Genomic DNA, 71,249 nt, shown 5'->3' with positions numbered 1-71,249 from the left:
TGTATTAAGTATTTATTTATTTTTCTTTTGAAACGGAGTTTCGCTCTTGTTACCCAGGCTGGAGTGCAATGGCGCGATCTCGGCTCACCGCAACCTCCGCCTCCTGGGTTCAAGCAATTCTCCTGCCTCAGCCTCCCGAGTAGCTGGGATTACAGGCACGCGCCACCATGCCCAGCTAATTTTTGTATTTTTAGTAGAAATGAGGTTTCACCTTGTTGACCAGGATGGTCTCGATCTCTTGACCTCGTGATCCACCCGCCTCGGCCTCCCAAAGTGCTGGGATTATAGGCGTGAGCCACTGCGCCCAGCCTGTATTAAGTATTTAAAAACTATTGCCTGTATTACTCTTGGCTCCTGATTCAGGTTCCCTTCACCTTTAGTGTGAGGTTTAGTCTTGTTTTTCTCTTTTTTTTTCTGAGACAAAGTCTGCTCTGTTGCTCAGGTTGGAGTGCAGTGGCGCAATCTCGGCTCTCTGCAACCTCTGCCTTGGCAGTTCAAGCGATTCTCCTGCCTCAGTCTCCTGAGTAGCTGGGATTACAGGCGCCTGCCACCATGCCTGTATTTTTGGTAGAGACAGGGTTTCACCATGTTGGCCAGGCTGGTGTCGAACCCCTGACCTCAAGTGATCTGCCTGTGTTAGCCTCCCAAAGTGCTGGGATTATAGGCCTCAGCCATCGAGCCTGGCCTAGTCTTTAACAATAGCATAATTTGTTATGCAGCAATAGGAAATTATAAATAGATTGGTGTGGTGATATTAAAGTTGTGACCAGATGAGACCCTGTCAACAAAAAATAAGTAAAAATTACCTGAGTGTGGTGGCATACACCTGTAGTCCTAGCTATGCAGGAGGCTGAAGCAGGAGGATCACTTACTTGAACCCAAGAGTTCCAGGTTGCAGTGAGTTATGATCACGCTATTTCACTCCAGCCTGGGCAACAGCTAACCCCACTTAAAACACACACATAATAGCGGATGGGTAGAAATGTGTGTTTGACTTAAGTTTTCCTCGTCTGATGTGTTTGACAAAGGGCTAATATTGGGAGTAAGTGAAATGTTAGCTCTGCCATTTTCTTACTGCTTATTCTTGGATAATTAGTATTTTTAGTCCATGGTTTCTTTGCAGGCATCTGTTTAATAGGCCCCTTGTCCATTTTGTGTGAGTTTAGTTTAAACTGGATGGCAAGATCCATGAATCCACTTTGTATGTGTGGCCTGAATACATCCTGATATTTTGAAAGCACACTGGAGTGCCATTGTCAATTCATATATTAAGTATTGGTAAATGTTGGTTTCTTGTTTCTTTATAAATATCCACAGTTATAATACTCCCTCCCTGGGGGTCATCATGCTCGCTGCCACAGTACATCCACCCTTTGGACTCTGGCCCACATGCACCCTCCAGGTTGCTGGAGGGTGTAGACCATAATACCCTCACTTCGCATTGGGTTCTGGTATGTGTCTACCATTAAGCTAAGACTAGGTCCAGCCTCCATGAAGAGGAAGGAAGAATGTCTTGGTTCTCTGGGGCTGATTTTCTGAGGTTCCCCTTTTCTCTAATCCCTCCCATCCCCCCACACAACATACACACACTACCAACATCTTGGAGCCTGAGGGTTGCATGCTTCATCCTTTCCAGTAAAGCTGACACTGGGATAATTACAAGTTGCTGCAAACTATTAACGAAATCAGGCAAGACCCCACGCTTCTCTTTCTCGAAGTGAGTTTCTGACAGTTTCCCCATCTAACGAGACTCCTGGGGGGAATGGAAGCAAGTATCTCTGAATAAAGACAGATTGTGCTCCTATTGGGTGCAAGATATTAAGAGTTTTAGAGGAGGATGAAAAGTCATATTTAGTCTCTTCTAAGGGGCAGTTTGACATCAAGTGTGGAAAGGGAACCAGATAACTAGTAAGTCTGTGGGGGATTAATGTCACAGCCAGAGGAACATAGAGAGCAATGGTTAAGACTTGGGAATCTGTCTTGAGCTTAGATTCTACCACTATTACTTATCTAGATGGCTTGGGCAAGTTATTACACTCTCTCTCTTTTTTTTTTTAAAGAGACGGTGTCTCCCTATGTTGCCCAGGCTGGAGTGCAGTGGCTATTCACAGGCGCGATCCCACTACTGATCAGCAGGGGAGTTTTGACCTGCTCCGTTTCCGACCTGGGCCGGGTCACCCCTCCTTAGGTAACCTGGTGGTCCCCCACTCCCAGGAGGTCACCATATTGATGCCGAACTTAGTGAGGACACCCGATAGGCATAGCGCACTACAGCCCAGAACTCCTGGGCTCAAGCGATCCTCCCACCTCAGCCTCCCGAGTAGCTGGGATTACAGGCACATGCTACCTCGCCCGGCAGGTTGTTACACTCTCTAAAACTAATCTCTAAACAGAGATACTCCTGGATTAGATTATTAGGAGACTGGATTAAATAATGGATATACTTACATATGGGAACAAATACTATCTCCTGCTTCTGGATCCATACATATGTAGTAAAAGTACAAAGAAGTACAGGGTGGGGCAGGGTGTGTTGGTTCACACCCATAATCCCAGCACTTTGGGAAGCCAAGGAGACACCACCAGGAGTTTGAGACTAACCTGGCCAACGTGACAAAACTCCATCTCTACAAAAAAAAAACAAGCTAGCTGGGCGTGGTGGCACACGCCTGTAATCCCAGCTACTTGGGAGGCTGGGGTGGGAGGATAGATTGAGTCCGGGAGATGGAGGCTGCAGTGAGCCAAGATGGCACCACAGCATTCTAACTTGGAGAAAGAACGAGACCCTATCTAAAAAGAAAAAAAAAGTACAGGGCGATAATAAACTCCCAGAGTTAGGGAAGTGGTTATTACCTTTGGGTAGAAGTAAGGGAGGTGTGATTTGGGGAAAGAGACCTTCAACTGTTTTGGCAATGCTTTATTTCATAAGCTAGATGGTAAGGAGTAAGGTGTTTGTATTATTCTTTTTAACTTTTGGGTTGTCTTAAAAAAATTATGATAAACTTTATTTTTAAAATTTTTTCTTTGACCTTTCTTTTTAAAAATTTATTTATTTTGAGACAGGGTCTTACTCTGTCACCCAGCCTAATGTGCAGTGGTGTAATCTCAGCTCACTGCAACCTCTACTTCCTTGGTTCAAGCTATTCTCCTGCCTCAGCCTCCCAAGTAACTGGGATTAAAGGCACATGCCACCACGCCCAGCTAATTTTTGTATTTTTAGTAGAGACAGGGTTTCACCATGTTTGCCGGGCTGTTCTTGAACTCCTAACCTCAAGTGATCCACCCGCCTCAGCCTCCTAAAGTGCTGGGATTACAGGCATGAGTCACCACACCTGGCCCATTTTTCTTTCTTTTCTTTTCTTTTCTTTTTTTTTTTTTTTTTGAGAGACAGATTCTTGCGCTGTATCCTGGAGTGCAAAGGCGTGAATTTGGCTTACGGCAACCTCTGCCTCCCAGGTTCAAGCGATTCCCCTGCCCAGCCTTCCAAGTAGCTGGGATTACAGGGACGCACCACCACGTCTGCCTGATTTTTTTTTATTTTTAGAAGAGACGGGTTTCATCTTGTTGGCTGGGCTGGCCTCAAACTCCTGACCTCAGGTGATCTGTCTACCTTGGCCTCCCAAAGTGCTGGGATTACAGGCGTGAACCACTGTGCTCAACCTTTAACTTTTTCTTTAAATTGAGAGAGGGTCTCACTATGTTGCTCAGGCTAATCATGAATTCCTGGCCTCAAGTGATCCTCCCTCTTTGGCCTCCCAAAGTGCTGGGATTACAGGCATGGAATATCAGCCTATGATAAGCTTTTAAAAGTGAATATATTTGTGCTTATGTATCAGGTAGGAGGCAGCAGATAGAGTTACTACTGCCCTTGGTTGAGGTGATCTGGGAAGACTTCAAAGAGGAGGTGGCATTTCACCTGGATTTTGAAGGATGGAGCCTCAGCCTATTTACCTGTAAAGTGAGGCACCAAATATGAAGATAGAGAAGAGAAATCTGGGGGTGCTAAATGTTTTTCCCCCACTAAACCAGGAATCAGCAAACTATGGCCTGCTGTCTGAACTGGTCCCTGTATTGTTTCTGTACAGCTTGCAAGCTAAGGCTAGATTTTACATTTTTAAATAGTTGAAAATCAATCAAATGAAGAACAATACATTGTGATATGTAAAAATTATATAATACTTGGCTGATCAAAATAGCTCATGCCTATAATCCCAGCACTTTGGGAGGCTGAGGTGGTAGGATTGCCTGAGGCTAGGAATTCCAGACCAGCTTGGGCAACCTAGCAAGACTCCCATCTCTATAAAAAATAAATAAATAGCTGGGTGTGGTGGCACGTGTCTGTAATCCCAGCTACTCAGTAGGCTGAGGCAGGAGAATTGCTTGAACCTGGGAGGCGGAGGTTGCGGTGAGCCAAGATCACACCATCGCACTCCAGCCTGGGCAACAAGAGTGAAACTCTGACTCAAAATAAATAAATAAATTAATTAATTAAAAATTAGTCAGGCATGGTGGGCTAGCTACTTGGGAGGCAGGAGGATCATGTCAGCCCAGGAATTTGAGGTTACAGTGAGTTATGATCATACTACTGCACTCCAGCACTCCAGCCTAGGTGACAGAATAAGACCCTATCTCTAGAAAAAAAAAAGTCTGGGTGCTGTGGCTCACGCCTGTAATCACAGCACTTTGGGAGGCTGAGGCCAGCAGATCACCTGAGGTCAGGAGTTCGAGACCAGCCTGGCCAGCATGGTGAAACACCGCCTCTACTAAAAATACAAAAAAATTAGCCAGGCGTGGTGATGGGCACCTGTAATTCCAGCTACTCAGAAGGCTGAGGCAGGAGAATTGCTTGAACCCAGGAGATGGAGGTTGCAGTGAGCCGAAATTATGCCACCGTACTCCAGCCTGGGCGACAGAGTGAGATTCTGGCTAAAAAAAAAAAAAAAAAAAAGACAAGTCTTGGTGGCTCACGTCTGTAATCCCGGCACTTTGGGAGGCTGAGGTAGGCAGATCACCTGAGGTCAGGAGTTCGAGAACAGCCTGGCCAACATGGTGAGACCCTGTCTCTACTAAAAATACAAATATTAGCCAGGTGTGGTGGTGCAAGCCTGTAGTCCCAGCTACTGGGGAGGCTGAGGCAGGAAAATTGCTTGAACCTGGGAGATGGAGCTGAGATTGCTCCATTGCACCCCAGCCTGGCCAACAGAGCGAGACTGCATCTCAAAAAAAAAGAAAGAAAAAGAAAAAAAAATATGCACACACACACATACAAGTATACAACTCAATTGTCTGTGTTCATAAATAAATCTAGTCCATTTACACATTGTCTATGGCAGCTTTTGTGATATGATGGCAGAGTTGAGTAGTTAAGACATTCAGTATGGCTGGCAAAGCTAAAAACATTTACTATCTTGTCCTTTACAAAGAAAATTTGCTAATCTCTACATTAGATTATGGTCCCATTGACTCGTGTTTTTTTGTTTGTTTGTTTTTTGGGATTTTTTTTGAGACAGGGTCTTGCTCTGTTGCCAAGGCTGGAGCGCAGTGGCTCAATCAGGGCTCACTGCAGCCTTGGCTTTCCAGGCTCAAGCAATCCTCCCATCTCAGCCTCCTGAGTAGCTGGGACTACAGGTGGGCACCACTGTGCCCAGATAATTTGTTTTTTGTTTGTTTGTTTTGAGACAGGGTCTTGCAATGTTGCCCAGGCTGGAGTGCAGTGATGAGATCATGACCCACTGCAACCTCAACCTCCTGGGCTCAAGTGATCCTCCTGCCACTGCCTTCCAAAGTGCTGGGATTACAGGCATGAGCCATTGTGCCTGGTCTCAATTCCATCTTTGATAACTCTTAACCTAGTGCCAGGCTTGTAGTAGTTCCTTAGTGATACTAGCTAATATTCAGTACCTACTACGTGCCCAGCACTATTCTGCATGCTTTGCATGCATTAACTTATTTATCCTTACAACAATTCTCTATGACACTATTGGAGAGTAGAGGGGGAAACTCTGTCATTTGTTTTATTTTACTTTTTAATTTTATTTACTTATTTTTTTGAGACAGAGTCTCACTGTGTCACCCAGGATGGAGTGCAGTGGCATGATCTCGGCTCACTGCAATCTCTGCCTCCTGGGTTCAAGTGATTCTCCTGCTTCAGAATTCTGAGTGGCTGGAATTGCAGGTATGTGCCATCACGCTTGGCTAATTTTTTTTTTTTTTTTTTTTTTTAGTAGAGATAGGGTTTTGCCTTGTTGGCCAGACTGGTCTCAAACTTCTGACCTCAGGTGATCCGCCGGCCTTGGCCTCCCAAAGTGCTAGGATTACAGGCATGAGCCACCGCATGCATGTGGCCTATTTTATTTTTTTAAAGAAGAGGGTCTTGCTATGTTGCCCAGGCTGGCCTTAAATACTTGGGCTCAAGCAATACGCCTGCCTCAGCCTCCTGGGAGTAGCTGGGCATATAGGTACATGCCACCCAACCTGGCTTCGTGCAGTTATGTATCCCCATTTCACAGATGGGGAAAACAGACATGCAGAGCAGTAAAGTATCATGTCAAAGGCCACCTATTAGGTAGTGGTCAGGTCAGAATTTGGACCCAGGCAGACTGTGGTTTCATGGTCATCAGGACTCTGCCATCTGGGCTCACTGCTAACATTTGTATGGATCAGCCATCTCAAGGTCCCTTCAAAGCCCTGGATCTGGAGGTGAGGGCAGTGCTTCCCCAGACTCCAGAGCTGGGTAAGCCGTTGTGTTCTGTGGAAATAGTCATTATGAACTCCTGTAAACTATCTTTCACTGGGGCCTGACTGGGGAGGAAGAGTTGGAGGCTGAAAAGGGAGAAGAAAGGAGACCCAAGGGGCACTGGGGTGGGGCAGGGGCACATTTCTTGTAAATGTTGTTCAGCTCCTTCAACTGCTGTGCTGGTTCTTGGAAACCTTCACCACAAAGGCCTAACAGAACAGTGTTAAAAAAGATATGGCCTCAGCCCCCAGTTCATTTCCTGCCCAGCCTTGCGCTACTAACCCCGATTGCCAACAGCAATGTTGCAGTGTCGCCTCAGCAGTGCTGTGGGAGGAAGTGCAAAAATAAGCAGAACTAGGGGCAAGCCCAGGGGCTGTCTTTATTTTTATTTATTGTAACGACATCGGATGTACAGAATTGGATTCATCATAATCCTTGGCTCATCATATATTCTCAACCTTGGTCCAAGAATGGTCTTCTGTTAATACACACACACACACACACACATACACGTGTGTGTGTATATATATATACACATATATATATGTATATTTTGAGACAGAGTCTTGCTCTTGTGGCCCAGGCTGGAATGTAATGGCATGATCTTGGCTGACTGCAACCTCCGCCTCCCAGGTTCAAGTAATTCTCCTGCCTCATCCTCCCAAGTAGCTGGGATTACCGGCATGCACCACCACGCCCGGCTAATTGTTTTGTATTTTTAATAGAGATGGGGTTTCCCCATGTTGGCCAGGCTGATCTCAAACTCCTGACCTCAGGTGATTCACCCGCCTTGACCTCCCAAACTGCTGGGACTACAGGTGTGACCCACCGTGTCTGGCCCATTATTATTAAATTTAATCATATTGGGTAGTGAACCCACCACCCAGCTCAAGAAACAGAATATTAACAATTACATCATCTGTCTATATGATCCTCTCTTAGTCCATTCTTTTTTTAATTTATTTATTTTTATTTTTTTGAAGACGGGGTTTCACCATGTTAGTCAGGCTGGTCTTGAACTCCCGACCTCAAGTGATCCGCCCGCCTTGGCCTCCAAAGTGCTTGGATTACAGGCGTGAGCCACCACGATTGGCCTTCTTAGTCCATTCTTATCTCCCCCAGATGCAACCCACTGTATAAATTTTGTATTTGGCATTCTCTTACTTTATATTTTGTTTATTTATTTATTTATTTACAGCGGTGTGATCTCAGCTCGCTGCACCCTCTGCCTCCTGGGTTCAAGTGATTCTCCTGCCTCAGTCTCCCAAGTAGCTGGGATTACAGGCATGTGCCACCATGCCTGGCTAAGTTTTGTATTTTTAGTAGAGACGGGGTTTCACCATGTTGGCCAGACTGGTTTCGAACTCCTGACCTCAGATGATCTGCTCGTCTCGGCCTCCCAAGGTCCTAGGATTACAGACATGAGCCACTGCTCCCGGCCTATTCATTTGTTTGTTTGTTTGTTTGTTTTGAGCTTGTCACCCAGGCTGGGGTACAGTGGTACAATCATAGTTCACTGCAGCCTCAAACTTCTGAGCTCAAGTGACCCTCCTGCTTCAGCCTCCCAAGAAGCTGAGACATAGATGTGTTGCCATCACACTGATAATTTTTAAATTTTTTGTAGAGATGGGTGTCTCATTACGTTGACCAAGTTGATCTTGAATTCCTGGCCGCAAGCAATCCTCCAACCTCAGCCTCCTAAAGTGCTAGGATTACAGGCATGACCACTGTACCCAGCTAACTTTTAAAATTTTTTAAAGAAACAGGGTTTTGCCATGTTGCCCAGGCTGGTCTCAAACTTTTGGACTCAAGCAATTGACCCACCTCAGCCTCCCAAAGTGCTGGGATTATGACTGTGAGCCACCTCATCCAGCTAGCAGCATAGCAGCATTCTCTTACTTGAAAATGAAGTTTTATTTTACAGGTGTATATTCCTAAATTATGTAGTATTCAGTATTTTTATTTTGTTTTATTTCATTTTGTTTCATTTCATTTCATTTCATTTTTAGTTGGAGTCTCATTCTGTCAGCCAGGCAGGAGTGCAGTGGTGTGATCTCAGTTCACTGCAACCTTTGCCTCCTGGGTTCAAGTGATTCTCCTGCCTCAGCCTCCTGAGTAGCTGCGATTACAAGCATGCACCACCACACCTGGCTAATTTTTGTATTTTTAAGAGAGACAGGGTTTCTCCATGTTGGCCAGGCTGGTCTCAAACTCCTGACCTCAAGTGATCCACCAGCCTTGGCCTCCCAAAGTGCTGGGATTACAGGCGTGAGCCACTGCATCCTGCAAATTGTTTTTTAATTTTTAATTTTTGGGGTACATAGTAGGTGTATATATTTATGGGGTTCATGAGACGTTTTGACACAGGCATGTAATGTGTAATAATCACCATCATGAAGAATGAGGTATACATCTCCTCAAGCATTTATCCTTTGTGTTACAAACAATCCTATTATGCTCTTGTAGTTATTTTAAAATGTACGCTTAAATTATTATTGATTAGCGTCACATTCATTGTTTCTATTTTTTTCTTTTTGTACCCATCAACCGTCCCCTCTTCCCCACCGGGCTCCCACTACGTTTCCCAGCCTCTGGTTACCATCCTTCTACTCTCTGTCCAAGAGGTCAATTATTCTGATTTTTAGATTTCCCAAATAAATGAGAACATTCGATGTTTGTCTTTCTGTGCCTGCCTTATTTCACTTAACATAATGACGTCCGCTCCCATCTGTGTTGTTGCAAATGACTGGATCTCACTCTTTTTAAGACTGAATAGTGCTCCACTGTGTATACGCACCACACTTTCTTTATCCATTCATCTGCTGATGGACACTTAGGTTGCTTCCAAATCTTGGCTACTGTCAACAGGGCTGCAACAAAAATAGTAGTGCAGATATTTCTTCCATACACTGATTTCCTTTCTGTGGGGTATATACCCAGCAGTGGGATGGCTGGATCATATGACAGCTCTATTTTTAGTTTTTTGAGGAACCTCCAAACTGTTCTCCATAGTGGTTGTACTAATTTACAGTTCTACCAACGGCGTAAGAGGGTTCCTTCCCTTTTCTCCACATCCTCATCAGCATTCATTATTGCCTGTCTTTTGGATAAAAGCCATTTTAACTGGGGTGAGATGATATCTCATTGTAGTAGTTTTAATTTGCATTTCTCTGATGATGTGTGATATTGAGCACCTTTTCATATGCCATTTGTATGTCTTCTCTGGAGAAATGTCTATTCAAATCTTTTGCCCATTTTTAATCAGATTTATTGGATTTTTTTTCCCTATAGCATTGTTTAAACTTTTTATATATTCTGGTTTAATTGTCAGGTGGGTAGTTTGCAAATATTTTCTCCCATTCTCTGGGATGTCCCTTCACTTTATTGATTGTTTCCTTTGCTGTACAGAAGCTTTTTTTTTTTTTTTTTTTAAGACGGGGTTTCACCATGTTGGTCAGGCTGGTTTTGAACTCCCGACTTCAGGTGATCCGCCCACCTTGGCCTCCAAAGTGCTTGGATTACAGGCGTGAGCCACTACGCCTGGCCTTTTTTTTCATTCTTGAGACAGAGTCTTGCTCTGTTGCCCAGGCTGGAGTGTAGTGGCTCGATCTAGGCTCACTCACTGCAACCTCCACCTCCCAGGTTCAAACGATTCTCCTGCCTCAGCCTTCCTAGTAGCTGCAACTACAGGTGTGCACCACCATGCCTGGCTAATTTTTGTATCTTTAGTAGAGGTGGTGTTTCACCATGTTGGCCAGGCAGGTCTCGAACTCCTGACCTCAAATGATCCGCTTGCCTTGGCTTCCCAAAGTGCTGGGATTACAAGTGTGAGCCACCAAGCCCGGGTGCTGAAGCTTTTTAACTTGATGTCATCCCATTTGTTAATTTTTTTTATGGTTGCCTGTGTCTTTGGGGTATTACTCAAGGACTCTTTGCCCAGAGCAATGTCCTGGAGAGTTTCCCAAAGTTTTCTTGTAGTAGTTTCATAGTTTGAAGTCTTAGATTTAAGTCTTTAATCCATTTTGATTTGATTTTTTTTTTTTTTTTTTTTGGAGACGGAGTCTAGCTCTGTCACTCAGGCTGGAGTGCAGTGGCGTGATCTTGGCTCACTGCAACCTCCGCTTCCTAGGTTCAAGCAATTCTCCTGCCTCAGCCTCCTGAGTAGCTGGGACTGACTACAAGCATATGTCACCACGCCCAGCCAATTTTTGTATTTTTAGGTTTTTTTCTTTCTTTCTTTCTTTCTTTTTTTTTGATAGCCAACCTTGCTGACCAACTATTTTTAGTTTCTCCATGTCAGTCAGGTTGGTCTTGAACTCTTGACCTCAGGTGATCTGCCTGCCTCAGCCTCCCAAAGTGCTGGGATTACAGGCGTGAGTCACTGTACCCGGCTGTGTCTAGTTTTTTAAAATATTGTTTGTTGTTGTTGTTTTTGAGACAGATTCTTACTCTCTCACCCAGGCTGAAGTGCAGTGGCCCGATCTCAGCTCACTACAACCTCCGTCTCCTGGGTTCAAGCGATTCTCCTGCCTCAGCCTCCCGAGTAGCTGGGACTACAAGCGCGTTACCACACCTAATTTTTGTACTTTTAGTAGAGAAGAGGTTTTGTCATGTTGGCCAGGCTGATAAACTCCTGACCTCAGGTGATCGCCTGCCTCGGCCTCCCAAAAGTGCTGGGATTACAGGTGTGAGCCACTGCGCCCAGCTGGCACTACTGATTTTCATATGTTGATTTTGTATCCTGCAAGTTTACTGATTTTTATCAGTTCTGATAGTTTTGTGTGTGTGTGTGGAGTCTTTAGGTTTTTCCAAATGTAAGATCGTATTGTCTGCAAACAAGGATAATTTGGCTTCTTCCCTTCCAATTTGGATGCCCTGTTTTTCTCTTGTCTGATTGCTCTAGGTGTATTTAGTTATTGTCGTTGATGGTTTTTGACAGAGGGTGTCACACTGATGCCCAGGCTGGAGTTCTGTGGCACAATCTCAGCTCACTTCAACCTCCCCTCCTGAGCTCAACTGATCCTCCTACCTCAGCCTCCTGAGTAGCTGGGACTGCAGGTCTGTACCACCACACCCAGCTAATTTTTCTATTTTTTGTAGAGACAGGGTTTCATCATCTTGTCCAGGCTCTCTCAAACTCATAGGTTTAAATAATCCACCTACCTTGGCCTCCCAAACTGCTGGACTTACAGGCGAGCTATAGCACCTGATCCTTCTGGGGCTTTTTTGAGAAAGTCTCACTATCACCCAGATGGAGTGAAATGGCATAATCAAGGCTCACTGCAGCCTCGACCTCTCCGGCCTCAAGCGATCCTTCCACCTCAGCATCCCAAGTAGCTGAGCCCCACAGGTGTGCACCACCATGCTCAACTAATTTTATTTTTAATTTTTTGTAGAGATGGGGGTCTCACTACATTGCCCAGGCTGGTCTCAAACTCCTCAGCTCAAGTGATCCTCCTGCCTTGGCCTCCCAAATTGTTGAGATTACAGGTGTGAGCCACCACACTCAGCCTATTTCGTTTCAATTATTCTTGAATATTATAAAAATAGTATCATGCATGTATGTAGTGATCTGGAACTTGTTCTTTCTACTCTTCATCATGTTATAAGGACTCACGCACGTTGTAGTGTGTAGCTATATTTTATTTTCACTCTAGAATATTCCACTGTATGGAACAGGTATTCGGGTTGTGGCCAGCAGAAGCCAGTCTTTAGATGTCCTCTGGGTTAAATCGCTTAGATCAATATACACAGCAAGGTTTTGCCCTTGTAAAATAACCAGGAGCCAGGAGCAGTGACCATGTAGCCCTTCCATTCACAGAGCACCCACACTGAACCAGGCACCCTGCTGTAAACACCTGTGAACTCCTTTTCCTGTGTGAGGAGACAGAATCAGGGTCTTCCCATTGTCTCTTCAGGGTTCACAATGATGCCAGCAAGTAGACCAGCACTGCAGCAAAGATCTGGTGTCAGTGGCCTCCCGGTGAGATTGATAGATCCGGCCATGGATGTCGTGTATGTGGTGCAGAATGTGTCTGGTGTGGTATAGGCGTGATGGTGTATATAAGTGTGCAAATGTGTCTCTTTGGCGTGTGTGATGTGAGAGGTGAAAGAAGGTGGTGTCGGCCGGGTGCTGTGGCTCACACTTGTAATCCTAGCACTTTGGGAGGCCAACGTGGGTGGATCACCTGAGGTCAGGAGTTCATGACCAGCCTGGCCATCATGGTGAAACCCCATCTTTAAAAAAAAAAATTAAAAAAAAAAAAGAAGGTGGTGTCTAGGTGTGTGTGGTGGGGGGGCTGTGTGTGTGCATATAGTGGGTGTGGGTGTTGTGTACGTGTGTGCCCTGTACATACAAGCTCAGTCCTGGAGTTACCACCTGCCTTGCCTCAGCTAGCTAATGCCCCATGCTTCCCTCTGGGGCCTGGGTACCTCCTTGTCTGCCTCTGCACCAATCCTCTCCGCTCCCCTACTCCCTTCTTTCAACTCTTTTTATCTCTCCTCTTCCTCCCAACCTTCCATAACCAGCCACCCAAATCAGACCCCTCCTTCCATAACCAGTCACCCAATTCTCTCCATTCTTCTTCCCCACCCCTCCTCCTGATGGCACATCCCAATGCACTTTGAGATCCCATCCTTATTTGACCTCCCCACAATTTCCACAAAACTTTTGACCTCTGCCTCCTTCTTGAAACTTCTTCCCGATTTCATAACCCCTGGTTTGCCTTCAACTTCTCTGTCACTTAGGCCCAGTTTCCCCTCCTTCTCCCTTCTTTTTTTTCTTTTGAAACGAAGTTTTGCTCTTGTGGCCCAGGCTGGAGTGCAATGGCGCCATCTCGATTCACTGTAACGTCTGCCTCCCGGGTTCAAGCAATTCTCCTGCCTCAGCCTCCCGAGTAGCTGGGATTACAGGCATGTGCCACCATGCCTGGCTAATTTTGTATTTTCAGTTGGAGGTGGCATTTCTCCATGTTGGTCAGGTTGGTCTCAAACTCCCGACTTCAGGTGATCCGCCCACCTCCACCTCCCAAAATGCCACCAAACCCAGCTCCTCTCCTTCTCTTCTTTGCTGTTTAAACTTGAGTGTCTTTCCCCTTTCTCACTCTCAAGCCCTCTGTAGGGGTCAGGATCTTGGCAGGAGACAGACGGCCAGCTCAAATCAATTAATGTGAGGAGGGCATAAAAAAGAATTTCAAGGGCTGGGCAAGATGGCTCACCCCTGTAATCCTAGCACTTTGGGAGGCCGGATCACGAGGTCAAGAGTTTGAGACCAGCCTGGCCAACATGGTGAAAACCCATCTCTACTAAAAATACAAAAATTGGCTGGGCCTGGTGGCGTGCGCCTGCAGTCCCAGCTACTTGGGAGACTGATGGAGGAGAATTGCTTGAACCCGGGAGGCGGAGATTGCGGTGAGCCGAGATCACGCTAATGCACTCCAGCCTGGCTACAGAAAACAAAAACAAAAACAAAAAACTCCAAGGGGCAGTGCTGTACCCTGAGGCGCATTCCTTCCTTCCTTGGGGCCTGGGAGCTACAGGAGGGAACTCTGCTGGAGGCTGTCTGTGTCCAGAAGTTTGCCTGACAAGAGCTGTGACCTTCATTTGAGGAATCAGCCTGCATAACCCCACCTGGCAGGAGCCACCCTCTCTTCTCCCACCAGAGCATCTCATTGCATCAACTGGAAGCCAGAAGGCAGGGAGTTTGGGGTGCTGCAGTCTGCGTAGTTTCCTCTCTAGGGCAGGGAGCAGCTCCTGGGAGGCCAAGGAGACACCCAGCACCGCCACTTTCCCCTCATGACTATTCCTGGAACTCCAGCACTGAGCCCGCCCCTGAGCTCCGGGCCTCCCAGATACCCCTGCCCAGGGGCTCCCAGACACCAGGTCACTCAGTACTATTTGTGTGCTGGAGGGAAGGGATTGAGACAACCCCAACTCTCAACCCCACCCTGCCCCAGCTCGTCTTTCAGCTCCACTCAGGAAGTGCCTGAGAGACATAGAGGCTCACATATTTCTAAGTGAAAATACATTTTTTTGGTTCTGCTTATAAAAATGACACATGCTTTTTAATAAAAATAATAATATAAAGTGAATTAAAGTTATATGATGTAATCCTGCCATCCCAGAGAGAAATACTTTGAGTATGTCCAGACTCTCCCTCTCTCTCTCTCTCTCTCTCTCTCTCTGTGTGTGTGTATATATATATATATATATATACACACACATATATATGTAATTTTTTTCTTTTTTTTCCCTTCATCCATCTCGTATTTTTATTTTTTTTTTTTAAGTAGAGATGGGGTCTCACTCTGTTGCCTAGGCTGGTCTTGAACTCCTGGTTTCCAGTGACCGTCCCACTTCACCCTCCCAAAGTGTTACAGGTGTGAGCCACCAGGCCTATCAGAGCTTATATTTTAGTAATTTAACACACCACTTAACAATGTGCTGTTGATATGTTTCCATTTCAAGAACTATTGATAAACACAATTATTTTGATATGGTCATATGTGGATGTACATAATTAATTTGGGTAATTTCCTAGGAGCTAAATAATAATAATTTATGAACACAAAGAAGGAAACAACGAGCCAGGTGCAGTGGCTCACACCCGTAATCCCAGCACTTTGGGAGGCCATGATGTGTGGATCACCTGAGGCCAGGAGTTCGAGACCAGCCTGGCCAACATGGTGAAACCCGGTCTCTACTAAAAATATAAAAATTAACCAGGTGTGGTGGTGGGTGCCTGTAATTCCAGTTATTTGGGAGGTTGAGGCAGGAGAATTGCTTCAAACCAGGAGGAGGAGGTTGCAGTGAACCAAGGCACTCCAGCCTGGGTGCCAGAGCAAGACTCTGTCTCGAAAAAAAAAGAAAAGAAGAAGGAAACAACAGACACTGGGATCTACTTGAGGGGGGCTGGTAGGAGGAGGGAGAGAAGCAGAAAAGATAACTATTGGGCCCTAGGTTTAATACTTGGGTGATGAAATAATCTGTACAACAAGCCCCCATGATACGTGTGTACCTATGCAACAAATCTTCGCATATGTCCCCAAACCTAAAATAAAAGTTTAAAAACAAATAACTTTGGTAATTTCCAAAATTCCACCATTTTGTAGATAAAATATTCCATTAACAGACAGGGCTTTGGGCAGAGATTATTGGCTATACATTGTCCTTTTCTTCCTTGGTGATAGAATTCTAATTTTTATTTTTTATCATTTTGTTATTAAATTAATTTTATTATCAAACTGAAAGTAATTTATTATTATTCTCTCTCTTTTTTTTTTTGAGATGGAGTCTCGTTCTGTCACCGATGCTGGAGTGCAGTGGCTTGATCTCGGCTCACTGCAATCTCTGCCTCCTGGGTTCAAGCAATTCTCCTGCCTCAGCCTCCTAAGTAGCTGGGACTACAGGTCCACACCACCACGCCCAGCTAATTTTTTTACTTTTAGTAGAGATGGGGTTTCACCATGTTGGTCAAGCTGGTCTTGAACTCCTGACCTCGTGATCCACCAGCCTCAGCTTCCCAAAGTGCTGGGATTACAGGATGAGCCACCGTGCCCAGCCTATTACTACTCTTTTAGAGACACAGTCTTGTTCTGTCACCCAGGCTAGAGTGTAGTGGTGCAATCATAGCTCACTGTAACCTTGAACTCCTGGGTTCAAGTGATCATCTTACCTCAGCCTCCTGAGCAACTGGGTACTATGCCTTGCTAATTGTTTTGTAGAGATGGGGTCTTGCTATGTTGCCCAGGTTGGTCTCAAACTCCTTACCTTAAGCAGTCCTCCTGCCTTGGCCTCCTAAAATGTTGAGATTACAGGTGTCAGCCATTGCACCTAGCCAAATTTTTATTTTCACTTTTTTATTTACTTTAGAACCTCTTGTTTTTAGCAAGTCCTGTGTCCTTCCTTTAGAATAAACAGGAAATTCCTCAGATTCTCTTGCAGCTAGCTGTGGGCACGTGACAAAGTTAAGGACAATGAAGTGTAAGCCAAAATGTTCTGGAGCAGATTCCAGAAAATTTCCTTCACGGACGGAGGGAAATAGGAGCTATTATGAGAAGGCAGTAGTGAGAGTTGGGGAGAAAGCTTGCCCAATAGAAAAAAAGTGGCTCCTGGCCAGGTGCAGTGGCTCACACCTATAATCCCAGCACTTTAGGAAACCGTGGCAGGTGAATCACCTGAGGTCAGGAGTTCGAGACCAGCCTGACCAACATGGTGAAACCCTGTCTCTACTAAAAATACAAAAATTATCTGAATGTGGTGGCAGGCACCTGTAATCCCAGCTACTCGGGAGGCTGAGACAAGAGAATCACCTGAACCTGGGAGGCAGAGGTGTCTGCTCCTTCCAATTTCTCATGACACATCTGTCCAATTTTATACTACAAGTCAGTTAGAAAGTGAGATTGGAGGCTGAGTGCAGTGGCTCATGCCTGTAGTCCCAGTACTATGGGAGGTCAAGACAGGCAGATAGCTTGAGGCCAAGAGTTCAAGAACCGCCTGGGCAACATAGTGAGACTCCATCGCTATTAAAAAATAAAAGTAGGCCAGGCACGGTGGCTCACACCTGTAGTCCCACCACTCTGGGAGGCCGAGGTGGGTGGATCACGAGGTCTCTACTAAAAACACAAAAATTAGCTGGGTATGGTGGCACGCGCCTGTGGTCCCAGCTACTCGAGAGGCTGAGGCGGAAGAATTGCTTGAACCCAGGAGGCAGGGATTGCAGTGAGCCGAGATTGTGCCACTGCGCTCCAGCCTGGCAACAGAGCAAGACTCCGTCTCAAAAAAATAAAAATAAAAATAAAGAAAAATAAAAATAAACTGGGCATGGTGGCATGCACCTGTAATCCTAGCTACTCAGGAGGCTTCAGCAGGAGGATCATTCAAGCCTAGGAGTTCGAGGTGATATTGAGCTATGACAGTGCAACTGCATTGCAGCTTGGGTGACAGAGTGAGACCCTGTCTCCAAAAAAAACAAAAATAAAAAATAAAAAAACAGCAAGCTTGACTATCAGGCTGATTCTCATTTATTTACATCAATCCGGGGGAAAGTATACAGTAGTATGAATAATCTAAAATGAAAGATAACTAAAATGTTTACTTGGCACTAGAATGTGTTCCTAAATTCATATTTATTTTTATTTTATTTTTTATTTTTATTTTTGAGACAGAGTCTTGCTCTGTTGCCCAGGCTAGAGTGCAGTAGCATGATCTAGGCTCGCTGCAGCTTCCTCCTGGTTTCAAGCGTTTCTCCTGCCTCAGCCTCCCAAGTAGCTGGGGTTACAGACATGTATGCACCACCATGCCCAGCTAATTTTTTTTTTTTTTTTTGAGACGGAGTTTCGCTCTTGTTACCCAGGCTGGAGAGCAATGGCACGATCTCGGCTCACCACAACCTCCACCTCCTGGGTTCAGGCAATTCTCCTGCCTCAGCCTCCCGAGTAGCTGGGACTACAGGCGTGCGCCACCATGCCCAGCTAATTTTTGTATTTTTAGTAGAGACGGGGTTTCACCATGTTGACCAGGATGGTCTTGATCTCTTGACCTCGTGATCCACCCGCCTCGGCCTCCCAAAGTGCTGGGATTATAGGCGTGAGCCACCGCGCCCGGCCTAATTTTTGTATTTTTTAGTAGAGATGAGGTTTTGCCATGTTGGCCAGGCTGGTTTCAAACTCCTGATCTCAGGTAATCCACCCACCTCGGCCTCCCGTAGTGCTGAGATTACAGGCATGAGCTACTGCGCCTGGCCAAATCCAACATATTTTAATTGATGGAGAAAGAAAGGGAATGTGGCTGGGCGCAGTGGCTCACACCTGTAATCCCAGCACTTTGGGAGGCTGAGGTGGGCGGATCATTTGAGGTCAGGAGTTTGAGACCAGCGTGACCTACGTAATGAAACCCCATCTCTGCTAAAACACAAAAGTTAGCCAAGCGTGGTGGCAGGCGCCGGTAATCCCGGCTACTCTGGAGGCTGAGGCAGGAGAATCACTTGAACCCAGGGGGTGGAGGTTGCAGTGAGCTGAGATTTCGCCATTGCACTCCAACCTGGGTGACAGAGTAAGACTCCCTTTCAAAAAAAAAAAAGAAAGAAAAAGAAAAAGAAAAGAAAAGAAAGAAAGAAAGGAGAAGGGAATACATGTTTTTTAAAAACAACTTTATTGAGGGATAATTTACAACTAAATAGCACTCATTTTGAACAGAGTTTGATGTGTTTTGACAAATGTACAGGCCCTGTAACCATGACCGCTATCAGCATATAGAACGTTTCCGCCACCCCCAAAAGTTCCCTGGGCCCTTAGCAGTCAATCTCCCCATCCCACCCTCACTGGCCCCAGGCAACCACAGATCTGTTTTCTGTCACTGTAGATTAGGTTTGACTGTTGTAGGATTTTATGTAAGTGGTGTCATACATCATGTGCTCATTTGTGGGAATGACAATTTATTGGGTGCCTAGCATGTGACAGACACTTTGTAAGTGTACAGTCATTTCCCTTTTAGAGATGAATAAATCAAGACTCCAAAATGGAATAATTTACCAACGTCACATGGCTAGTAAATGGCAGAGTAGAATTCTAAGTTTATGTGTCCCCAAGTTTAGGGTCTTTCCTTACACACTGCATTGCTCAGCATGGTGGCTCACGCCTTCAATCTCAGCACTTTGGGAGGTCAAGGCAGGAGTATCACCTGAGGTTAGGCGTTTGAGACCAGCCTGGCCAACATGGTGAAACCCTGTCTCTACTAAAAATACAAAAATTAGCTGAGTATGGTGACACACGCCTGTAATCCCAGCTACTTGGGAGGCTGAGCCAGAAGAATCGCTTGAACTGGGGAGGCAGAGGCTGCAGTGAGCCAAAATCACGTCACTGCACTCTAGCCTGGGCAGCAGAGCAAGGCCATCTCAAAACAAAAAACCAAAACAAACAAACAAACAAACAAACAAAACCCCACACTGTATTTCTGCTGTTCTAGGCTTTTTGGAGGCCCTAACAGATGAATATGTTACAGGCTAGTGTAAAGTCAAGGCCTACAGTTTTATGAAGAGGCAGGTGCAGGATACACAGAACAACTAGAGAACAGACGAGAGGATACATAATAAAGTGATAAAACAAATGGTAACCAAGCACCAAAACATGTTGTCTGCCTTATAGAGATACAAATCGCTACTGGGGGCGTAGGAAGAGAATGTTGGCTGCAGGTGTCACAGCAGGTTTCTCGGGGAGGGGGAGGGGGCAGGATTATCTATCAACCTAAGCATTTACTTCAGACAAAATAATAAAGCTAGGTTGTAAAAATCTTTTTTTTTTTTTCCTTGAGATAGAGACTCCCTCTGTTGCCCAGGCTGGAGTGCAATGCTTCAATCTTAGCTCACTGCAACCTCCACCTCCTGGGCTCGAGCAATTCTCCTGCCTCAGCCTCCCGAGTAGCTGCGACTATAGGTATGTGCCACCATGTCCAGCTGATTTTTTTTGCATATTTAGTAGAGATAGGGTTTCACCATGTTGGCCAGGCTGGTCTCGAACTCCTGACCTCAAGTGATCCACTCGCCTCTGCCTAAGTTGGAAAAATTTGACTCAGAAGAGTCCAGGTCTCAGGTTTTCTTTTCTTTCTGGTCAAACTCATCCTGGAGTTTGAAGTTTAAAAAATCATAATTTAATAAAACAAACATAGACTTAATCCCCAAATTCAAGAACAGTATGTGTTAAGGAGTTTAAGAACCAGTGAAAAGAAGAGCAGGCAGTTCTTTGCTTATAAAGGGTCATGTTTCAAAAGTTCGTTTGTGTATCATTTGCGTGAAATCCAACACATCTTCCTATAGAAACCGCATTACAGATGGAGGTTGAGCTCTCAGCTCTGCCCTCAAATGCTGAGTTGACACATTAGGTGGCTGAAATACTATACAATTGCTATGAAAACAATACTTTGGGAATTCTAGAGCTCAGACAAAACAGTGGATTGTGGACTTAGACTTTCGAGTTTGCTCTTTGCAGTCAGTCTCCCCATCCCACCCCGACATCTTGGTCCATCTTGTTGTCTACAGCTCCCTCCTCCTCAGTGCAGGAATCAGCATGACCATGTCCAAAGGCATTCTCCCTGAGCTGAGTCCATTCCCCTGCCAAGACAGTTAGAAAAGTCTTCCTTGTTTCAGCTGGGCACGGTGGCTCATGCCTGTAATCCCAGCATTTTGGAAGGCTGAGGTGGGTGGATCACGAGGTCAAGAGATGGAGACCATACTGGCCAACATGGTGAAACCCCGTCTCTACTAAAAGTAAAAAACAAAAATTAGCCAGGCGTGGTGGTGTGGGCCTGTAATCCCAGCTACTTGGGAGGGTGAGCAAGAGAACTGCTTGAACCCAGGAGTCAGAGTTTGCAACGAGCTGAGATTGGGCCATTGCACTCCATCCTGGGTGACAAAGCAAGACCCCATCTCAAAAAAAAAAAAAGTCTTCCTTGTTTCAAGCTGTTATTTGTCTTCTTGCCTGCAGCTACCTTCTTTCTCTCTATCTTTCTCTTTTTTTGTTTTTTTGAGACAGAGTCTCGCTCTGCCCTCCAGGCTGGAGTGCAATGGCGCCATCTTGGCCCATTGCAAACTTCACCTCTTAGGCTTAAGTTATTCTCCTGCCTCAGCTTCCCACGTATAGTCTCCCAGTTGAGACTATACGCATGTGCCACCACTCCAGGCTAATTTTTGTATTTTAGTAGAGACAGGGTTTCACCATGTTGGCCAGGCTGATCTTGAACTCCTGGCCCCAAGAGAGCCACCAGCCTCAGCCTCCCAAAGTGCTGGGATTATAGGCGTGAGCCACTGCACCTGGCCAATTGTTTTTTTAATTTTTAATTTTTGGGATACATAGTAGGTATATATATTTATGGGGTACATGAGATGTTTTGACACAGGTATGCAATGTGTAATAAGTACTCCTGCCTTGGCCTCCCAAAGTGCTGGGATTACAGGTGTGAGCCACTGTGCCTGGCCTACCTTCTCTTTTGGTCCTAGCTCCACTGTCTGACTACATGAATCTGATAACTCTCCCCTATGACAGATCTTCAAATAGTTAAGGACTCCTGTCTTATTCCACAGAAATGTCTTCATTCCCAGTCAAGGGGTGTCAGTCCTCTGGCTATTTGATAGATGACCTGGTTTCTAGACCCTCTTGCCCAGTGTTGTGCTGGAGTTGGCTTGTGACAGCTTGGGAAAATTGAATGTTAAAAATACTCAGGAGGCCGGGCGCGGTGGCTCACACCTGTAATCCCAGCACTTTGGGAGGCTGAGGTGGGCGGATCATGAGGTCAAGAGGTCGAGACCATCCTGGCCAACCTGGTGAAACCCTGTCTCTACTAAAAATACAAAAATTAGCTGGATGTGGTGGCACACACCTGTAGTCTCAGCTACTCAGGAGGCTGAGGCAGGAGAATCACTTGAACCCGGGGGTGGGGGTGGTGGAGGCTGCAGTGAGCCAATATCGCACCACTGCACTCCAGCCTGGCGACAAAGCGAGACTCTGTCTTAAAAAAAAAAATGTTCAGGAGTTTCATGAGCCAATTGACATCACATCGGTAGCCATGGCAGGAGTGTTCATATCATGGAGATCAGAAAATGCTACAAATGAGGGCCTTCTTCTTTCTTTTGTTCCTTCCTTCCTTCCTTCCTTCCTTCCTTCCTTCCTTCCTTCCTCCTTCTTTCCTTCCTCCCTCCCTCCCTCCCTCCCTTCATCCCACTCTGTCTCTCTTTTCATTTACTAAACACTTATACCACTACCTTCACCATCCTGGACAAGATCAAATATATGCCTGTTTGTCTTCTTAAAATAGGACACCCTGCCAAGCATGGTGGTATGCACCTGCAGTTTCAGCTACTCAATAGGCTGAGGCAGGAGAATTGCTCGAGCCCTGGAGTTTGAGGCTGTAGTGTGCTATACTGTGCCTGTGAATAGGCACTGCGGTGGTTCTGTCGGCTGGGTGTAGTGGCTCATGCCTGTCCATCACTTTGGGAGGCTGAGGTGAGAAGATTGCTTGAGCCCAGGAATTTGGTACTCAGTCTAAAAAAAAAAAAGCCACTGCACTCTAGCCTGGGCAACATAGAGAGACCTTATCTCTAAGAAAACAAACAAACACAAACAAAAATACCCCCCAAAACAGGACATCCGGTCTGCGTCACTATTCATGACATCTAACAGAAGAAATACAGTGCCTGTTACAGAGGTAAAGGAAGCTTTCCTTCCACCATCTGAAGATTTTATATACTGAGTTTCTGGAATGAACTTGACAGTAGGCAGATTAACATGAGAAAAGGCATACAAATTTATTATGTGCATTTGCATGGTAACTTTACAAAATGTAAGACTCGAAGAGGATCAGCTGATTGAATTTTTTTTTTTTTTTTGAGACAGTGTCTCATTCTATTGCAGGCTGGAGTGCAGTGGCGCGATTCCGGCTCACTACAACCTCCGTATTCCAGTTTCAAGTGATTCTCCTGCCTCAGCCTCCTGAGTAGCTGGGACTACAGGCACGCACCACCACGCCCGGCTAATTTTTTTTTGCATTTTTAGTAGAGATGGGTTTTCACCACGTTGGCCAGGATGGTCTCGATCTCTTGACCTCGTGATCCGCCCACCTCGGCCTCCCAAAGTGCTGGGATTACAGACGTGAGCCACGGCGCCCGGCCCTGATTGAAGTTTTACAGCACAGTGAGACTGTAGAAAACAATAGGGACTTGGGGCTTCTGTTGGTGAGGGCAACACAAGTTATGGGAGGGCGAGGGGAAGAAGTGTACATGGGCAAAAATTGTCTCATTATGCAGATAAAGTCTTCAAGGTAGCAGCTTGAGGTTGGTTGTATGCCCTGAGCCCCAACAGTATGTAGCCTTCTACTACTTTTTCTTTCTTTCTTTTTTTTTTTTAGAAAGAGTCACTCTGTCACCCAGGCTGGAGTGAACTCCTGGCAGTGCAGTGAAGTGGTCTTGGCTCACTGCCACCTCTGCTTCCTCAGTTCAAACCACTCTCCTGTTTCAGCCTCCCAGGTAGCTGGGATTACAAGTATGCAGCACCATGCCCAGCTAATTTTTGTATTTTTAGTAGAGACAGGGTTTCACCATATTGGCCAGGCTGGTCTTGAACTCCTGACCTCAAGTGATTCACCTGCCTCAGCCTCTCAAAGTGCTGGAATTATAGGTGTGAGCCACCATGCCTAGCCTATTACTTTTTCTTGACCACAACTTCTGTTGAGTTAGTCAGTTTGAACTCTGGTCTTTTTTGCAGGAAATACACAGTCTTATCCATTATACACTTCTATAGTTAGTTAGTTTGTTTGTTTATTTATTTTTGAGACAGAGTCTCGCTCTGTCACCCAGGCTGGAGTGCAGTGGCACGATCTCTGCTCACTGCAACCTCCGCCTCCCAGGTTCAAGCAATTCTCCTGTCTCAGCCTCCTGAGCAGCTGGGACTGTAGGTGTGTGCCACCATGCCCAGCTAATTTTTATATTTATAGTAGAGATGAGGTTTCACCATATTGGCCAGGATGTCAATCTCCTGACTTCCTGATCCGCCTACCTTGGCCTCCCAAAGTGCTGAGATTACAGGTGTGAGCCACAGCAACCGCCCTATTTTTTTTAAATCTAGTTACTGTGTATCTCCATCCATGACAGTCTGTCTTGCTGTTTTGGCCCCATTGTTCTAACATATTTCTTTTTGATTGGGTAGTCCAATACCTAATAAATAAACTATTCTTCCCATTTTAATGTCATCTGCAGATTCATGAAATTTGTCTTCTATAATTTCTCCTCATATAAGGGGTTCTTAACATGAGACCCATGACCCCAGAAGGAAGTTAAGTGGGAATCCCCAAAAAATATATGTCAGGTTTTGTAGTGCATTTGTCTGGAGACAGTATATATAACTTTCATTGGCTTTTTTTTTTTTTTTTTTTGGAAACAGAGTCTTGCTCTGTCACCAGGCACCAGACTGGAGTGCAGTGGCACAATCTAGGCTCGCTGCAACCTCCGCCTCCTGGGTTCAGGCAATTCTCCTGCCTCAGCCTCCTGAGTAGCTGGGATTACAGGGACGCGCCACCATGCCCAGCTAATTTTTGTATTTTAGTAGAGACGCAGTTTCACCATGTTGGCCAGGATGGTCTCGATCTCTTGACCTCGTGATCTACCCACCTCAGCCTCCCAAAGTGCTGGGATTACAGGTGAGAGCCACCACGCCCGGCCTTTTTTTTTTTTTTTTTTTTTGAGACAGAGTCTTGCTCTGTTGCTTAGGCTGGAGTGCAGCGGTGTGTTCTCGACTCACTGCAATCTGTGCCTTCCGGGTTCAAGCGATTCTACTGCCTCAGACCCCTCCCACCCCCAAGTAGCTGGGGTTACAAATGCACGCCACCACACCTGGCTAATTTTTGTATTTTTAGTAGAGATGGGGTTTCCTCCATATTGGCCAGGCTGGGCTTGAACTCCTTTTTTTTTTTTTTTTTTAAAGACGGGGTTTCACCATGTTGGTCAGGCTGTTCTTGAACTCTCGACCTCAGGTGATCCGCCCGCCTTGGCCTCCAAAGTGCTTGGTTTACAGATGTGAGACACCACACCCAGCCGGGCTCGAACTCCTGACCTGAGGTGATCTACCTGCCTCAGCCTGCCAAAGTGCCAGGATTACAGGCGTGAGACACTGTGTCTGGCCTAGATTCTTTTTTTAGACAGGGTCTCATTCTGTTGCCTAGGGTAGAATGCAGTGGCTCGATCATGGCTCACTGCAGCTCCGATCAATATGGAGATGGAGAATAATATGCAGAAGATTAGCATGGCCCCTGTTCAAGGATGACACACAAATTCATGAAACGTTCCATATTTTCAGGATTTTGAATGTTCCCACCACAAAGAAATGATAATATTTTAGTTGATAGGTATGCTAATTAACCTGATTTGTTTTTACACAATGTATACATGTACAGAAACATTACATTGTACCCCATAAATATGTAAAATGGTTATATGTCAATTAAAAATAAAAATAATTTTAAAATAATAATCAAATAAGAAGCAGCTTTTGTTGTACCTTGAAGACTGATGCTTTGTAGCACAGCAAGTTTAGCTGGTGGAGAATGGGTGAGTGGGTGTGACAGAGGTGGATGCTGAAAGGAGTTTAAAATTATCAGCTGGAACTTCCAGATGCTATCATACCTATTTTATCCTGGAAGCTTGGCTGTGTGGATTCTCCTTCCTTAATAAATGCATGCTACTAGTAATCTTCTTGGACAAGTCATAATTAGAGTGTCTTTGGGTTTACAAAAGAAACAAAAAAGAAGAGAAAAGTTGTGTTTCGGATTTCCCGAAGTGGAATTAACTGAATGAGGAAGAATCCTGGGGAAACCCCCTTGTGTTCTTCTGGGTAAGGGGAAGTGGTGCTCGAGACACTCCTGGGGCGTCGCGGTGGTCACCACATTGCTCTCTGGAGGGGCGGGAGCCCCTGTGTGAGGGGAAGAGGAAGCAGGGTGTAGGCAGTTGCTCTTGGAGGCGTTAGAGGAATAAAAGAGATCTTCTGGTTTGTTGTCCAATAAATCTGTCGTCTGGCCATACATCCTAAGTTTTTTGTGTGTTTTTGTTTTTTTGTTTGTTTGTTTTTGAGATGGAGTTTTGCTCCGTCGCCCAGGCCGGAGCACAATGGCGAGATCTCAGCTCACTGCAACCTCCGCCTCCCGGGATCAAGCAATTCTCCTGCCTCAACCTCCCAAATAGCTGGGATTACAGGCATGCGCCACTACGACCCACTATTTTTTTTTTTTTTTGTATTTTGTAGAGACAGGGTTTCACCATGTTGGTCATGCTGGTCTTGAACCCCTGACTTCCAGTGATCCACCTGTCTCCACCTCCCAAAGTGCTAGGATTACAGGCACAAGCCACAGCGCCCAGCCTTTTGGTTTGAATATATGGCTACTATACAGTTGGGGATATTCAATTCCATGTTTCTGTAATTCTGGGAAAATTTGAATGTTCACTGGATATTAGAAGATTTTAGATAATGGTTGCTCTTTTTCATAGGCATGTTAATGACACAATCATCGTATAAGATCATGTCCTTATTTTTAGGAGATGCATGACGTATTTTCAAGGTGAAGTATCTTGATTTCACTTCATTTTTTTAAAACCACAACTTAATTTCAAATGTAAGAAGTAAGTAAAAGCAAAAGAAAAGTGTGTGTGGAAAGAGAGAGCATGGCAAACATGACACAATGTTAGCAATCATGGCATCTAAGTATCTAAGTGGAACGGAGGGTAGATGAGTACTCATTTTACTACTTTCAACTTTCCTTTTTTTTTTTTTTTAGAGACGGGGTCTCACTATGTTGCCCAGGCTGGAGTGCAGTGGCTATTCACAGGTGCGATCCCACTACTGATCAGCACGGGAGTTTTGACCTGCTCCGTTTCTGACCTGGGCCGGGTCACCCCTCCTTAAGCAACCTGGTGGTCCCCACTCCCAGGAGGTCACCATATTGATGCCGAACTTAGTGCGGACACCCGATCGGCATAGCACACTACAGCCCAGAACTCCTGGGCTCAAGAGATCCTCCAGCCTTAGCCTCCTGAATAGCTGGGACTACAGGCATGCGCCACCGCACCCGGCAACTTTCCTTTTTTTTAATTTTTAATTATATCCTTATTTTTTACTTTTTTTTTGTAAAAAAAAAAGGGTCTTACTGTGTCACCTAGGCTGGAGTGCAGTGGGGCAATCACAGCTCGCCACAGCCTTGACCTCCCAGGCTCAGGTGTCCTTTCACCTCAGCCTCCTGAGTAGCTAGGACTACAGGCGCCCACCATCAAGCCCAGCTAATTTTTGTATTTCTTGTAGAGATGGGATCTTGCTATGTTGGCCAGGCTGGTCTCAAAACCTTGGCCTCAAGTGATCCTCCCACCTTGGTCTCCCAAAGTGCTGGGATTATAGGCATGAGCCACCACCATCTGGCCTCATCTTTTCTGTATGTTTGATTTTTTGTTGTGTTTTCAGAGGTAGGGTTTTGCTCTGACACTGAGGCTGGAGTGCAGCGGCACAATCATAGTTCACTGTAACCTCAACCTCTTGTGCTCAAGCTATCTTCTCACCTCAGCCTCCCAAGTAGCTAGGACAACAGGTGCACACCCATCATGCCTGGATAATTTAAAAATTTTGTTTACAGAGATAGGATCTCACTACATTGCCCAGGATGGTCTCAAACTCCTGCCTCAAGCGATCCTCTCGCCTAAGCCCCCCAAAGTGCTGGGATTACAGGTGTGACCCACCACACCTGACTAGCAAGAAATTTTTGAAAAGAAAAAAAATCAAGCATCTGTCACCTGGGTATTTTCTCTCTGAAACTGGCAGAAACTGAATACAGAAATCAGGACTTTTTCTCAAGTAGGTTGAATTTCTCAAGTAGGTTGAACCTACTTGAGAAAAATTGGGACCACAAAGTGCCCAGCTAATCAGATATCTGTCAGGGGTGAGAAAGTGGCAGAAAAACCAGCCATATTTAATGCTCCAATGACTGGTAGGAGCCTTAGACAAATACATTTTCCTACGATGTTGTAAGGAATACTTGAGACTATATTAAAACAAGTGCAGGTGGATCTGGCACATAGGAAGTGCTACTAAATGCAGTTGACTCTTATTATTTGAAGTAGTTGCATTCCATAAAGTTGCCATGAACACTGAATTAGTGAGTACTGAACCACTGCTCCTAGGGAAATACAGGGTTAGGTTCTGCAGCCTCTGGTCATAACATTTTCATCAACTAATCTACACATAACCTTATTTTATGATATGTGTGTTTCTGTTTAAAACCTTTTTTTTTTTTTTTTTTGAGAAGGAGTCTCTGTCACCCAGGCTGGAGTGTAGTGGGGCGATCTTGGCTCACTGCAATCTCCGCCTCCTGAGTTCAAGCGATTCTCCTTCCCCAGCCTCCCAAGTAGCTGGGACTACAGGGACCCGCAACCATGTCCGGCTAATTTTTGTATTTTTAGCAGAGACAGGATTTCACCATGTTGATGAGGCTGGTCCCAAACTCCTGACCTTGTGATCCTCCTGCCTCAGCCTCCCAACGTGCTAAGATTACAGGCAGGAGCTACCGTGTCAAGCCTATTTAAAGACATTTATGTAATATAGATCGTTAGCTGAGTGTGGTGGCTCACACCTGTAATCCCAGCACTTTTGGAGGCCAAGGTGGGAGGATCGCTTGAGCTCAGGAGTTCAAGACCAGCCTGGGCAACATAGTGAGACCCCATCTCTACAAAAAAAATTGAAAAAATTAGCTGGGTGTAGTGGTATATACCTGTAGTCCCAAGTACTTGGGAAGGTGAGGTGGGAAGCTAGCCTAAGGCAGGAAGATTGAGGCTGTAATGAGCCATGATTGCATCACTGCACGCCAGACAGAGTGACAGAGTGAGACCCTGTACCAAAAAAGATATATATTTGAATATACACATATATAAGTGTGTATATATACACATATATAAATATATATACGTATATACATATGTGTATATATATTCATATGTGTATTACATATATATATATATATAAACAGTGCTGTAACTCATGCTTTAGTAAAGTTTATCTGACACATATATTTTCTCCGTAAGGCACATTATAGTTTCTCATGCATAGAAAGATAAGACAGCAGCTCAGCACTACCCTTAAGCACTGTTTTTATTATTTATTTATTATTACTATTTTTTTAGATGGAGTTTTACTCTGTCGCCCAGGCTGGAGTGCAGTGGTGTGATCTCAGCTCACTGCAACCTCTGCCTCCTGAGTTCAAGTGATTCTCCTGCCTCAGCCTCCAGAGTAGCTGGGATTACAGTCACGTGCCACCACACCCAGCTAATTTTTTTGTGTTTTTAGTAGAGACGGGGTTTCACTGTTTTAGCCAGGATGGTCTCGATCTCCTGACCTTGTGATCTGCCTTCCTGGGCCTCCCAGAGTGCTAGAATTACAGGAGTGAGCCACCTCACCCTGCCTATTTATTTATTTTTAATTGCTAAATGAGTTACTGGTTTTTATTCTACATTAATTAAGAGACATTTGGTATCTAAAATTAAGCTCTGAAAATGACATAAAGTGAGAAGCAATATATAAAAGAGACATACAGATGCATATTTTTGAAGAGGTGAAACACTCCTATTCTTAGTAATACGGTGCTTTTAAGAACAGGGTAAAACAATTTGTTGAATCTGGAAATTCTGCATGGGATAATTAATACAGCAATGAAAATTTTCTGCTACTGTTCACATATGAATTCCCTGCAAAGCTTTTGTGGTTTTTGAACAGTAGTTATCATACTTTCAAATGAGCAGCATAATTCTGGAGGCTTGGAAGTCCAATAGCAATCAGCCCACATACGGTGATGGTCTTCATGAGTTCTGCAGTCTGAGAGGTTCACAATTAAGGCACCAGTAGGATTGATTATTTGGTGAGGGATGTTCTCTGCTTCCTTCCAATATGTCACCTTGTTGCTGTGTTATCCAGAGGGGAGATGGGAGGAACACTGTGTCTTCATATAGCAGAAAGTGGAAGGGCAAGAGCAAGGGCTTCTTTTTTTTCTTTTTAGATAGTCTCACTCTGTCGCCCAGGCTGGAGTGCAGTGGCACAATCTTGGTTCACTAAAACCTCCGCTTCCTGGGCTCAAGCAATTCTCTGCCTCAGCCTCCCAAGTAGCTGGGATTGATGCACACCACCACGCCCAGCTAATTTTTGTGTTTTTAGTAGAGACGGGGTTTCACCATGTTGGCCAGGCTGGTCTTGAACTCCTGACCTCAGGTGATCCGCCCGCCTTAGCCTCCCAAAGTGCTGGGATTACAGGTGTGAGCCAACGAGCTAGCAAGGGCTATTTTAAATAGTAAAACCACCAACAAAGAGCACAAAAATGCAAAAACTGTGGCACTAAATATACCACCAAAAGGACAATTGTTGACAGTCTGTGAGCTCAAAGATGCAGCACATTGCTTTGTTCCACCTCAAAGGGGAACAATTAGCAACTCATGCACATTGGGTGACTCAAATTTTTGTTGTGTGTGTGTGTGTGTGTGTGTGTGTAAAGACAGGGTCTTGCCATGTTGCGCAGGCTGATCTCGAACTCCTGGGTGCAAGCAATCCTCCTACCTCAGCCTCCCAAATTGCTGGGATTACAGGAATGAGCCACTCACTGATCCCGGCTGGGTGACTCAAATTTTTCACCACTTTGCTCGTGTTCGTAATGACTGTGAAAGCACTATGAGTCTTGATTTTGGGGTCACAAATACAAATACATTTTGGCATGTAGGCAAATTTATAAATTCAGAATCCACAAATAATAAATATCAACTATGTTATGACATAGGTGATTGGAGTACTTGATGATTAGGAAAATTTTTCTCCTCTCATTTTCTTTTCTTTTCTTTTTGAGGTGGAATTTTGCTCTTGTTACCCAGGCTGGAGTGCAATGGCACGATCTCAGCTCACTGCAATCTCCGCTTCCCAGGTTCAACTGATTCTCCCTCAGCCTCCCGAGTACCTGGGATTACAGGCACATGCCACCACGTCTGGCTAATTTTTGTATTTTTAGTAGAGACAGCGTTTCTCCATGTTGGTCAGGCTGGTCTTGAACTCCTGACCTCAGGTGATCCACCTGCCTCAGCCTCCCAAAGTACTGGGATTAAGGTGTGAGCCACTGCACTCGACCTCTTTTCTTTTCTTTCTTTCTTTCTTTTCTTTTCTTTTTTTTTTTTTTTTTTTTTGAGACAGGGCCTGGCTCTGTCAACCAGGCTGGAGTGCAGTGATGCAATCTCAGCTTACTTCAACCTCTGCCTCTGAAGTTCAAGCGATCCTCCTGCCTCAGCCTCCTGAGTAGCTGGGACTACAGGCACACATCAACATGCCCGACTAATTTTTCTATTTTTGGAAGAGACAGGGTTTTGCCACACTATCCAGGCTGGTCTCAAACTCCTGAGCTCAAGCAATCTGCCCACCTTGGTTTTCCAAAGTGCTGGGATTAGAGGTGTGAGCCACCTCGCCCAGCCACTTCCTTTTACATACTTTATTTCTTTGGAGAACCATGAGGTAGGCAAGATAGATAACCTGATTCCCATTTTATAGATGGTGAGGATGACAAGACTGCTGAGTGGCAGAGATAAGCCACTTGAAGTGGAGAAAACCACTTGTCTACCACAAGTGGTTTTAATTCTAGTTACTACAAAATATAATTATTCAAGCCTACCCACAGTTATGAGCATTGAAATTCTCACATTTCCAGTCATCTAGATATGTAAAGAAGGACATTTTGTTAATTCAGTTATTTATATCAGTATGGACTCATGGATATGCATTTTATTCTACGGGTTATGGAATCCGTTACTATTGTTAATGGTTTTCTTGCTCAAACTGCTTCAGCTTTAACCATCGGGAGCTCTTTCAGGTTGGTTTCTGTGTCCTTCAATGAGCTCCCATACGTTTTTGAGCACTTTTTCTCTTTCTGCCACCATAAGCTCTTGTGTTTCCCCTTCCCAGCACTGAAATCAACCACTTCTCCAAGAAACCTTGGTTCCTGTTATTGAAGAATGCTATTTAAAAGCGAAATCTGTGGTGCAATGGATAAGAGAAATAATCCAATCATACATTGCTTGCAAGAAATCCACCTTGGAAGCTGGTAAATACACTTATAGACCAAAGGTAGAAAGAGGGTGGAAAAAGGTATTCTATGCAAATGGAAACCAAAAGTGAGCAGGAGTATCTACACTTAGATAAAACAGACTTTAAATCAACAGCATTAAAAAAGAAGATAAAGATCGTTATATAATGATAAAGGGATCAATTCAACAAGATGATATGACAATCCTAAATATATATGCACCCAACACTGGAGCGCCCAGATTCATCAGACAAATAGTACTTGACCTAAAACAAGAGATATACAGGAATACAATAATAGTGGGGGACTTCAGCACCCCACTGACACACTAGACAGATCATCGAGAATGAAGACCTAGAAAGAAGCACTGGCTTTAAATTGGACTTTAGACAAATGGACCTAAGAGACATTTACAGAACATTCTACCCAACAACGATAGAATATACATTCTTCTCATTGGCACACAGAACATTCTCCAAGATAGACCTTATGTTAGGCCACAAAACAGGTCTTAATAAACTTATTTTTAGTTTTAATTTTTTTAAGAGATGGGGTCCTGCTTGTTTTCCAGGCACACTCTTGGCTCACTGCAGCCACGACCTCCCGGGCTTAAACCCAAATTGCCAAAGTAATCCTGAGCAAAAAGAACAAAGCTGGAGGTATCATATTATTTGACTTCAAATTATGCTACAAGGCTATAGTAACCAAAACAGCATGGTACTGGTATAAAAATAGACACCTATCTAATTGTAGAAGGGTTAAAAAAAAAATAAGACATATAGATCAATGGAACAGAATAGGAAATCCAGAAAAAAAAGCCACATCCTACAGCCAACTGATCTTTGCAAAGCTGACAAAAATTTACACTGGGGAAAGACTCTACTCAATAAATAGTGCTAGGAAAATTGGATAACCATATGCTAAAGAATGAAACTGGACCCATACCTCTTACTGTATACAAAAATTAACTCAAGATGGATTAAAAGCTTAAATGTGAGACCTGAAACTGCAAAAACGCTAGAAGAAAATCTAGGAAAAATTCTTCTGGATATTGGCCTAAGCAAATAATTCATGAGTAAGAACACAAAAGAAAATGCAATAAAAACAAAAATAGACAAATGAGACTTAATTAAATGAAAAAGCTTCACACAGCAAAGATATAATCAACAGAGTGAACATACAACCTACAGAATGGGAGAAAATATTTGCAGGCTGGGCATAGTGGCTCATGTGTATAATCCCAGAACTTTGGGAGGCTGAGGTGGGATAATCGCTTGAGCCCAGAAGTCCAAGACCAACCTGGCCAACATAGCAAGACCCCATTTCTACAAAAAAGTAAAATAAAAAAATTAGCAAGGCATGGTAGCATTCACTGGTGGTCCCAGCTACTCTGGAGGCTAGGGTGGGAGGATAATTTTTGTCTTAGAGTTTGAGGCTACAGTGAGCTATGATCATGCCACTGCACTCCATGCATTCCAGCCTGGGTGACAGAATGAGATCCTGAAAAAAAAAAAAAAGGAAGGAAGGGCCGAAGGAAGGAAGGAAGGAAATGTTTGCAATGTATGCATCCAACAGAGGACTAACATCCAGAATCTACAAGGAACTCAAACAATACAACAAGAAAAAGACAAATAACCCCGTTTAAATGTGGGCAAAAGACATGAACAGATACCTTTTAAAGAAGACATACAAATGGCCAACAAGATATGAAAAAATGCTCAACATCACTAATCATCAGAGAGATGCAAATTAAAACCATAATGAGGTATCACCTTATACCAGTCAAAATGGCTGTTACACATATTATACATATAATATATATGCAAATAAAATGTACATACTGTGGAATACTACTTAGCTATAAAAAAAAAACGAAATTATGTCTCTTGCAGCAACATAGATGGAACTGGAGGCCATTATCTGAAGTGGAGTACTCAGAAACAAAACATCCTGCCAGGCGCAGTGGCTCATGGCTGTAATCCCAGCACTTTGAGAGGCCGAGGTAGGCGGATCACTTGAGGTCAGGAGTTCGAGAACAGCCTGGCCAACATGGTGAAACCCCATCTCTACTAAAAATACAAAAATTAGTGGGATGTGGTGACACACTATTCGGGAGGCTGAGGCAGGAGAATGACTTGAACCTGGGAGGTGGAGGCTGCAGTGAGCCAAGATTGCGCCACTGCACTCCAGCTTGGGCAACAGAGTTAGACTCCATCTGAAAAAAAAAAAAGGAACAAAAAGTCAAATATCCACATGTTCTCATTTATAAGGAGGATCTAAATAATGCATACACATGGACACAGAGAGTGGAATAACAGACGCTGGAAACTTGGAAAGGTAGGAGGGTGGGAGGAGGGTGAGGGATAAGAAATTACCTAATGGGTATAATGTACACTATTTGGGCAATGGTCACGCTTAAAGCCCAGCTGTTCAATATATCCATATAACAAATATGAACTTGTACCTCCTAAATCTATGTTTTAAAAAACCTGAGCTCTAGATGTGCTCAATTGCTCTGCGGATATCATTGCTTCTATGCCCTCTCAGTTGTCAGAGCTAGGAAAGATATGTATACATACGAATCCATGCATAAACCCAGAAATATTTACTTCTGTATCTATTTTATGATACCAGCTAAGGAGAATTATATGAAGGTTGTTCCTCTGTCTTTACAACCTAGTATATAATAGGTTTACATAAATATTTGCTGAATTGAATTAAATTAATTAGAAAATTAGAGGAATGAAGTGATGTGGAAATGTATTTGAGGATTGAAAGAGAGAGCAAGATAAATGGATCTTTGACAGCTGGTGACACTGGAGGGTTCTGGTCTTGGATTCAGAAATCAAGGTTCAAAAACCAGTTCTTGCCACTGAGCCTCAGGACCTTGAATAAGTTGCTTAACCTCAATAGGCCCAAGTTTCCCATCTATAAGAAGGAATAACTGGGCCAAGTGATCCTTAAGATTCCTTTCAGCTTGGGAACATGAATCTGATTACATTGCTTACTCGCTTAAAGCATTGTTTTTTTTTTTTTTTGAAATGGAGTCTCACTGTGTCACCCAGGCTGGAGTGCAATAGCGCAATCTTGGCTCACTCCAACCTCTGCCTCCTGGGTTCAAGTGATTCTCCTGCCTCAGCCTCCTGAGTAGTTGGGATTACAGGTACCTGCCACCACACCCAGCTAATTTTTGTATTTTGTTAGAGACAGGGTTTCTCCATGTTGACCAGAATAGTCTGGAACTCCTGACCTCAAGTGATCCACCCTCCTCAGTCTCCCAAAGTACTGAGATTACAGGCATGAGCCACTGCACCTGGCTAAAACATCTTTTAAAGGCAGGTAGTTTTCTTTATTTTTCCCCCAAAGCCATAGTAATAAAGATAATTTACAGTATAGTTTGTGGTGAGGGTATGTAAACACATATGTATATACATATATGAACACATAGACACGTGCATATATGTGCATATGTGTATTAGGGATTGTTTTGAGATAATGTAACAGAAATGTAACTGTGCCTTAAATAAGGTAGAAATTAACTTCTCTTTCACATAACTTGACTTCTCTTTTACAGCCTAGGGCTGAGCTTTTCAGAGCTCAAACACCCTCAATACACAGCTTCCAACTCCAGGCCCAAGGTGGCTGCTCCAGTTCCTACCAACATGTCTACATCCCAGCCAGTGGGAGGAGAAAAAGAGATAAAGTAGTGCACAACCATTTGTTTTAGGAGTGTGACCTAGAAGTGACACATACCACTTCTGCTCACATCCCATTGGTCAGAACTTAGTCACATTTCTACACCTGACTGCAGAGGACGCTGGAGAATGTAGTCTCTAACTGGGAAGCTAGTGTGCCAACAGACACTCAGGGATTTGATTCTTAAGATAAAGAACAGGAGAATGGATTGATGGAAAACTTGCAGCCTCTATTACGATATATAAAATGGAAGCATTTTTACAGGATGGCACTTACTCTTTGTGTGTATGTGTGTAACAGATCAATTTTTTTTTTTTGAGGTAGAGTCTTGCTGTGTCACCAGGCTGCAGTGCAGTGGTGTGATCTCGGCTCACTGTAACCTGTGCCTCCCGGGTTCAAGCAATTCTCCTGCCTCCGCCTCCTGAGTAGCTGGGACTACAGGCACGAGCCACCACGCCTGTCTAATTTTTTGTATTTTTTTTTTTTTTTTTTTTTTTTTTTTTTTTTGAGGCGGAGTTTCGCTCGTTACCCAGGCTGGAGTGCAATGGCGCGATCTCGGCTCACCGCAACCTCCGCCTCCTGGGTTCAGGCAATTCTCCTGCCTCAGCCTCCTGAGTAGCTGGGATTACAGGCACGCGCCACTATGCCCAGCTAATTTTTTGTATTAGTAGAGACGGGGTTTCACCATGTTGACCAGGACGGTCTCGATCTCTTGACCTCGTGATCCACCCGTCTCGGCCTCCCAAAGTGCTGGGATTACAGGCTTGAGCCACCGCGCCCGGCCTTAATTTTTTGTATTTTTAGTAGAGATAGGGTTTCAGCGTGATGGCCAGGATGGTCTCGATCTCCTGACCTCGTGATCCGCCCTCCTTGGCCTCCCAAAGTACTAAGGTTGTAGCCATGAGCCACTACGCCTGGCCAACAGATCAGTTTTAATCCTAGCACCTGAAGCTATACAGGGTATGCTCTATAAACTTCATGGGACTGTTGTAGACACTTGATAAAGTGACAACTGTGCAATACCACTTAGCATCTAAAAATCAGGAACATACTATTGAATTGCTTAAACACAATCCACAGAATTAAAAACAAAATCAGATTTAATTCTCCATTAAACGCTTACACTTAAAACTTGATAGAACAATCAATATCTAGCAGGGACTATTGAAAGCGATTTCAGAGTCTCATCCTGTTGTACTCTATTGGGAAGGTTTCTTGAGTAGACACGTGACCGGCCAAAAATGGGTATAGCAAAGACCAGACCAGCAAGTAAAAGTTCTACCACAGTTTCTGTAGTTTCTACTTGTTTTCCTTTGTCAGATAAAAGTCAGCAGCTAGAAGTAAATGCTTATCTTTGCAAATACACAAGGTATGCTATGAAAGCATATCTGCTTACAAACATATAAAAATACTTGTTAACTAGTTTGATTAAAAAAAAGTATAAAAGTATATAGCAAAAACCTTAATCATCTCTGACTCCAGAAAGCTCAATTCCATATTTATATTACATCAAACAAAAACTGTTTTGGTTTTTGAAAGCGATTTTAGAGTTTCATCCTGTTGTACTCTATTGGGAAGGTTTCTTGAGTAGACATGTGACTGGCCAAAGATGGGTACCAACCACAAGACCAGACCAGCAAGGAAAAGTCCTACCACAGCTTCTGTAGTTTTCACTTGTCTTTCTTTGTCAGTTAAAGGTGAACAGTGAGAATTAAATGCTTATCTTTATATATACACAAGGTATGCTGTGAAAGCATATCTGCCTACAAACATAAAAATACTTGTTAACTAATTTGATTTAAAAAAGTATAAAAGTATATAGAAAAAACATTAATCATCTCTGACCCAGAAAGCTCAATTCCATATTTTATATTACATAAAACAAAAACAGTTTTAGTTTTTTGAATCCCTTATTCAGAAATACTTGAAAAGGAAGACAGAAATTATTCATTTTTACCCTTAGCGTGGCTGTGAAAAAAAGAGTTTTAAAAAATCAAGGGCCAGAAGCAGCAGGCAAGTCGAGTGTCCTTTCACATGGATCTGAGCGACCATGGTGGCCTGGGTGTGGCCGCTGATGAGGTTCCTCATCAAGGGAAGTGTGGCTGGAGGCACCATCTACCAGGAGCTGCTGAGGCCCAGTGACAAGAGCTGGGTAGCCCTATAAAAAGCTGGGCAGGTGGTCCCTCCCGCCATGTACCAGCTCAGCCGGTACCTCGTCAGCAGACAGGCCTACAGATACCCCAGCTCCCAGCCCCTCCAAAGATTCACTTTACCATCCGTGACTCCTGGAATGCAGGCATCATCAAGGTGATGTCAGCTCTGTCAGTGGCCCCTTCCATGGCCCGCGAGTACTCCAAGGAGGGCTGGGAGTAGGTGAAGGCACGCACCATGTAGCAAGTCAACAGGGGCCGCCTGCCCCGGCCAGAACCGCCAGGTCTGCCACCGACCTGAAGACTCCAGACTGGGACCCCACTCGGAGGGCAGCTCCCAGCCCTGCCAGCCCAATAAAGGACTTCCGAAGTGAAAAAAAAAATCAAGTACACTGAAATGTCTAAGTCCTGAATGAGTCCAAATATTTGACCACGTAGAATATTATCATCTTCAAGAGCAGGAGCAATAACACAGGCTTTTATGAGCAGTTTTTAATCCATAAAGTCAATAAGCATTTTGGTATTTTGGCCACCAGAAAACAGAAGCTGCAATATCAGTCAAGATCTGAGATGTTTCACTTTTGTAGATTCAAGTCAGTGTATTTAAGGTTAACAAAGGCTGACATTGAAAATTTTAAAGATAGGCAAAAATTCACATTAAAAAAAAATCCCTGTATTTCTATTTAGAGTAACAGTAGGCAGTATGATTCCAAAAGTTAAAAATTATTTCACAACCTGTGGCTTCAGCTTGGCAAACAGCTTAGATTCCAAAACTGATTCATCTCTATTAACATGGAAGCACTTAAAAAAAGAGCGTGTCTGTGTATATAGACACATATTTTAAAGGAATCAGATAATCTCTGAAGCAGCCTTAGTGTTTCCTTTAAATTTGTCTGGAAGTGACCATTGTATTAGCTTCACGGAAAGGACTAGCCAGCTTCTTGGTTTAAGGCTAACATGGTGATCATTTGTCTAAGGCTAGAAAGGCACCAAACAAGATGTAAACTGAGGAGAGGAGGAGAAGATGAGGGCTTTTCCTGGCAGTTGGTAGCTAAGATGGAAAGGATTCTAGAAAATGACACAATGGCAGCCTTTCTTGCCTTTTTCTGATGAAGGAAGACATTCCTGCTCTTGAAATTTCCTGATAAGCCGGACAAGTTCATGGAAAGCTTGATCTACATTCATCCCAATCTTTGCTGATGCCTCCATGTATGTTACCTTAAGTTGCCGCGCTAACTGCTGTCCTTCTTCCTGTGTTACCTGTCTTTGATGATCCAGATCTGCTTTATTGCCAATTAAAATCATTGGAAACTCATCACGACCCTTTACTCTGAGAATCTGTCTTTGAAACTTATAGATTTCTTCAAAACTGCCTCTATTTGTGACTGAAAAGACCAACAGGAAGCCCTCGCCAGTCCTCATACATTGTTCTCTCATGGCTCCAAACTCTTCTTGTCCTGCTGTATCCAAAATATCTAGCCGTGCTGCTCTGTCATCTATCACACACTGCTTTGTGTAAGAATCTTCAATGGTTGGATCATAATCCTTTACAAAATAGGACTGGTTGAACTGGATGATGAGCGCCGACTTGCCCACGCCGCCCCCGCCGACCACCACGAGCAGGTACTTCTCCTGGCCGGAGCCGTCCCGCCAGCCGGCCGCTGCCATGGGGACGCCGCAGAGCGCAGCCTGATCGCGCCGAGCCGCCGCTGCCTCCCGCCCTAGGCCCGGCTCCTGGGACGTGTGCGGCCGGCGGGCAGCGGGCGAGCGGCCGGGCGGGGGTCCCGGGTCCCGGGAGGTGTCGGGAGGGCAGGTCCGCGCAGCAGCGCGGCGCCAGGAGCTGGCTGGGTACCGTCCGAGGCGCGGAGAAGCGGGGTGACGGCACGGGGCCAGGGGCGGCAGCGGCCGGGGGGGCGCGCTCCTCTACGCGTCTCCGCAGCGCCTCAGCACTTACTCTTAATACCAGCTTTTTTCTTTCTTTTTTTTTTTTGAGACAGAGTCTTGCTATGTCACCAGGGGGAGGGCGGTGGCGCAATCTCGGCTCACTGCAACCTCCACCTCCCGGGTTCAAGCAATTCTGCCTCAGTCTCCCGGGTATCTGGGATTACAAGCACCTGCCACCATGCCCAGCTAATTTTTATATTTTTGGGAGAGACAGGGTTTCACCGCGTTGGCCAGGATGCTCTCGATCTCTTGACCTCGTGATCCGCCCACCTCGGCCTCCCAAAGTGCTGGGATTACAGGCCTGAGCCACGTGCCCAGCCAGCATCTTTATTTTATTCCAGTCTAGTCTGTCCCATTGGATTCCTTTTTGACCTGCTGAACTGATTTCACAATATTCTAATGGATGAATTACAACCCTTACCACTGCCCCAGAGAAAAGTGCAAACTTAGCACAGTAGGATTTGCTTGGGGGATGAGAAGTGGCGGGTGGTGGAGGGGAGTCCTCTTCAAGACGTGGCAGCTGCTCACTCTCCAGCCTCCCCTCCAGCTGCTACCCACTAGCACTGCCGCAACCCCACTGAGCTCCCGATTCCAGCAACACACCATGCCATTCCACGCCACCTTGTCTTTGCACTTGCTGTGCCCTCCAACTGGAATGCCTTCTGCCCAAGTTCTGACCCTTGGCCTTCCACCCCACAACCATTGGCCTTGCAAACCATCTTCATTCCTTTTTCTGTTTTTTCTTTCTTTCTTTTTTTTTTTTTAGACAGAGTCTCTTACTGTTGCCCTGGCTGGAGTGCAATGGTGTGATCTCGGCTCACTGCAACCTCTCTGCCTCCTGGTTCACTCGATTCTCCTGCCTCAGCTTCCTGAGTAGCAGGGACTACAGGCGTGGGCCACCACACCTGGCTAATCTTTTGTGTGTTTTTGGTAGAGACAGGGTTTCACTATGTTGGCCAGACTGGTCTCGAACTCCTGACCTCATGATCCTCCCACCTCAGCCTCACAAAGTACTGGGATTACAGGTGTTAGCCACTGTGCTCAGTGACCATCTTCATTTTTCAAAACCCAGCTTGTGTGTCACCTCTCCAAAGAAGGCTTTCTTACAAGTAAGTCACTTACAAAGAGTTAATCTACCCCTTGATACCCCCAAACCCCTTATTGATTGGTATCGCAATTAATGTACTTAGCTGTCAGCTTCCCCTCCTACCCCATGAGCACCTCAAGGGGAGGAACACAGGGCCTCAGTTTCCTTATATGTAAAATAGGAAAAACAGTATGATTTTTTATTGTTTACACTCAATCAGTGTTTGTTCTGATGGCTTATCTACGTATTTCTCTCCACTAAACGGTAAGCACCTGGAGGGAAAATCTCCCTCAGTGCTTTTTGTCCAAGTCTTGCTCACAGTAGCACTCCGTAAATGTTGACTTTAGTTGGCAAGTCACCTGGAAATGCAGACCAGTATCACCTCCATACCTGGCTAGTCTATAGAATTGTAATAATGAACAGGTCATTGAACATCTAGCCAAGTGTAACCTACTCAGAAATAGATGGCCTGAGAAAATCAAGCCTGCCACATCTCCTTAAACTATTTGAGGCCAGGCACAGTAACTCATGCCTGTGATCCCAGCACTTTGGGAGGCTGAGTGGGGAGGATCACTTAAGGCCAGGAGTTCAAGGCCAGCCTGAGCAGCAAAGCAAGACCTTATCTCTACAAAAAATAAAAACTAGCTAGGCATGGTGGTGTGCGGCTGTAGTTCCAGCTACTTGGGAGGCTGAGGCAGGAGGATTGCTTGAGCCCAGAAGTGTGAGGCTGCAGTAAGCTGTGACACCACTGCATTCCAGCCTGGGTAACAGAGAAAGATCCTATCTCTAAAAAAATAAAAATTATTTGAGCAATTCAACAAACATGGCAAATATAAACTTGTAGACTGATGTTTATTAAGACTGCCAGCCGGGTGCGGTAGCCCTGCCCAGTCCCTGGCTTTCTGACTGTTCTTTCAACACTCCAGACTTGCTCGCCCTCCTTGGAACTTTGCACTTGCTTTCCTCTTTGCTTCGAGTGCCCTTCCCACAGATCTTCTCTGTCCTGTTAAGCATCACCTCCCCAGAGAGACAACCTTTGTCCAAAGGTCTCCTGGCTGCCCGCCTCCATTGAGTCATGAGCCTATTCCTGAACCAGTCAATCATGAGAGGATAGAATTACTAGGACTGGCAAAGTCTTGTTATTTGGAACCAAACTCCCTATTATATTACCCCATCTTATTATCTTCACAGCACCGATCACAGCTGAGATTATTATATAGATGTGTATATTTTGTTGTTTATCATTGGTCTTCCCTCCTCAGAATGTAAGTTTTGTGAGAGTAGGAATTTATCTGTTTTCTTCACCTTTGTCACTCCAATATCGAGAACAGGACCTAATATATTTAGTATGAACTCAATAAAGATTTGTTGAATGAATCACTGACGAATAAAGATAAGATAGCACTTTGGACTTCCTCTCTTACCTGATTTATCATGTAGTACTTTAATGATTTCCTGACACGCTACCTTCTTGATTCAGGGCCAAGACTGCATTCTGCTTTTAATTTTTGCCTCACTTAGCAGAATGCCTGGCATATAGTTGATAAGCACGTTTGGATGAATGAATAAATTTTGATGAATGAAAGAAGGTGTGAATGCATGTGTTTAGGAAACATAGGTGTGCTCCAGATGTCAGAAAGTGGAGAATTGTGGATGGTTATTGTACAAAGGTGATCAAATGCTAAATAAAATAATCCCAATCAGGCCAAAAAATGCAAGGGCTCCTCAGATCAAAGGGTGGGGTAGATGGGGTCAGGCTGAGGTCCAGGTAGCAGGGAGGATGCTGGAGAGGAAGATGCGAGGGGCTGGGAAATCCTTGAAAGGAACTGCAAAATGTTTATTTGCTGAATTGAGAGGACTCCTAATTGCTTGGGCACTTTTTCTTTTTCTTTTTTATTTTTATTTTTTGTTGTTGTTGTTTTTTTTTAAGAGACGGGGTCTCACTACACTGCCCTGTAGTGACCAGCTCAGGCTGGTCTTGAGCTCCTGGGCTCAAGCGATCCTCCTGCCTTGGCACCCCCAAAATGTGGGGATGACAGGCACGAGCCACTGTGCCCAGCCACTGGGACACTTTTACAACTACTTTCTCCCAATGACTCTGAAAGGAATCCTTTATTTTCCCGGAAACTCCATTTGAGGAACAGGCTGACTTCAAGTCCATTCTCTATCACATCATTCATAAAACATATCTTGTCAGTGCCACACTGTCAGGGGAAGAGAAAGCAAACATACATTTTAAATAAGATGCCTTTCATGGGATACATTTCTGAAGAGAAGAGGCAGCCTTGGTAGGAGGCAGAAGGAGATTTTAAAAACGTGTAAAGTCTGAATAAAATTTTGAGTTTTAAATATCTTTAAAAATATGTAAGTTATTTCTGATAATCGCCAAGTAATTATTTCTTTTTAAGCCCTTCCAGTACAGAAGATATCAAGTAATTTTTTTTTTTTTTTTGAGAGGGAATCTCGCTCTGTTGCCAGACTGGAGTGCAGTGGCGCAATCTCGGCTCACTGCAACCTCTGACTCCTGGGTTCAGGTGACAGTCTTTTACATATACACAAACACACACACACATATACAAACACAGACATACAAACACACATACACACATACATAACATACACAAATATACATATTCACAAACATAAAACAGATACACAAACACACACATACACAACATACACAAATACAAACACACACAAACCCAGATATACAAACATACACACAGACACAACAGACACAAATGCATACATTCACACACACCATCACAGATGCACAGGCGCACACAATCGTACACCAAACACACATGCATAAAACCCTTGTTTCCTAGCAAACTAACACAGGAACAGAAAAAAAAATACTGCACGTTCTCCCTTACGAGTGGGAGCTAAACACTGAGTACATATGGACACGAAGAAGGGGACGACAGACATTGGGGCCTGCTACAGGGTGGAAGGTGGGAGGAGGGCGAGGATTACAAAACTGTGGAATCTGGCCAGGCGCCATGGCTCACAGCTGTAATCCCAGCACTTTGGGAGGCCAAGGCAGGTGAATCACTTGAGGTCAGGAGTTTGAGACCCACCTGGCCAACAGTAGTGATGAAACCCCATCACTACTAAAAATACAAAAACTAGTGGGGTATGGTGGTGCATGCCTGTAATCCCAGCTACTTGGGAGACTGAGGCAGGAGAACCACTTGAGCCCAGGGGGCGGAGGTTGCAGTGAACTGAGATCATGCCACTGCACTCCAGCCTGGACCACAGAGTGAGACCCTCTCTGAAAAACAAAAACAAACAAACAAACACAAACTGTGGAATCCTAGCACTTTGGGAGGCTGAGGTGGGAGGATCACTTGAGCTCAGTTTAAAACCAGTGAGACCTTGTCACTACAAAAAAGAAGAAAAAAAACTGCCTGTTAAGTACTATGCTTTTTTTTTTTGAGACGGAATTTTGCTCTTTCCTCCCAGGCTGGAGTGCAGTGGCATGATCTCAGCTCACTGCAACCTCCGCTTCCCAGGTTCAAGCGATTCTCCTGCCTCCGGAGTAGCTGGGATTATAGGCACCTGCCACCACGCCCAGCTAATTTTGTATTTTTGGTAGAGACAGGGTTTTACCACGTTGGTTGGGATGGTCTCGAACTCCTAACGTCAGTTGATCCACCCTCCTCAGATTCCCAAAGGAGTACTATGCTTATTACCCGGGTGACTGACTAATCTGTACACCAAACCCCCATGACATGCAACTTACCTATATAAGAAATCTGCGCATGTGCCCTTGAATCTAAAATAAAATTAAAAATAAATAAATAATAAAAGAGGGGTAAACGAAACAAAAAAATTCCTTGTTAATGAAACAAAATATGACCAGAGGCATTTGTAAAAACGATCTCCCAGGGAATAAAATCATAAGTTATTTGTGGGGAAAAAGTAAGCATTTAAATGAGTTCCTCTTTTACCAATAGTGAGAGGATGAAGTGGGAGGGAGGCTGGGAGCGCTTCCCTGCGCACCTTCCTGTGTGTCTGGGAGTCAAGGTCTCAGTCCTTATCTCCAGCCTCCTCTGGGGCTGGTTCCCAGGACCCTTCGTAAAACCCTTGCTGGGTGGAGACAGTGATGCAGAGGGGTGGAGGGAAAAGCAAAGCTTTAGTCCATGTGTACAGACCAACAGTCTGAAGAGACTGAGGAGGCCAGACACAGTGGCTCACGCCTGTAATCCTAATACTTTGGGAGGCCGAGCCCAGAGGATCACAGGAGCCCAGGAGTTCAAGACCAGCCCAGGCAACATAGCGAAACCCTGTCTCTACAAAAAAATGCAAAAATTAGCCAGGCATGGTGGCATGCACCTGTAATCCCAGCTACTCAGGAGGCTGAGGCGGGAGGATCACTTGAGCCTGGCACCACTGTACTCCACCTGGATGACATAGCAAACACATTTAAAAGATTAACTAAAAAAAAAAAAAAAAAAATACACTGAGGCCGGGCGCGGTGGCTCACGCCTGTAATCCCAGCACTTTGGGAGGCCAAGGCGGGTGGATCACGAGGTCAAGAGATGGAGTCCATCCTGGCCAACATGGTGAAACCCCGTCTTTAAAAAGAAAAAATAATAGGGCTGGGCGCAGTGGCTCAAGCCTGTAATCCCAGCACTTTGGGAGGCTGAGGCGGGTGGATCACGAGGTCAAGAGATCGAGACCATCCTGGTCAACATGGTGAAACCCCGTCTCTACTAAAAATACAAAAAAAAATTAGCTGGGCGTGGTGGTGTGTGCCTGTAATCCCAGCTACTCGGGAGGCTGAGGCAGGAGAATTGCCTGAAACCAGGAGGCGGAGGTTGCGGTGAGCCGAGATCGCGCCATTGCACTCCAGCCTGGGTAACAAGAGCGAAACTCCGTCTCAAAAAAAAAAAAAAAGAAAAAAAATACACTGAAGAAAGGTAGCAATCCATGTGGGGAGGACAAGGGGCAGGCCAGAGAAATGGAGAATGAAGGCTGCAAGGTGAAAAGAAGTAAACCTCATAGAAACATTTACACATCTAGAACCAGTGGGGAGAAACCGACAGGGAATAAAGTTTGTCCTCCGTGGAACACTATCTTTAGAAATGATTTGCAGCTAAAGGCAGCCGCTGTCAGGTGGGAAAGTTACTGAAGAAATATTTGGTGGTTAGACACCTAACAGCAGAGGCGTGGGAAAGGGGAGACCCTCTTATCTTTGGGGAAGTTCCATGCCTGTTTGCTTCCTCTTGACACTATCGCCCCTGCACATAGCCTCTCCTGTCACCTTAGGTGGAAATGGCTGAAAAGAGTTACAGCTCTGCTACCCCAGGGGTACCTGCACCTTCTCAGGCTCCCATCTTTTCTTTTCCTCCCTTCTTTCTTTTTTCTTTTCTTTCTTTCTTTTGAGACAGAATCTCACTGTCACCCAGGCTGGAGTGCAGTGGTGTGATCTTGGCTCAATGAAACGTTTGCCTCCCAGGCTCAAGCGATCCTCCCACTTCAGACTTTGAAGTAGTTGGGATACAGGCACAAACCACCATGTTCGGCTAATTTTAAATTTTTTGTTTGTTTGTTTGTTTGTTTTTTGAGACAGAGTTTCACTCTGTTTCCCAGGCTGGAGGGCAGTGGGGCGATTTCAGCCCACTGCAACCTCTGCCTCCTGGAGAATCAAGCGATTCTCCTGCCTCAGCCTCCTGAGTAGCTGGGACTACAGGCGCCTGCCACTACGCCCCACTAATTTTTGTATTTTAAGTAGAGATGGGGTTTCACCATATTGGCCAGGCTGGTCTCAAACTCCTGACCTTGTGATCTGCCCGCCTTGGCCTCCCAAAGTGCTGGGATTACAGGCATGAGCCACTGCTCCTGGCCTAATTTTCAAATTTTTTGTAGAGATGAGGTTTTACTATATTGCCCAGGCTGGTCTCGAACTCCTGAGCTCAAACCATCTTCCTGCCTCAGCTTCCCAAAGTGCTAGCATTACAGGCGTGAGCCACTGCACCTGGCCTTCCCCTGCTTTCTAAGGGCTAAATTATACTATGTTCTAGGACTTGGCTTAAAGGTTTTTCTCCTCCAGGAAGACTTCCCTGACTCTCTACCTCCGAGGCCTCCTCCTGTGGCCCCCAGTGCTTCCTCTAGCACCTACCGTCCTGGGTCCAAATGGCCCAAGTGGCTTGGCCCCTCACCACGCTGGGAGCCCCTTGGAATGTGGACTGTGTCTTGCTTCCGCGGGTATTCCCCAATTCCTAACTCAGAGTCTGCAACACAGTAACAAACTGTATGAAGAAAAGTAGAATGGAAGGCTGGGGAATCTTCACGGACTGAAAGTGTCAGGGGTGGGTGACAGCGCTTAGAGTGTTACTCTTCCCGGGGACACCTGCACTGTTGGAAAGACTAGTTTTTCACTTGGTGAGATGGAGCTGGGAGGGGAGGCGGTGCTTTTAGTGGCAGCAATTGGTGCAAGGGAACAGGACTGGGAAAAAAGGAAAGGAATAAGGGGCTGAAATAGTATCCTTTGTGGGTATTTCCCTACCTGTGTCTAGATTCTTCACCAGAGGCTGCAGAATTGAATGAGAGAAGAAAGGAATAGAAACAGGAGGCTGAAAGAGCAGTAAGAATTTGCCCCACAGGCCAGGTGTGGCGACTCACGCCTGTAATCTCAGCACTTTGGGAGGCCGAGACAGGCGGATCACGAGGTCAAGAGTTCGAGACCAGCTGGCCAACATGGTGAAACTCTGCCTCTACTAAAAATACAAAAATTAGCCCAGCGTGGTGGGTAACACATGTAGTCCCAGGTATTCAGGAGGCTGAGGCAGGAGAATTGCTTGAACTCGGGAAGCAGAGGTTGCACTGAGCCCCAGTGGTACCACTGCACTCCAGCCTGGGCAACAGAGACTCTGTCTCAAAAAACAAAAAAAACTGAGAGTCTATGTCTATTAATTCCACAAATCTTTATCAAGCACCTGCTACATACTGGGCATTGAACTAGGTGCTGGTAGAACATCAGTGGAGTAAACATGGTGCTCACATTTTTGGGGGGTGGTGGGAGAGGCACCTGTATACAGCAAGTCAGGTGATAGTGCACGTTAAGAAAAAATGTAGCAGAATAAGTGGGAAAGAGACACACAGGGTGGGGTAGACAGGCTGTTTCACACAGGTTGGTAGGGAAGGCCTCTCTGATGACCTTTGAGCAAGAGGGGAAGCTGGTGAATAGCTGGAGTAAGAATATTCCAGGCAGAAGGCATGGTGAGGGCAAAGGCCGTGAGGCTGGAGTGTGCTGGCTGTGTTAGGATCACCAAAAGGAGGCCAGCGTGGCTGCAGCAGACGGAGGCAGGGTGGACAAAGCGGTGACAGAGGAGATCAGAGGGTGGCAGGGGACTGGGTTATTTAGCAGCTGGCATGCCATGGTAAGGACTTGGGATTTCTACCCTGAGTGTGGTGGGGACCCCTGGCAGGTTAGGAGCGGAGTGGAGGAGGCAAATGATCTGACTCAGGCTTCGACAGGACGCCTCTGATGGCTGGGCGGAGAACTGACTGTAAAAGGAACACAGTGGCCTGGGGAGGCCAGTCAGGAGCTGCTATTGCAATAGCCTGGGCAAGAGACGGTGCTGGCCTGGGCCAGGGAGGTGGCAGGAGAGGTGATACCAAGTGGTTGGATCTGGATCCATATTGAAGGGTGGGCTGATGGGGAGTGTGGAGGGGTTAGATACAGGCTGAGAGGAAGAGAGGACCCAAGGATGCCTGCTGGGTCTTTAACTTGAGCAATGGAAGCGTAGAGGTGGCAAAGACTGGGCAAAGTTAGGGCGGGTGATGAGACAAAATCAGGAGTGTAGATTGGGATACACTCCTCAATTTTTTTTTTTTGAGATGCAGTTTTGCTCTTGTTGCCCAGGCTGGAGTGTAGTGGTGCAATCTTGACTCACTGTAACCTTCACCTCCCAGGTTCAAGTGATTCTCATGCCTCAGCCTCCTGAGTAACTGGGATTACAGGCACCCAACCATGCCCAGCTAATTTTTGTATTTTTAGTAGAGATGGGGTTTCACCATGTTGGCCAGTCTGGTCTTGAACTCCTGACCTCAGATGATCTGCCTGCCTTGGCCTCGAAAAGTACTGGAATTACAGGCGAGAGCTACCACGCCTGGCTACACTCCCAAATTTTAAGAAAATTAAAAAAAGAAATGTTTATATTAGTAGGATGTGGTGGCACGCCTGTATTCCCAGCTACTCAGAAGGCTGAGGTGAGAGGTTAGCTTGAGTGTAGAAGTTCAAGGCTGCAGTGAGCTAGGATTGCACCACTGCATTCCAGCCTGGGTGACACGGTGCAACTCTGTCTCTAAAAAGCAAATAAAAGCTGCTGGGTGTGGTGGCTCACACCTGTAATCCAAGCACTCTGGAGGCCAAGGTGAGCGGATCACCTGAGGTCGGGAGTTCAAGACCAGCCTGACGAACATGGTGAAACCCCGTCTTTAAAAAAATAAAATAAAATAAAATAAAAGCAATAAACATCCTGAGTGAGACCCTGAGAAAATCTGAGTCAGAGAACGAGGTAAGTTGTGTTTGGACTCCTTACTACAAAAGCTAAGACAGAATTAATGTGCTGTCTTAAGCTGCTAATTTTGGGGTAATTTGTTATGCAATAATAGATAACTAGTACATGTCACATCTCTACAAACATGTCTCTACAACAGTAGCCACCCCAAAACGTATCCTGGCTGGGTATGGTGGCTTGTGCCTATAATCTCAGCACACTGGGAAGCCAAGGTGGGAGGATTGCCTGAAGCCAGGAGTTCAAGACCAGCCTCGGCAGCATAAGGAGACCCCGTGTTGTATATAAAAAACAACAACAACTAAAAGAGTTGTGTAGGGGAGGATCTGTTTCCAAGCTCCCTCATGGGACTGTTGGTAGGATTCCGTTCCTCATAGGCTCTTGGCTGGCGACCTCTGATCCTGGCGGTATGAGCCTTTCCATAAGGATACTCTCAACATGGCAGCCAGCTTCCCTCAGAGGGTGCACAGCACTGATGTTATCGTCTTTCTGTAACCTAACCTTGGAAAGGACACCCCATTGCTTTTGCTATGTTCTCTTTGCTAGAAGAGGCTCACTGGGTCCTGCCCACATCTCAGAAGAGGCAATGAATGTGAACATCAGTTGGCAGAGATCTTCGGGAACCATGTTAGAGCTGTCAACCACATCAAGGAAGCGACTGCATAAGCAAAGCCAGGGTTAGGGGGAGAGGTCCAGGCTGAAGATACCTATGGAGCTTAGTGATGGGTCTGGACCAGGTGAGCTGGGAGCCAGTGAGACAGAGAAGGACTGAGCCAGGGGCACTCCAATGTTTGGAGGTCAGGAAGATGAGGAGAGGTCAGCAAAGGAGACGGAGCAGAAGGGGCCAGTGCGGCAGGGGAAGGATGGAGACGGAGGCACAGGGGTCGCCAGAGAAACCTGCTGGCAGGACAGAGGGATGAGCAGTCGAAGGCCACTGCAGGACAGGTAAGCAAAGGCGGAGAACTGACCACCGGCTTGAGCAGTGTGGAGATGGCCTTGACAAGAGCAATCCCAGTGGGGTGGAGGAAGTGAAACCCAACTGGATGGGTTCTAGAGAGAACAGGAGACCAGGAAGTGAAGGCAGAGGCAACCATGCTTTGGAAGAGTATTGGCAGAGAGGATAGCACAACCTTGCATTTGAGCGTCTTCAGCTTTCTCAACTCAAGTAAGTCTCGGTTGAGCTGATTCTTGGAACTCTGCTTCTCCCTACACTTCTTCAACACACGGGTTTCCTCAGTGTTGCCCAGTCCCCTTCCACCCCAGCGACCTCAACCGGGATGGTTCAGAACCCAGAAGTCGGCCCATGTTTTATATTTTGTGTTTCTGGTACTAGCAAGTCACAATCAGACTAGACATGCCTTGTGAGACTGGGGCAGAGAAACACATATTAGCTCCCAGTCATTAGCTGGAAGCTCCGTAAATCCAAATCAGCTACCCTTAGAGGATCTGGCTTAGAGGGCTAACAGCGCTAAGCAAAAGCTTATTACTGACTGCCATCTTGTGGTCATTTGGGGAACTGGCCTCGGTTTAAATCAGGGTGGTGGAAAGAGTAGAGTGGATTGTAGGACAGTACCTGGCACTGAGGGTTCAGGAAAAGCGAACTACTCTCATTATGCTCAATAGTTTGGAAGAGTATGGCCAAAACAAACAAACATGTCTCTTGACTTCACTCCCAACATTTTTCAAGGGAAAAGGGACTACCCTAAAAGGAGATGTCTCCTTTTTATCTTGGTAAAACTGAATCAGGGAGCCAAGTAAGACTTTCATGTATGAAGTCAGATGATGAGATGCAAGTCCTGCTTTTGCTACTATGTGACCTTGATCTTATCACTGAAGCCCAGTGAGCCTCAGTTTCATCAGGCCATAAAATGGGAGCTTTAGGATGAAGACCGCACAAGTGGTGAATGTGAACAGCTCTCAGGAAAAGTGGCGTTCCTAGTTCAAGGTAGTGGCCTGCCAGCTCTCAACACGGGGGTGTGTTGCTTTTCAGTAGTGTCTCTCAATTAGGGGCAATTGCGCCCCACCCCCACCCCACCCCAGGGGATATTTGACAATGCCTGAAGATATTTTTTGGGGTTCTTTTTGGTTTTCAAAGTGTTGAGCCTGTGTTTTTGTTTTTGTTTTGAGATGGAGTCTTGCTCTGTCACCCAAGCTGGAATGTAGTGGAGCAATCTCGGCTCACTGCAACCTCCGCCTCCTGGGTTCAAGCGATTCTCCTGCCTCAGCCTCCTGAGTAGCTGGGACTACAGGCACCTGCCACTACAGCCAGGTAATTTTTGTATTTTTAGTAGAGGCAGGGTTTCGCTATGTTGGCCAGGCTGGTCTCAAACTCCTGACCTCAAGTGATCCACCCACCTTGGCCTCCCAAAGTGCTGGGATTCCAGGTGTGAGCCACCTCACCCAGCCAATCTTGTTTTACTATTTGACTTGAAAACTAGATAATCCACCAGCCCAGGAGGGAATGGGTGGGCTTAATCCCTTGGAGATATTTTTGGTTGTGACCGCATGGGGGACAGGCAGATGCTCCCAGTGAATAGTGGGTAAAGATCAGGGATGTTGCTAAACATTCTACAGTGCAAAGGACAGCCCCCCACAGGACAGAATTATCCAGTCCAGAATGTCAATAGTGCTTCAGCTGGGAAGTCCTGGCACTTTCTTTTCTTTTCTTTTCTTTCTTAATAAAGACGGGGTTTCACCATGTTAGCCAGGCTGGTCTCAAACTCCCGACCTCGGGTGATCTGCCCGCCTTGGCCTCCAAAATGCTTGGATTACAGGCGTGAGCCACCACACCCAGCCTCTGGAACTTTCTTAAATGAAGATTCTTCTTGCTATGTTATTGTGAACCAACATGAGGAATTGCTTTCTGAAAAGTATGAGGGAAGCAGGGTGAGGCGTAACTCTGGAAAGGGGTCTTTTCAATGGTTACTGTAGGAATAAAGTGAATTTTCAGAAGGCTGTGCTCTCCAATAGGGTAGTTTTTTTTTTTTTTTTTTCTGTTTTGAGACGGAGTTTCACTCGTTGGCAGGCTGGAGTGCAATGGTGTGAGCTCAGCACACTGCAACCTCCGCCTCCTGGGTTCAAGTGATTCTCCTGCTTCAGCCTCCCGAGAAACTGGGATTACAGGCACCCACTGCCACACACAGCTAATTTTTGTATTTTTAGTAGAGGCGGGGTTTCACCCTGCTGGCCAGGCTGGTCTCGAACTCCTGTCCTCAAGTGATCCACCCACCTCAGCCTCCCAAAGTGCTGGGATTACAGGCGTGAGCCACTGTGCTGGGCTGATAGTTTAGTCTTGAGCCAACCATACATAGTTATTGAAACGGAAATTGGCCAAAATGGAATAAAATTTAAAAGTTGGTTAAATTACTGGGTTGTAATAGTCACATTCTAAGTGCTCAGTTGCCATATATGGCTAGCGGCCAGCACAGATAGAGAACATTTCCATCAGCACAGGAAGTTCTGTTGGGCAATACTGCTCCAAAGGACTCAGCAGAACGGGCATCTGTGGGCCAACCCATAAAGGAAAAACTAGAAACTAAGGAAGTGCAGAGGAGAGGGGACTGTGAGAGGTAAAAACAGACACCAGTGAGATGGTTAAGTAAGCACAAGGCCACATATATCATTAACTGCTAAAACGAGTCACACCACACATCTGTACAGTAATTGATCCACACAACCCGCCCTCTCCCAAGGATCATTCCACAGTGCATAAAACCCAAAAGCCCTGACAAACCAAGCAGAATCAACAGAAGACTGGCGGGGCAAGGAGGGTTCCATTGCTGAGGAGCACCGTTCTCTCCCACCTTTCCCGGCAGGGGTCAGTTTCACTTCCGGTACAACATTCTCCGAGGGACAGGTAGTCTTGAGTTCACTGCACTGGTGGAGGAAGGCCTGTGGCGGGCTATCTTGTTCACAGCTGGGGGCTCCTTGTAAAGGCTGTACGCATGCTTGAAGATGAAGGGCAGACAGAAAAAGTGCAGGAGCATGTGTGAGATTTGGAAGATCAAGTACAAGTGACTCAGCTGCTTGAACTGATCTCTGATGATACTGTTGAGGAGCAGGACTATGGAGAAGTTGATGAGCTCGTAAGTGATGATCCACATGGCATAGATCAGCAGCCCCGGGAAGATATTATTATAGACACAGTAAAGGAGGAAGCAGCTGACGACGATGGTGGTGAGGGAGAGGGCAGTGCTGATCTTAGCCCTGTGGAACAGGATCCAAGTGACTAGCTTCAACTTTGAGTCCATGTAGATGCTGAACTTGTCCTCAGAGCCAATGTGTGTAGTCTGATTCAGGTCAAAGATGAAGAACTGGATGGTGTTGAGGACAGAGAAGATGCCCACCATGAGGGAGACCATCCTGGCATTCATTTTATGCTTGTTTTACCAGAGCACCTCCTGCAGGAAGAAAATCATGCAGACACGTGACAAGACGGCAGAGCTAGCCTTAGATATAAATAGGAGCGCTAACAGCAACGATGGTATGTGGACGGGCAATGGGCTGGAAGTTAAGGGACATGGGGGCTGGCGCCTGCTCTGACCTAACTAGCTAGATGTGACCACATCATCGGGAAATGGATGTATCACTGGCCTGGGACTCTCCTAAGTACCTTCCAGTTCTGCTGTTCCAGCTCCAGCTTTGCTTTAAAGCGGCAGAGAGTGCTCCTGCTGATGATGTAGGTTTGTGGGAACTCAGAGGCTCCTGTGTTGGGAATAAGGATGGTACAAACTCCATCTGGGGAGTTTGCTTCTCTGAAGTCAGAAAACTCGTGGCTCCTCAAAGGCTTGGAATCGTCCCTGACATCCCCTGGCCCCGCTACTCTTTCCTTCCAAGCCCTTAGAAATTTCCCTGCTTCGCTCCCTGGGCACGGCCCTGCCTTGTCCCAAGTCACAGGGTTTGGCCAGCAGGAGTGGAATGGGTGGAGGTTTATGGATCCAGGCAAGACTTACTGTCTTCTCTGCCCGGGGGCCAAGATGCCTTAATGATAAGCCACCGTTGTGCTGGTGAAGGCTCAGCAGGCAGACCTCCAGCTGCAACCTAGGCTAGACCTGAACTCTAGAGGTCAGCTCAAGGTAAGAGGCAGGAACCTGGTGCCCAGGCAGACCCTGCTGAGGGCATGTTGATAACAGAGGGACCAAGGCTGAGGTAGGCTAGACCCAGCACACACCTTGCTCCACAACCTGAATCTCCTTCTTGCCGGCTCCCGGTTCAGAGGACTCCCGAGCAAATCTCTCTCTCTTCATTCACCACACTGGTGAGCTACCTCTTTTGTGGGGCAAAGGAAGGGGCACAACCACACATGAGGAGAACACAGGGCTGTCCTCTGGCCGACCAATCTCCAGTGGGGGACAGCTTGTTGGAAGCTTCCTTCCTTCCTTCCGTCCTTCCGTCCTTCCTTCCTTCCTTCCCTCTCTCCCTCCCTCCTCTTTCCTTCTTTCTCTTTCTTTCTTTCGTTCTTTCTTTCTTTCTTTCTTCTTTCTCTCTCTCTTTCTCTCTTCAGAGTCTTGCTCTGTCACTCAGGCTGGAGTGCAGTGGTGTGATCTCGGCTCAATGCAACCTCTGCCTCCCAGGCTCAAGTGATTCTCCTGCCTCGGCCTCCCAAGTAGCTGTGATAACAGGCATGCACCATCATGCCCAGCTAATTTTTTTATTTTTAGAAGAGACAGGGTTTCACTATGTTGGCCAGGCTAGTCTTGAACTCCTGACCTCAAGTGATCTGCCCACGTCAGCCTCCCAAAGTGCTGGGATTACAGTCATGAGCCACCATGGCCGGCCATCTCCAGAACTTTTTCATCATCCCCGTCAAAGATTCTGTATCCATTAAACATCAACTCCCCATTCCCCTCTTCCCCTGGTCTCTGCTAACCATTTTTCTTGCTGCCTCTATGAATTTGACTGCTCTAGGTCCCTCATATAAGTGGAATCATGCAACATTTGTCCTTTGGTATCTGGCTTACTTCACCTAGCATAATGTTTTCCAGATTCATCTCAAATTTCTTATACTTTATTCTCCACCATCCTCCCAACCCTGTGTGACTCCAGATCTCCAGATACACAAACCTCTCAGTGCTCCCTAGAACCTGGAGGGGCCCAAGAGGGAGACAGTGTGTTGTCTGGTGGATAGCTGCGCTGTTACTTCCCTGTCTGCACAACAAAACCTCACCTCTGCCTGGTTCACAGGGCAGCTTCCAGAGAAGCCACTACCCATGGGGTATTTGCCAGAATTATCCAAAAATAGGGCCCCAAACCACACAGTTTTATTCCTTTGCTCTGTGTCCATGTTGCAAGTTTCAAGGAAATGTCTATATAAACTCCACTGGTTCCACAGCTCTGCTGCCCCAGCCTTGGTCCCCACTCTTGACACCTCTCTCCTGGGTCACTATAATAACGACCTGACTTCTCTTTCTGTCGCTGCCTCCGGTACACTCTATTCATTCAACACTCACACAGCAAACATCTATTGAGTATCTACTAGGAGCTTGGTACTGGAGATAGACAGGTAAATATGCTAGCGTGGAAGCTGGACAAATTAAAAAAACAAATAAAAAATTTTTTTTAATTAAGAAAAGAGAAAACTCATGATGGTCAGATCACAAGGTCAGGAGTTCAAGACCAGCCTGGCCAACATGGTGAAACCCCATCTCTACTAAAAATACAAAAATTAGCTGGGCATGGTGGCGTGCATCTGTAATCTCAGCTACTCAGGATGCTGAGGCAGGAGAACTGCTTGAACCTGGGAGGTGGAGGTTGCAGTGAACCGAGATCATGCCACCGCACTCCAGCCTGGGCTACGGAGCAAGACTCCATCTCAAAAAAAAAAAAAAATGGAAACTTACAATGCAGTGTGATAAATGTGGTAAAGAAAGAGATGGCTCAGTGTTGTCAAGATGTAACAATGAGAGAGATAAAAATCATTGGATGAGGAGCAGGGGAGGCTTTCTGGAGGTGGCAATAGCTGAGCTTGGTTTTTTTTTTGTTCTGATTTTTGTTGTTGTTGTTTATTTTTTAGCCTTTTTCTTAGCTGAGCTTGGGTCTTAAAGGACAAGGGCATTAACTAAACAGAAAAAGGAAGGCCTTCATCACCTGCAAAGGGGACAACACCCAGGTAGGCACAGGGACAGGCAACAGCCATTTTGGAAACAGCAAGTTTGGCGTGCCTTGAGCAGAGGGTAAGACTGTATAGGTTGGCAGGGGCCAGATCAGGAAGGATCCTTACCCACTACCAGCCATGTGGATGTTTCTCTGAAAGGCAAAGGAGGGGGTCTTCAGGATGTGTGTGTATTTGTGTGTGTGTGTGTGTGTGTGTGTGTGTGTGTGTGAGAGAGAGAGAGAGAGAGAGAGAGAGAGAGACAGGCAGGCAGGCAGGCAGACATAACCAGATTTGCAATTTATTTATTTATTTATTTTTGAGACAAGGTCTCACTCTGTTGCCCAGGCTGGAGTGCAGTGGCGCAATTCCAACTCACTGAGACCTCATACCCAAGTTCAAGCGATTCTCCTGCTTCAACCTCCCAAGTAGCTGGAATTACAGGTGCCCGCCACCACGCCCAGCTAATTTTTGTAGTTTTAGTAGAGAAGGGGTCTCACCATGTTGGCCAGGCTGGTCTTGAACTCCTGACTTCCACTGATCTGCCCGCTTTGGCCTCCAAAAGCGTTAGGATTACAGGCGCGAGTCACTGCGTCTGGCCATATTTGCATTTTAGAAAAATCTTTCTTGCTGCTTTGAGGGCCACGGGTCAGAAAGGGAGCAAAGGTGGAGGTAGGCAGAGCAGTTGAGAGGCTACGGAAGGAAATGAGGTGAAGCAAGGCAGCAGAGGGATGTTGGGGGACAGATTTGGGGTACGGGGCTGTGGGAGAAGGAGTCTGGATGAGCACCTGGATGGAAGACAGCCCATCCACCGAGGTGAGGAGCACGGGGGCAGAAGTGCACTTAGGATGGGAGTGGGGAAGACAGTGATGAGGACGGCTTGGCAAATGGTGACTGCTATGGTTTGACTGTCCCTCCAAAATTCATGCTAAAACTTAATTGCTAATGCAACAGCGTTAAAATATGGGGCCTTGAGGAGGTGATTAAATCATAAGAGCAGAGCCCTCATGAATGGATAAGTGACCTTATAAGGGGACAGGAGGGAACTAACTAGTTTCTTTTGCTTCTCCATCCCTTCTGCCATGTAAGGACAGTGTTTCTGCCTTCTGGAGGACACAGAAACAAGGCACCATCTTGGAAGCAGAGCGAGCAGGCCCTTACCAAACCATATGGTCACCTCAGAGAAAGGCCAAGTCAGGCTTCCAACAAGCTGTCCCCCACTGGAGATTGGTCGGCCAGAGGACAATCCTGTGTTCTCCTCATGTGTGGTTGTGCCCCTTCCTTTGCCCCACAAAAGAGGTAGCTCGCCAGTGTGGTGAATGAAGAGGAGAGAGGTTTGCTCGGGAGTCCTCTGAATTGGGAGCCAGTAAGAAGGAGATTCAGGTTGTGGAGCAAGGTGTGTGCTGGGCCTAGCCTACCTCAGCCTTGGTCCCTCTGTTATCAACATGCCCTCAGCAGGGTCTGCCTGGGCACCAGGTTCCTGCCCCTTGCCTTGAGCTGACCTCTAGAGTTCACGTTGACTCTCACTTTTTAAAATCAGACCATTGATTTTCTTGAATAGATACTTCACTTGCTGTATGCCATTGGGGACATTTCCAGAGGCCTTACAGGTTTGTTTGTTTTAAAAATAATTTTCAGCAGTTTCACTGGGGAGCACTTCCATGGATTTCCTTGTGCTGTCACATTGGAAGTTGAACTTCCTATGATGTTTGGTGACAAAAATTTAGCCTTTTTAAAAAATGCAATGTATGTCCATTTAAATGGACATAAGTTTGGATGGGTGAAGAAAGGAGAAGGGCAGTAAGGAGAGAAGTTTTATAATTTACCTCAGCATGACTATTAGCATCTTTGTCTATTTTAATCCAAAGAAAGCAAAGACTAAGGATCAAAGATTGGTGAGTCCCGATTGCTGTGATGTTATAGTCCATCATGAATGATCTGTGGAATATTACCTGTCTCTTTGTCATATATTAAAATTATAACCATCTTTTTTTTTTTTCTCCTTTTTTGAAACGGAGTTTCGCTCTTGTTACCCAGGCTGGAGTGCAATGGCGCGATCTCGGCTCACCACAACCTCCGCCTCCTGGGTTCAGGCAATTCTCCTGCCTTAGCCTCCTGAGTAGCTGGGACTACAGGCATGCACCACCACGCCCAGCTAATTTTTGTATTTTTAGTAAAGACGGGGTTTCACCATGTTGACCAGGATGATCTCGATCTCTTGACCTCGTGATCCACCCGCCTCGGCCTCCCAAAGTGCTGGGATTATAGGCGTGAGCCACCGCGCCCGGCCCTATAACCATCTTTCAAGACATATCAAATCCTGTCACTTTAGTGAAGCCATTTGTGATCACTGCAGTCCATGCAGACTTCTTCCCCACTCTGGTCCTTTAAAAAAAAAAACTCCTCTAGCAATTGTAGTTTCTTTGACTTACCTTTGCATTCACAAATAGAATGTTTTAAATGCCTCCTCTTTGAGAAGGAAAAAATATGAAATTAGACATTCAAATCTCTCTTTGAGAAGACAGTCCATTTGGATTACAGAATTACTATAAATCAATTATTTATATACATTGTATTTATCTGAGTACTCCACAGTGTAGATTGTTTGCTCCAAAATATTTATAACACCTTGTCGGGTATAGTACCCCTAACTTCCCTAGTTGGGCCAAAATCGAGCATTCTCATTCATATTGCAGTGTACTGTATTTTATTCCTTCTCTTGAGTTTTTAGTCACTTGAAGGTTCTTGATATCCATTGACCAAGTAGATAAAAATCCTCAAAAGTACAGTGAGCTGTCTTTATCTTTTAAAAAATATAATTCCTAAACCCTGGCTTGGATAGATGTCAGTGTTTGTGACACATATTTCATATAATTGTAGGAAGTCATAAAACATAGTTAGTATAGAAAATAGTAATAGTTAATTAATTTTTCTACCAGGCATGGTGGCTCATGCCTGTAATCCTAGCACTTTGGGAGGCTGAGGTGGTCAGATCGCTTGAGGTCAGGAGTTTGAGACCGGCCTGGTCAACATGGTGAAACCCTGTCTCTACTAAAAATACAAAAAATAGCCAGATGTGGTGGTACACACCTGTAATCCCAGCTATCGGAAGGCTGAGGCAGGAGAATTGCTTGAACCTGGGCGGCAGAGGTTGCAGTGAGCTGAGATCGCACCACTACACTCCAGTTTGGCGACAGAGCAAGACTCCATTTCAAAAAAAAAAAATCGGCCAGACATAGTGGCACACTTCTGTAATCCCAGCTACTTAGGAGTCTGAGGTGGGAGGATTGCTTAAACCAAGGAGTTGGAAATTGCAGTAAGCCAAGATCACGTCATGCACTTCAGTGTGCGTGACAGAACGAGACCTTGTCTCAAAAAATAAAATAAAACAAATTTTAAAAATAAATGGACCAGGCACAGTGGCTCACACCTGTAACTCCAGCACTTTGGGAGGCTGAGACATGAGGATTGCTTGAGCCCAGGAGTTCATGACTTTGTTCATCATAAATTACTCAGTCTTGGGTATTCTGTTATGGCAGTACAGATTAAGACAGCCTAGGGTAGCTAAACTAAGGTTGAGGAATGTGATTTAAAGGCTTACTTATAATCAAAACAGGACGACATTGGCATAAAGAGAGGCAAATAGATCAGTGGAACAGAATGGAGAATAATTGGGTGTACATATATCTATAAAGTCAGTTCAGTGGAGAAAGGATAATTTCTTCAACAACTGATGCTGAAATAATTGGAGATCCAAGAGCAAAAATGCGAAATTTGATCCCTATCTCTCATACACACGTAAAAAAGAGCTCGAAATGGATTATAGACCTAAATATAAAACAGAAAAATATGAATTCTAGAAGAAAATAGGAGAAAACTTTTGTGACCTTGGGTTAGGCAAAGATTCCTTAGACATCATAACCAAAATTATGGTCCATAAAATAGCAAATGGATAGCCAGGCATGGTGGCTCATGCCTGTAATTTCAGCCTTTTGGGAGGCTGAGGCAGGTGGATCACCTGAGGTCAGGAGTTTGAGACCAACCTGACCAACACGGAGAAACCCGGTCTCTACTAAAACTACAAAATTAGCTGGGTGTGATGGTGGGCGCCTGTAATCCCAGCTACTTGGGAAGCTGAGGCAGGACAATCACTTGAACCTGGGAGGCAGAGGTTGTGGTGAGCCAAGATCACGCCATTGCACTCCAGCCTGGGCAACAAGAGTAAAACTCCGTCTCTAAATGAATAAATAAATAAAATAATAGCAAATTGATAAATTGGACTTCATTGAAATTAAAAATCTCTGCTCTTCAAAGGACACAGGTAAAAGAATGAAAAGAAAAAGCACAAACTGGAAAATAATATTTACAAATCATATAGCTGATAAAAGATTTGTGTCTAGGAAATATAATGAACTCCCAAAACTCAACAATAAAAAAACCCAGCTAGCCTAATTTTTAGAAATGGGCAAAAGATTTGAACAGATACCTTACCAAAGAAGATATAAGGATGCTGAGTAAGCACATGAAGGATTGCCCGACAATGATATAATACTATATACTATTAGAATAGCTCGGCCAGGCATGGTGGCACACGCCTGTAATCCAAGCACTTTGGGGTGCCAAGGCAGGCGGATCACCTGAGGTCAGGAGTTTGAGACCAGGCTGGCCAACATGATAAAATCCCATCTCTACTAAAAATACAGAAAAACTAGCTGGGCATGGTGGCTCACGCCTGTAATCCCAGCTACTTAGGAGGCAGATGTTGCAGTGAGCGAAGATTGCGCCCCTGCACTCCACCCTGGGTAATAGAGTGAGACTCAGTCTCAAAAAAAAAAAAAGTAGACTAGCTTTAATGAAAAATGACTGTATTAAGTGCTGGTGAAGAGGTAGAGGAACTGGAATTTTCATATACTGCCAGTGGAAATATAAAATGGTGTAGCCACTCTGGAAAAAAAATGCCAGCATCTTAAAAAATTAAAATGATATTTACCTAAGATAAATGAAAGCATAGATCTATTCAAAGTCTTGTATACAAATGTTTATAGTGTTCTTATTCATAATTACTAAAAACTGCAAACTACTAGATGTCCCTCAATGGGCAAATGAATAAATGAACTGTGGTACATTCCTGCCATGGCATACCACTCGGCAATGAAGAATGAATGATCAGTACACAGTGCAACATGGATGAATCTCAAAGGCATTATGCTGAGTGAAAGAAGCCAGACTGAAACAGAGTACATGCTGTATTATCCCATCTATGTAAAATTCTAGAAAATGCAAACTAATATATAGTGACAGCAAATCAGTGCCTGGTGATGGTGGAGGTGGTGTGGACAGAGACAGGAGTCAGGGATACACGGAAGCTGGAAGGTGATGTATATGTTTATGAACTTAATTGTGGTGATGATTTCACTGGGACACACATAGTCAAAACTTGTTAAATTATATGCTTTAAGTATGTGCAGCATTTTATTGTATGTCAATTATACCTTAAGAAAGCTATTAACAAGACAAAAACTCAATGCAATGTCTAATTTTTGAAGCAGAAATATTATTAGTTTGTCTTCCATCTCAGTTTAAAGTGCTTCCAGCTGGGTGCAGTGGGTGGCTCACACTTGTAATCCCAGTACTTAGGGAGGCCGAGGCAGGTGGATCACCTGAGGTCAGGAGTTCTAGACCAGCCTGACCAACATGGTGAAACCCCATCTCTACTAAAAATACAAAAATTAGCCGGGCGTGGTGGTCCGTGCCTGTAGGCTGAAGCAGGAGAATTGCTTAAACCCTGGAAGTGGAGATTGCAGTGAGCCAAGGTTGCACCATTGCACTCCAGTCTGGGCAAGAGAGAGAAGCTCAGTCTCAAAAAAAAAAAAGTGCTTCAGACAGTCTCTGAACCTGAATCCAAAGTGATGTCTGTTGATTTGTGATAGTGTGTAATCACATACTGTCTTGTATGATTGGCTGGCTAATTGATTCATAAACAATAATTTAGTTTCTTCCACTAAACTACAAAATTCTCATAGTCTGGCTTCATATCTTGCACTTTTTTGTATACAGTATATACACAATGTTCAGTACAGTGTTCACACTACAGTGCACAGCACAGCAGCAGATACAGAAACATATTTAACATGTACCTTTGATTAAGGAAGTGCCTTTCATACTCCTTGACAAATTTGGGAAGGGTGGGGAAACTCAAGACAGAAATTGAAGGACAAATTTTCTCTGTATTTTTATTATATTTCTTATCTGGAATAAAACAGAAGACATAGTGGGGAAATCACAGCACAAACCCACCCTAAGACCAACAGTATCCTTTGTGCTACAAAAATCTGGGGTATAAATACAGATTTGCTTATCCCAGGGTTAAATTAAAGAGTTACGGGTTGAAGGCTAACGAAGATACCAAGAAAAAAGGATTGCCATACTGCAATTCAGCTTCATTTTATTCCACTCGTTTTGACCAATAAGGTGGTACTGACCAAATGAGGAAGGTGGAATTCATAGAAGTTTTGATATATCACAATATCCTTTAACCAAACAAACACCTTCAATAAGCAGGATGTTCCAGTTCCGATTACAGTCACATTTTCTCTCCGTGTTCTCCTGAAAGAGTGGCAGTACTACTTGTGGGACTGCTGAGCAAAAGTGGGGGTGGGGGAAGGAAACAGAGCTACCCTGGGAACCTAGCTCTCAGGGGAAAGAAAAGGGCCAACATTATTGCTTATAGTGGTGGATAAAGCTGCTAATTTTTTTTTTTTTTTTTTTGAGACAGAGTCTCGTTCTGTCACCCAGGTGCAATATTGGCTCACTGCAACCTCTGCCTCCAGGTTCAAGCGATTCTCCTGTCTTAGCCTCCCAAGTAGCTGGGATTACAGGTGCGTGCCACCATGCCTGACTAAGTTTTGTATTTTTTTTAGTAGAGACAGGTTTTCGCCATGTTGGCCAGGCTGGTCTTGAACTTTTGACTTCAGGTGATCCACCTCGGCCTCCCAAAGTGCTGGGATTCCAGCTGTGAGCCCCCAAGCCCAGTAAAACCTGATAATCTTTTATTTCTGCTGTGCATAGACTCTACCATAGAAATTCGTCTCTTGTATGAAGTTATACTTCCCGGGCTCTGGTTTTTGTAGGTTATGTGGGCATAGGTGATGACAAAGAACATCCAGAAACAGTGCAAGAGTGTACGACACACCAAGCCAAACCAGCGCATGACTCTGACCTCTTCAATGCTGAAGTCAGTGTTGGTGAGGATTTGTATTGCGATGTTTACAGCTTCATAGAAAAAAATCCAGACAATGTAGATGACCAGGCCCCTGAAGATCTGGGCATACACTGAGTACAGGAGGAAGCAGCTGATAAAGATGGTGATGAAAGACAGGAAGAGGACGATTGTCCAACTCCAGCAGGTGATGAAGTTATTTATGATGTCCCTTGAACCCTTGTACTTTAGTGTGATCTCAGTGCAATTGCCCTTCCCTAGGTACTTCTGCTCAAAGATGAGATACATGTCTACGGCCAGGATGGTGAAGACCCCTGACAACACGGTGCCCATTTTGGCAGTCATTCCACACCACTGCTGCTGTTTCATGCTGAGACCTCCTGTGAAGACAAACATGAGGGAGAATTCTAGTTCCTGCCAACATGGTAAATTACCAGGGTTTCTGCCTCCTTCCCCAAATCCACCTTGGAGAAACAGAGACAGAAATATGGAAACCAGGAAATTATAGCCTTGGGAAGACAGAGGCTGTTTAAAATGGACTGGGGGTGGGAAAGAGAGAGGATTCAGTCAAGTTGGTGGCAATGACCAGATAAAATTACAGCAGTGGTTCTCAACCCTGGCTTCACGTTAGAATCACCAGAAGTACCCAAGTCCAGGCCCCACCTCCCAGACCAATCACAACATTCTCTGGGTGGGACACAGACAAGGGTATTTTTCAAAACTTACTAGTAATTTTCACATGTAGCCAGTGTTGGAAAAAACTGAGTTAGAAAAAGACGGTTTAAATTATGCTCTTAGCTGGGCACAGTGGCTCATGTCTGTAATCCCCGCATTTTGGGAGGCTGAGGTGTGAGAATTGCTTGAATCCAGCAGTTCAAGACCAGCCTGGGCAACATGGGGTAAAACCCCATGTCTACAAAAATTAGTCAGGTGTGGTGGTGCATGCCTGTAGTTTTAGCTACTTGGGAGGATAAGGTAGAGGATCACGTGAGTCCAGGAAATCAAGACTGCAGTGAGCCAAGATCATGCCACTGCACTCTGGCCTGGGTGACAAAAGCAAGACCCTGTATCAAAAAAAAAAATTATGCTGTTAACTCCCCTAGCATTGCCTTGGGCTACCATTGCTACCCAGACGGTGAAAATTGCCTGTACTTTTTCAGACCTGAATGCAGATGTTTCAGAATATAACCAGGGCAGCACAAGAATCCTGCTGGGGTGGAGTTGATAAAAACAGGAGGACACCGACTGGCTTTGGGCAATCACTCCTCTACTACATATCAAAATATGGATTACAATGAAAGATGTACTTTAAAGGAAATTTAGAGCTTTAGGATAGACTAGCCTTACAATAGAAAAGAAAATGTAATAATGAGCTAAGTATTCAACTCAAGAAGTCAGAGGGAAAATAAGAACAATACAAAAGTAGGAGGAAGAGAATAAATAGAAGAGCAGAAGTCAATGAAAGAGGAAATAAAGGAGAGGGACTTCTGACTGGTTAGATTATTTGGGTCCTGACACGAAAAATCCTGGATAAAATTGTTTAAAAATATAAAGTATAAGGCCAGGCGTGGTGGCTCACGCCTGTAATCCCAGCACTTTTGGAGGCTGAGGCAGGTGGATCACCTGAAGTCAGGAGTTCAAGACCAGCCTGGCCAACATGGTGAAACCCTATCTCTACTAAAAATATGAAAATTAGCCGGGTGTGGCAGCACACGCCTGTAATCACAGCTACTCGGGAGGCTGAGGCAAGAGAATTGCTTGAACCCAGGAGGCGGAGGTTGCAGAGAGCCTAGATCACACCACTACACTGCAGGCTGAGTGACAGAGCGAGACTCTGTCTCAAAATAAATAAATACATAATGAATTAAAAAATAAAGTTTAGAAGTGCTGCCCAAGTGGGAGGAAGTAAATTTTGCTCTGAGGTTATTTGCCAGTCAAGGCAAACTTGAATTTCATTATGACAACCATGCAGGGTAAAGAGGAATGAAATCAAAGCTCAGGGTCCACCAAGATGAGGAGTGTTCCCTATATTAGCTGTGAGCACCCCCAAAGGCCTATGATTAGGGAAAAGGTGAATCAGGAGTAAACCTCCCCTACATCTTCCTGCCAGAAAACTCCAAGAAAAGGACATCATAATCATAGCTGGCTTTTTGTGTGTGTGTGTGTGGATTTAGCCCAAATTGGATGAAGTATTTTTTTTTAACTTTAAGTTATACATCTAGTTTAAAGTAGTCCCAAACTGAAAGTGTGTCTAAGTGCCTGGCAGAAGCAAATTCAGATCCTCTCTGGAGGATTGTATTTTTATGCTGGTCTTCATCCTCTAAGAATCTTCATCAGCAATTTTTCAGGGACAATGACCAGTACAGAGTGAAAAATAACCAAGCACATAAAGAACAAGGCACTGTGAGAACCAGCCGAAACAACAGATAGCAAAACAGAATTGCAGTAATATCTGATTATAAAACAATTATGATTTCTAGATTTTTGCATTATTTAAATTACTTATTTTATTTTTATTATAGGATAATTCATACACATATAATACACAGATACATAATATACATATACACAAGATAAAATTTTACATCTTAACCATTTTTAAGTAGACAGGTTAGTAGTGTTAAGTATATTCATTTTGTTGAACAACCCATCTCTAGAACTTTTTCATCTTGCAAAACTGAAACTCTACACCCATTAGGCAACAAATTCCCATTTCCTCTTACTCCAGCTACTGGAAACTATCATTCTACTTTTTGTTTCTATTAATTTGACTACTCTGGATATGTCATGTAAGTGGAATCTTTTTTTTTTTTTTTTGAGATGGAGCCTCATTCTGTCACTCAGGCTGGAGTGCAGTGGCACGATCTCAGTTCACTGCAACCTCTACCTCCTGGGTTCAAGCAATTCCCGTGCCTCAGCCTCCCAAGTAGCTGAGACTACAGGTGTGCACCACCATACCTGGCTAATTTTTGTATTTTTAATAAGGATGGGGTTTCACCATGTTGGCCAGGCTGGTCTCAAACTCCTGACCTCGTGATCCTCCCACCTCAGCCTCCCAAAGTGCTGGGATTACAGGCATGAGCCACACTGCACCCGGCCAACAATGGTGTTTAACCTGGGAAAGGAGAACAGACCAGGAAATGCAGGGAGCAAAAAATTGCAACATGGTCCTCAAACAGAACAATCTATTGAGGAAATTTGAATTCAAATGCTTTAAGGAAGGTGAATACTGTCCTAATTTCTATAATCTCTAACACTCATTAACTTTATCTTTTTTTTTTTGAAATGGGATCTTGCTATGTTACCCAGGCTGGCCTCAAACTCCTGGGCTCAGGTGATTCTCCTGCCTTAGCCTCTCAAGTAGCTGGGACCATAGGTGCAATCCACCATACCCAGCCCTAGTATCATCATACCCCTCCTAGCTTTCTCTGGAAGGCCTTAGAATTCTAGACTCTTGCTTTAGAAATCTCTTTATTTCACTTGATAATGCAAATGCGAAACTTTCTGTAACATGGAAACATTAACTTTTTTTTCCCCTGTATTCCTGTTTGTGACTTTTAAAATCTCAGTATTGGGTCATTTTTTTCCTACAGTTTTTTTTTCATATATATATATATATCAAGATATATACAAAGTCAGTATTAAATTGTTTTAATTTTGCAAATTAAAATATTTACTTCACATGAGGATATCAGTGAAATGAGATAATGATAAAGATAATGATAAAAATCATTTAGGCCAGGAGCAGTGGCTCATGCCTGTAATCCCAGCACTTTGAGAGGCCAAGGTGGGTGGATCACCTGAAGTCAGGAGTTTGAGACCAGTCTGGCCAACATGGTGAAACCCCATCTCTACTAAAAATACAAAACTAGCTGGGCATGGTGGCACATGCCTGTAATCCCAACTTCTCGGGAGTCTGAGGCAGGAGAATCACTTGAACACAGGAGGCGGAGTTGCAAAGAGCCAAGGTCGTGCCGTTGCACTCCAGCCTGGACAACAAGAGTGAAACTCCATCTCAAAAAATAATAATAAGGCAAGGTGCAGTGGCTCACGCCTGTAATCCCAGCACTTTGGGAAGCTGAGGCAGGTGGATCACCTGAGATCAGGAGTTTGAGACCAGCCTGACCAATATGGTGAAACTCCATCTCTACTAAAAATATAAAAATTTGCCGGGCATAGTGGCATGTGCCTGTAGTCCTGGATACTCAGGAGGATGAGATAAGATAATTGCTTGAACCCAGGAGGCAGAGGTTGCAGTGAGCCGAGATCGCGCCACTGCACTCCAGCTTGGGTGACAGAGCGAGACTTTGTCTCAAAAATAAAAATAATGATAATAATAAACATTTAGGGAAAGCTTACTTTGTGCCAGGCACTGTATGAGAGTTTAACAACAGTCTTGAGGATAGCTGTAATTGTATGTATTTATTTCCTTGTTGATAGTTTCAAGAGAGGATGTATTTGTATTACTTATGTATTCAGACACCCAGATAAAGATTTTTAGCTGTCAGGAGAAGATCCATACGTAGTTACCAACAACTATTTAGAATTTAGCTCCAACTCAACCGAACAGAGTAAGCCCTTGTTCTGTGGGAGGTCGCTCTTCAACTGGACTTTGGAAAATCTGACTCGTCTCCCTAACAACTTTCAGTTCTACTAGTAACTTCATTAGATTCATTTTATTATTTGGCTCATTCGAAGTTACAGCCATCTATAGACTTAATTTCTAGTACTTTTCCTTAATGTGCTGACTCTGCAGTTGGCTGTTGATTTGTTTTCTATTGCTGCCATAACAAATTACCACAAATTGAGTGGCTTAAAACAACACAGAGTTACAATGGTATCTCAGTTCTGTGGGTCACCAGTCCCAGGTGCCTCAATACTCAACTTGTGGTTTCTCTGCTCCAGGTTTCACAAGGTAGAAATGGAGGTATCCTGGGCTAGCAGGACCGTTCTTGGGAGATACTGGGAAGAATCCCCTTCCGGGCTCCTTCAGGTTGTTGGCTGAATTCAGTTCCTTGCATTTGCAGAACTAAGATCCCCACTTCCTTGCAGGCTATTAGCTGAGGGCCGCCCCTGGCTTCTAGAGGCCTCCTTCCAGGCCTGGCTCCTGGGCACTCAAGTCCTTCTCCCACTTGGAATCTCTCTGACTTCTGCTTCTGCCACAGTCTGCTGCCTCTAATTGGAGAAAGTTCTCTCCATTTATGGTTTCATGTGGTTAGATTGCGCCCGCTTGGATAAGCCAAGATTATCTCTTTACCTTTAGGTCCTTCACCTTAATTGCGTCTGTGAAGTCCCTTTTGTCATACTCACAGGTGTGATACCAGGGGCAAAGGTCATAAGGGCTGTTATGGGCTGAATTGTGCCCTCCACAGCAGGGGATTTCAATTCTATATTGACATCCTAGTCACCAACACTGCAGAATGTAACTGTATTTAAAGATAGGGTCTTTAAAGAGATAAGTTAAAATTAAGTCATCAGTGTCAGTCCTAATCTGACATGTTCTTATAAGAAGAGAAGATTAGCCGGGCGTGGTGGCTCACACCTGTAATCTCAGCACTTTGGGAGGCCGAGGCAGGCGGATCACAAGCTCAAGAGATTGAGACCATCTTGGCCAACATGGTGAAACCCTGTCTCTACTAAAAATACAAAAATTAGCTGGGTGTCATGGCATGTGCCTGTAGTTCCAGCTACTCGGGAGGCTGAGGCAGGAGAATCACTTGAATTCGGGAAGTGGAGGTTGCAGTGAGTCAAGATCAAGCCATTGCACTCCAGCCTGGCGACAGAGTGAGACTCCGTCTCCAAAAAAAAAAAAGAGAAGGTTAGGTAGGACACAGACACAGACAGAGTGATGACCATGTGAAAACATAGGGAAGTGAGAGTGGCCATCTACAAAATAAGGAAAGAAGCTTCAAAAAAACAAAACACAAAAAAAATCCCAACCCTACTGACACCTTGATCTCAGAATTCTACAATTGTGCGAAAATTAATTTCTGTTATTTAAGCCACTCCATGGTATGTAGTTATGGCAGCCCTAGCCAACTAATAAAATTCTGCTTAGCACAGTTAAGCAGAACAGCCTTTGAATTCTTTGGACCTGGGTAAATTGCCTCTCTACAACTGAGCAGTTGTCTTACAAAAATTAAGTTAATTTTTTTGAAAAGGATTTTAACAATGATTTTTCTTTTCAGTGAAAACTAAGTAACAACAAAAAGGTTTTTTGTTGTTGTTATTTTTAAGTCAGGCTGTGGGATTAAACCAAATCAATTGTTAAATCACTGTCACTAAATTCCATTTAATTTAGTTTATTTTAATGTTTATTTCTTTTCTTTTTTGAGATGGAGTCTCACTCTGTCACCCAGGCTGGAGTACAGTGGCATGATCTCTGCTCGCTGCAACCTCCACCTCCCAGCCTCAAGCGATTCTCCTGCCTCAGCCTCGCAAGTAGCTGGGATTACAGGTGCAAGCCACCATGCCTGGCTAATTTTTTTTTTTTTTTAGTATAGTAGAGACGGGGTTTCACCATGTTGGCCAGTCTGGTCTTGAACTCCTGACCTCAAGTGATCCACCTGCCTCAGCCTCCCAAAGTGCTGGGATTACAGGCGTGAGTGATTGCACCTGGCCTCCGTTTAATTTTTAAGAAATCAACAGAAAGCTCATGCTGCCTGGGTGTTTTATTATTTATTTATTTATTTGGAGTCTCGCTCTGTTGCCCAGACTAGAATGCAGTGGTGCAATCTCAGCTCACTGAAACTTCTGCCTCCTGGGTTCAAGCAATTCTCCTGCCTCAGCCTCCCAAGTAGCTGGGATTACAGGAGTGCACCACCACACCCAGCTAATTTTTGTATTTTTAGTAGAGACGGGATTTCTCCATGTTGGTCAAGCTGGTCTTGAACTCCTGACCTCGTGATTCACCCACTTCAGCTTCCCAAAGTGCTGGGATTACAGGTGCCCAGCTTATCTTTCGTGTCTGTGTGTGTGTGTGTGTGTCTGTGTGTGTGTGTGTGTGTGTGTGTGTGTGTGTGTGTGTGTGTAGAGAGAGAGAAATGTACAGTTTTTTTTTTTTTTTTTTTTTTTTTTCAGGAAATGGGACTACTCTGCTCTTGGATTTTCTTCCCACTTTCAGACCATCATTCTTCCTCAGATCCCTGCATCCTAGATCTTCTTGACTGTATGGCAAAAAAA

At 44.9% G+C, this 71,249-nt stretch overlaps 3 protein-coding genes and 2 pseudogenes across 3 annotated transcripts; 2 read left to right on the top strand and 3 right to left on the bottom strand.

The window, feature by feature from the left end:
• Positions 1-25,474: 25,474 nt before the first annotated feature.
• On the top strand, positions 25,475-25,570 carry LOC135268543 (U6 spliceosomal RNA; annotated as a pseudogene).
• Positions 25,571-28,519: 2,949 nt separating this feature from the next.
• LOC105725330 (ras-related protein R-Ras2-like) lies at positions 28,520-39,867 on the bottom strand. Its single transcript, XM_064361081.1, has 2 exons — positions 38,323-39,867; positions 28,520-34,568 (listed from the first exon to the last, which is right to left on the bottom strand). Exon 1 carries the CDS (start codon positions 39,865-39,867, stop codon positions 39,268-39,270), a length of 600 nt encoding a protein of 199 aa, XP_064217151.1. The 3' UTR covers positions 28,520-34,568; positions 38,323-39,267.
• LOC135268283 (MICOS complex subunit MIC13-like) lies at positions 38,100-38,443 on the top strand (annotated as a pseudogene).
• Positions 39,868-53,347: 13,480 nt separating the features above from the next.
• Positions 53,348-54,158, bottom strand: TMEM217B (transmembrane protein 217B). Its single transcript, XM_064361080.1, has one exon. It carries the CDS (start codon positions 54,129-54,131, stop codon positions 53,583-53,585), a length of 549 nt encoding a protein of 182 aa, XP_064217150.1. The 5' UTR covers positions 54,132-54,158; the 3' UTR covers positions 53,348-53,582.
• Positions 54,159-63,818: 9,660 nt separating this feature from the next.
• Positions 63,819-64,436, bottom strand: TMEM217 (transmembrane protein 217). The gene has a single exon (XM_012464332.3). The coding sequence runs from the start codon at positions 64,434-64,436 to the stop codon at positions 63,819-63,821; it is 618 nt and encodes a 205-aa protein (XP_012319755.2).
• Between the last annotated feature and the right edge of the window lie 6,813 nt (positions 64,437-71,249).

This window comes from Aotus nancymaae, unplaced genomic scaffold, assembly GCF_030222135.1.
Source record: "Aotus nancymaae isolate 86718 unplaced genomic scaffold, 86718_ANA_hifiasm-v0.15.2.pri h1tg000040l, whole genome shotgun sequence".
Classification (NCBI taxonomy): domain Eukaryota; kingdom Metazoa; phylum Chordata; class Mammalia; order Primates; family Aotidae; genus Aotus; species Aotus nancymaae.
Note: the sequence above shows the minus strand (reverse complement) of the source record. Positions and strands in the feature narration are given on the sequence as shown.

What these genes read in the sequence shown, in the direction of transcription:
- LOC105725330 (XM_064361081.1), bottom strand. Translation starts at nt 39,867, where the DNA reads ATGGCAGCGGCCGGCTGGCGGGACGGCTCCGGCCAGGAGAAGTACCTG.
- TMEM217B (XM_064361080.1), bottom strand. Translation starts at nt 54,131, where the DNA reads ATGAATGCCAGGATGGTCTCCCTCATGGTGGGCATCTTCTCTGTCCTC.
- TMEM217 (XM_012464332.3), bottom strand. Translation starts at nt 64,436, where the DNA reads ATGAAACAGCAGCAGTGGTGTGGAATGACTGCCAAAATGGGCACCGTG.